The 72,089-nt window shown below is 45.9% G+C and overlaps 2 protein-coding genes across 2 annotated transcripts; both read right to left on the reverse strand.

Annotated features, from left to right (window-relative positions):
* Positions 1-46,749: 46,749 nt before the first annotated feature.
* LOC147867419 (ABC transporter G family member 10-like) lies at positions 46,750-49,842 on the reverse strand. The gene has a single exon (XM_087315198.1). The coding sequence runs from the start codon at positions 49,443-49,445 to the stop codon at positions 47,214-47,216; it is 2,232 nt and encodes a 743-aa protein (XP_087171324.1). The 5' UTR covers positions 49,446-49,842; the 3' UTR covers positions 46,750-47,213.
* A 2,734-nt stretch (positions 49,843-52,576) lies between these two features.
* Positions 52,577-53,460, reverse strand: LOC147867420 (photosystem II reaction center proteins PsbY, chloroplastic-like). Its single transcript, XM_087315199.1, has one exon. It carries the CDS (start codon positions 53,412-53,414, stop codon positions 52,818-52,820), a length of 597 nt encoding a protein of 198 aa, XP_087171325.1. The 5' UTR covers positions 53,415-53,460; the 3' UTR covers positions 52,577-52,817.
* Positions 53,461-72,089: the final 18,629 nt, after the last annotated feature.

Below are 72,089 nucleotides of genomic sequence, written 5' to 3' on the forward strand. Positions count from 1 at the left end.
CACATCCGCACTAGGCCGAGAGGAGTCCGCATCGTCGTAATGTCTCTGCTCTCTACGGCTAGTTGGAACTGATCGTACCCCGAGTATAGATCACCGACCGAGTAGATCAACCTTCCGGCGAAGGCCTGTGCGAACTCGTCTATCGTTGGTCCGATTCCTGCGTTCCGAATGGTCACTCTGTTGACCGGTTCGAGTACGGGGCACTCGACGGTTCGAGGATGCCCATATTGACTTTCTGCCTTAACAGCTCCATCAGCTCCGAGATGTGAGCTCTCGGTACCGGAATTGGTTTGAGATTCCACGGCACATGCGGTACCGTGAATATCACCATCGGCTTCACGACTGTTGGGTCTACGCACCCGATCTCTGCCGGTGAGAATGCGAAGGCTTTCCCGTGCCTTCCGAGCATTCTCCGAAACCGGTCTTCTTCCTCCGGTAGTAGGAACCCGCCCCCACCGATTTTGAGCTCCCGTAGCGTTCTGTCGGTGAAGGCGTGTCCTATGCAGGACGGATCTCGTAAACTGGGGTCTGACACGACCCCCTTGATTCGCAACTCGTTGCGCTCCGGTAAGGGTGCCACGACTGGCCTTACCTTCCGGTCCACAGTCTTGTACTTCGTGTTAACCCGGGCCGTCCGATCCTAGTCGAGCCCTCGACTGAAGTCCGCGATGACTTCGTACATCTCTTCTGAACAAACCGGTATCGTTTGGTCCTCTTTAAGGCCCTCTCCGACCACCTCTCGCAGTACTCCCAAGATATCGTCGAAGGAGACCGCCTCCACGGTTCCGTTGATTTCCTCACTGGGCCCGAGAACTCCGCACGCCCGAAGTCGCTCTTCCGCCCTTGTCTTTTCTCGGCCAACGACGCCGACTATCGTACACCCTCCGTTGTCGGAGAAACAAAACTTCCTACTTATGGTACAAGGTTTCTTCGGTTTCGCCTCTATCGTACATTTGTGGGGTTTTCCCGGAGTGTCCGGACTGTCGCGGCCCCACGCCTTGACAACCCTCTCTAAAAATCCTCTCGGTTCTCGCCACCGAGGGACTCGCGATTTCGCTCGTGGTTTGGTCGCACCGTCAGGAACTGGACCGAATGACGCCCGTCCTGACTCTTGACCCTCGCGTAAGCCGACCCATTGTCCAACACCTTGGTCTCCATCCGCGTTGCCGTAATGTACGGTTCTCCCAGTATGACCGAGTGTGAGGACGTCTCCTCCACAAAGAAGAGTTGGTCTATCTCGACGTCGCCGATCTTGACTCGCATGTTTGGGTAGGCCCCGTGTAGTTCGTCGGTGGTGCGCGTCGCCGCCCGTATCTTCCACCCGTGCTTGGTGTTGATCGGCCATTTCCCCTTTTTGTAGAAGTCCATGGACATCAAGTTTATTTCCGAACCGTGGTCCACTAGCGCCACCACCGGTTCCTGAACATCTCCGATCTTCACCGGGGTTTTCGTGGTCGCTCAGGCCCAGTGTGGCCTCGAATAGTGGCTCTCTGCCCACTCGTCTTCCATCGCCATGTCCTCCATGTGCGTTGTACGCACCTCCACCGGCCTTTCCAGTTCTGATCCGTCGACAGCCTCTTCCTCTTCACCAAGTCTACAATGGAGTCGTGGAACTCCTTCTTGGCGATTCTGAGCACCTCCCGCAACGACAGTTCCACCTTGATGTTGAGGATTCGTTCTTCCAGGACCTTTCGTAGGTCCGTGGTCCTTTCGATCTCCGTGCCCAAACGGTATCCGCCCTTCTTGTGGTTATCCCGAGCACTGGACTCACTGGCCTCGTTCCGTTTCGGCCCGAATCGGGTTTCGTATCTCTGTGAGGGTCCGGCCCCTCCGGTTTTACCTACTCGTTTGTCTTCAACCAGAGCCTCGTAGTTCTGGCAAGCTGCTTCGACGAACCCCGTCTTTTCTTCGACCGGGTCACTCCACCCAGTTACCTCCTGGACCCGCTTCTCCGCGCGGTCCGCCTTGTCTTTCTTTAGTCGGGCACCGGCTAGGCCTTCCAGCACCATCGGCCAGAACCCAGCTTTGCTCTCCTTCCGGGCCTCGCTGCCTCCGACCCGAATGCGGGCTGACGCTGAGTAGTGGACGGTCTCCGCGTGCCGGGCCGCCGCCTCTTCCATCAGCCTTTTCATTCCTCCTCGCCTGTCGTTTCGGTTCAAGACCCTCCGGGTATCGCTGGCGTGCACCCGACCTTCCCACAGGTACACTACCCGGCTTCTCAAAGCCTCCGCAAAGTCCCCGCAGTCTTTCCGGATGTGGCCGACCTCGTCGCACCACATGCACCTATTTCCTACAGGAGGCCGTCGGTCACGAGCCTGATCGCCGCCTTCCCTCCGAGCCTGGGCAATCTAGAGAACCTTTACCACCCGTGTCAACTCCTCCAAAGCTGTCCCCCCGGACGAGTCTCTGACCATGTCGGTCGAAGCCGAACCGGTTTCGAGCCACTCCCGGGTCTCTTCCCGTCGTGCTTGCGGTATCGGTTCGAGCTTCCTTGTTGCGACAGGACCCGCCCCGGTCGCCCCTGTATCAGCCCACTCCCACCGTTTGTCAAAACGGCCGCAGACTCTTTTTACCGCGGCCCAGTCGGCCGTCAGCCCGTCTTCGGTTTCTAGTAAGGAGCCCACTTGCTCCCGATCCCGTGCGTCAACCGATTTGACAAACAGTAGGACACTACTTGTGTCCAGAACGGTCTGATCGAGCGCCGAAAGGCGCGCAAAGCGATCCTCAAACTCCCGGAGGAGTGCCGACGCATTTCTTCCTTTATCGGGGGACTCCACCCACTCCGTGAAGCCTTGCTTCGAAAGTTGAAGCGTGTCATCCAGCCCGTATTTCTCCACGAGCCGTCCTTTGAACTCCTCCCAGGTCCGGCTCTCCGCCCGGACCTCGAGCACCTCCGCATGGATGCCCGGCATCGCCACTCGAGGGAATCCAGCAAGACGCCTCTCTTCCGGAATATCCCTCATCAACATCTCCGCCTGGTAGGACACCAAATAACTCGTGGCATCCTTTCCACTGAACCGGCCGATCATACCGACAATCGCCTCAATAGCCCTGTCAAGGGCGCCGGTGCCCTCGCGCGCGCTCACTATCCGATCCACGACCAAAGCCATCGCCTCTTCAAGATCCGACCCCCTCATCTTCTGCTCCTCTGCCGCCTTTTTCACTTCGGGTTCACCAAATATGTCACGTTACTACGCGCGTTGTCGCGTTGTTACGTGCGTGCGTGGAGAAAGGCGGGACCACGGGGGTCTTGGACTAGGGAGTGATGGAGCGCAGGAAGTCGTGCTTCACCGTTTCCGGGGCATCCCAGAAGCACACCGGAAGCAACCGGAGGGAGAGGGAGAGAGAGAGAGAGAGCGCTCTTAACACCGACTCACACGCACTCACTCACACACACAGGCCAACCCGACTCACACCCTTAAGTACAGGAAGTGCAGGAAAGGGGAAGCACCCAACACCAACGAAGACGCAAATATATACAGACAGACGCAAACGTATATATGTATATAAAAGAAGAATGCATTCCCGGCTTCGAGCTGTTCCAAGGCAGGTTACAGTAGTCATCAGCTGCCAAGCCGCCGTCAGGGAGCTCACGGGCTCGTCGCGCCGAGCGGGGTCTTGCACAGGAGATGAGCTGAAGCAAACCCTAAGCGAACACGAAGGAGAAGAAGAAGAAGGAGAAGAAGAAACTAACTCTAAACCTAACGGTATACCCTCTAATGCAAAATGGGCAACCCTTTCCCAAAGGGTGTTCCCTTCCTTTTATAGAACAAGGAGAGGGATGCGTTACAATGTGGGACAAATCCCGACATACATGGGATCGTCTGTCCCGACTTGACTACTGTTCGGCGCCATAAAGGCGCCCTCGTTATTCACACTAAATGTACATGGGTGCATACACATGCTGCACCCCGCCGATGTAGCCAATATTTCCCGGTTTCCGCCTCTGGCCGAAATTCTTCACGACATCCGCCCCCACCTAATTGCACGTCCACCGGTACGTGCCAAGTCTGGTTGAAGGGTGAGAGATTTCGGCCGGTGAGAAACCGGTCTCCAGTGATCCGCATCTCGGCTCGCTGCCGGTTTGATCCGTCGGCTCCGAGTCTTCCTTCGCGCTCGCCTCCCCGTAGGCTCGTTTGACCCGTCGATGGTCCTCTGCCGCAATCTCCGTAGTACGCGTACTTCCGTTGGCCCTTGTTCGGCCGTATGAACGCCCCGCTTCCCGCCATAGGCCCGATGTCCTCCGCTTGAGGCATGCCCGTAATGGCCCGCTTGGCCTCCGTTGACCAACCGTGATGTCCTGATGTTGTTTCGCGTTGGCTTCGTCCTTTCGCCGCCACCTTCCTTCTCCATGGTCTTACATCGCCGCGTCGGCTCGAACCGCCATGGTCTCTGGAACGGTGTGGAGGATCCCTTTCCGGTCTTCTCCGCGATACCTCCAAACCGTGCAACCTATCTCCGCGCTCGCCTTTCCGCTCCGGCACCTCCGTGTGCCACATACCCTCGTTCGTTGTTTGGCACTACCTATGTCGCACTTCGGTTCATTGCACGCCTTGTCGGCCCCCATTTTGGCCAGATCGTGCATCGCCGCTCACCCGCATATCGGTGTCCTTTGCATCCGAGGAACACCCCGTAGTAGCCCGCTTGGCCCTTCCCGTCTTCGTGCTGCCGCGATAGGTCCTGAGTCTTCCGCTTGCCATCGTCCCCTCGCCCCCACCAACTTGTCACCCCGGGCTTGCCGTGTCAGTCTTCGCTACTTCGACGGAGCTACCGAGATCTACGAAGTGAGTGTGGAGGATCCTCCTCCGGCCTCTCTTGCCATCCCCTGCCTCCGACCCTGTGCACTCCACTAGGCACTTGTCACTTCGTTCCCGGCACCTCTCTTGTGCCGTCTTCCGCTTCCTTCGTTCGGCCCCGCCCGCGCCGATCACCGTCCCGTAGTCACGCTTCGATCCGGCCCGCGATGGCCACTTGCGAGACCCTTGTTCTGTCCCAGGTGTGCCTTTCCGGCATGACACACCTCCCTGTGTTTGCCCCTACCGGCTCCTTCCGAACCCTCGTGTCGTCGGGTCCCGTTCCCTGCCGCCACCAACCTTCTCTCTCGGTCTCATGTTGCCATGTTGGCCGAACTGCCGGAGTCTCCCGATCGGTGTGAGGGTCCCATAGGACCGGACTCCGTTTCTATGCTTGCCGAAATTCGGGTGCATTTTGTTTGAGTCCCTCCCGGACTCTCCTCGTGTCTTCCGCGTAGTCGGGTCCCGTTTCCCGCTGCCACCAACCTTCTCTCTCGGTCTCATGTTGCCACGTTGGCCGAACTGCCGGAGTCTCTGGTTAAGTGTGGGGATCCCGTAGGACCAGACTTCCTTCCGCCCTTGCCTTCGTCACCTCGCCGCCACCATCAGTATCTTGGTCTTACGTCGACCGCGTTGCCGACTGCCTAAGTCTCTAGAACCGGTGTGAAGGATCCTCCGTAGACCGCCCTTTTGTTTTCTCGACCCTGTCCCGGGTCGTCCCTTTCCGCATGCCGAGAGGGCGTTTTGTTCCGCACCCTCTCCCGTGGTACCGACGTACTGTCTCCTCGGCCTCTCCGTAGACCCTTTGCCTTCGTCACCTCGCCACCACCGTTAGTATCTTGGTCTTACGTCAACCGCGTTGCCGACTGCCGAAGTCTCTAGAACCTGTGTGAAGGATCCTCCGTAGGTCTTCTCCGCTTCCTCCCTCCCGGAATGGTCATCCGGGAGTCTGCTCCGCCCGGTTCTCGTCCGGGTCCGTTCGTCCTTCTCCGGATTGCCGAGTCCCGTTCTTCTGTCGCCACCGATCTCTCTTATAGGACTCACACCGGCACTCAAGCCTACAGCCGGATCGGTGTAAGGAATCCCATAGAACCGGCTTTCATTCTCTTTCCATATCTCGACCTTCACCCGGTCGGTCTTTCACCCCATGTAAAAGAGGGCAGCTCGTCCTGCACCCCCTTCCGTATCGGCACTTTCATGCCGAATCCGGCCCCGATCGAACAATCCACAACCGGATCACGCTCCACCCGTATCGGAATGCCGATCCCCTCGTGCCGCGTCCATCCTCGGTCTCCTCGCAGGCCGTTTCCCATCCGTCTTCGCTGGCATCGTGCCAAGACTCCTCGGTACCGCCATCCATCTCCTCGGTCTTACATGGGCATACGGGCCCGAATGCCGAGTTCTCCGGAATCGGGTCCGTGGGCTTTCGTCCGTTCCTTCCCCGTATCGTCTCGCCGGTGATTCTTGGCCTTTCGCCACCGCCTTCCTCCGCTTGGGACTCACGTGGGCACTCGGGCCCGATTGCCATCGTCTCGGGAGCAAGTGTGGGAAGACACAAGGAATCGCCCGTCCGTTTTACGCCCTTGTCCGTAGCCACCGACTCTTCGTGGTCGGCGGTCGTCTTCTTACCGATCGCGCAAGCCCCGTCTGGGCTTGCTTCTCCAATGACCGGGATCTCGGGCTGACACGCCCGAAACCGTTGGTCCCAACGTTCCCGTTCCGCGATCTGTATCTCGGCCTCGTCCTTGGCCGTTCTATCTCCGCAAGTCGAGAGGGCATTTCGTTCCGCACCCTCTCCCGTGGTACCGTGGTACCGATCTTCCGCCGTCGCGTGGCGCAAGTCCGTCTTCTCAGTCTTGGCTTGCAGCCTCCGTCTTTCCTCTTCCTCGAGCATCGCTTCGAGAGCTGCGTACGCCTCCGCAATCCTGGCCCCAACGCCGACCCTTGCCGACTCTCTTTGTCGTTCGGCCTCTTCCCGCTGTGATGGCACGCCATCGCGTACCTTCCTCTTAGCCTTCTCGGCTCGCTCGTTGTCTAGCCGTTAGCACACCCTTCCGACCTTCGACCAGTCCTCTGTAAGCCCATTCGCTCCATCATCGTCTTCGAGCTCAATCCCGATGGCCTCCCGTTCCGCTCGGTCGGTCAACCTGACGAACAAAAGGACTTTGTCTGCCCCCACCAAACCTTGTTCCCGCTCCGGGAGCCGAGCAAACCGTCACTCGAACTCTCGGAACGCCTTCGTCGCGCCCCGGTGGGTCTTTGCCGATGCTACCCACTGGTCGAAGTCGTGTCGTCCCCGGCTCTTCCACTGTCCTCTGTATGCCTTCAGGAGCGGCTCTTCGAAGGCCTCCCACGAACCATGAGCCTCACAGAGCTCCTTTACTTCCACATGCATCCGGGCAACTACGACCCGATAGAAGAACTCCAGCCTCAACGTCTCGTCTACGCCACGCTCCTCCATTTCCGCGTTGTAGGCTTCCAAGTAAGATGGGACTCTGTCCCCGCTAAAACGGTCGACTCTTTCAACCACTCACTCCACCGCTTGTTGCGCTGCTTCTCGCCTCATCACCACTCGTGCCGACTCCAACACCACTTCGGCCACCATCTCCGCAAGGTCGTCGTCTTCCGACTCCATCCTCCCTTGCCGCCTTTCACGTCGGGTTCACCAAATATGTCGCGTTGTTACGCGCGTGCATGGAGAAAGGCGGGACCACGGGGGTCTTGGACTAGGGAGTGATGGAGTGTAGGAAGTCGTGCTTCACCGTTTCCGGGGCATCCCAGAAGCACACCGGAAGCAACCGGAGGGAGAGGGAGAGAGAGAGAGAGAGAGAGAGAGAGAGAGAGAGAGAGCTCTTAACACCGACTCACGCGCACTCACTCACATACACAGGCCAACCCGACTCACACCCTTAAGTATAGGAAGTGCAGGAAAGGGGAAGCACCCGACACCAACGAAGATGCGAATATACACAGACAGACACAAACGTATATATGTATATAAAAGAAGAATACATTCCCAGCTTCGAGCCGTTCCAAGGCAGGTTACAGTAGTCGTCAGCTGCCAAGCCGCCGTCGGGGAGCTCACGGGCTCGTCGCGCCGAGCGGGGTCTTGCGTAGGAGATGAGCTGAAGCAAACCCTAAGCGAACACGAAGGAGAAGAAGAAGAAGGAGAAGAAGAAACTAACTCTAAACCTAACGGTATACCCTCTAATGCAAAATGGGCAACCCTTTCCCAAAGGGTGTTCCCTTCCTTTTATAGAACAAGGAGAGGGATGCGTTACAATGTGGGACAAATCCAGACTTACATGGGATCGTTTGTCCCGACTTGACTACTCTTCGACGTCGTAAAGGCGCCCTCGTTATTCACACTAAATGTACATGGGTGCGTACACACGCTGCACCCCGCCGATGTAGCCAATATTTCCCGGTTTCCGCCTCTGGCCGAAATTCTTCACGACAGCGTGCGTGGAGAAACGAGGCGGAACCACCGGGGTCTTGGACCGAAGAGCAGGTGATAGGAGGGGAAAGAGAAAGAGAGAGACGATCGGTAACGTATGAGCAAAGAAACACAGGGAAACGGCCCATCAACGCAGAAAACACGAATGGACACAGAGACAGAGAGACACGAATGTTTGTATATTATCAAATGACAAAAAAACAACAGAGCACGCAAGTGGTTACAACCGAACAGACCGGCGAACAGATGTCGATGCCTGTTCGTCTGCACACGAAAGGGGATAGGATAGAGGTGCTGCCGGAAGCACACGGGCGTTCCTCGAAGCAGCGCGAGCCTCCCGAAATCCTGCAGAGAAGAGCGATGGAGAATGAACAGAGGAGAAGCGTTCGGTTACGGTTCGACAACACTTCGTCCTCCTCAATGCGCGATTTCCTTCTCCTCCGCGTTTCCCTCTTTTATAGCTTCAGGAAGGGAGCCGTCTCCCTCATTTACTTCCTACCCCCCAGATATGCCTATGTACCTAATTCCCTATTATATACATTAAAGGGCGCGCACGCGTGAAGAGCCGGTTCACGCGCGCTATGCACCGATTGCGCTAAGGGACAGTTTTCTTCACGACAACGTACTTTTCCTGTGACAACCATAGCATTTTCTTTGTTCGATCCCACACTATATGCATCCCCAAGATTTTTTCACCGGACCCCAAGATTTTTTCACCTTGAGAACGACCTACTCAAGGCCTTCTTCAGCATTCGAATCTTCACTTGGTCTCGTTCGACAATCAACATGTCATCTACATATAGCAGGAGAATAAGGCAATCTCCTCCATCAAACTTCTTCACAAACAAACAGTGGTTGGCCTATGTTTTGTGGTACCCTTGATTGACAATGAAGGATTTGAACTTCTGGTACCATTGTCGGGGAGCTTGCTTCAGTCCATACAGGATCTTCCTTAACCAACACACTAGGTTCTCCTTTCGTTTCTCAATGAATCCTTCCAGTTGTTGCATATAGATTTCTTCCTCTAAATCTCCATGCAGAAAGGTCGTCTTAACGTCCATTTGTTCGACTTCTAGATCCATGTTGACCACTATGCTTAGCACCGTTCGGATGGATGTCATTTTTACTACTAGAGAAAATATTTTGATGAAATTGACACCCTTCTTCTATTGGAAGCCTTTTATGATTATTCAGGCTTTATGTCTGGGTTTCTAAGTGGATTAAAATTCATCAAATATATTGTATTAGATATCATTCATTTGCAACTTCTATAAACTGGCAAAGTAGGGTACCTATACCAATTGCATTCGTTCTACGATGTAAGTTGCGTCCCCTACCATTTTGGTTACATGTAAATTGGATTTCCACTCATGGAAATGAGATACCTAGAGATCAGGTTTTAGTTCTTGAATATGTAATGATAGAAATATGGAGATGCAGTGTATCGATCCCAATGGCTCTTGCTTGCTAATCGAGCACTCTACTATTTGAGCTATATCCCCATGAAATTTTGGTATTTATCCAACACGCAAAGTTCAGTGATATTTAACATTCAAAAGTATTACATTTATCTAAATTTTGTTAATAAATAGAGATGTTAATTCAATTTATCTGAATTCTGTTAATAAATAGAGATGTTAATTCATTTAATTCAAATGATATTTAACATGAAGTATTACATTTATCTGAATTTTGTTAATAAATAGATATGTTAATTCAATTTAACTTAATTTTGTTAATAAATAGAGATGTTAATTCAGTTGTTGCTGCATATGTGTCTACGGTATTGATCCAATTCTGGAACATGGAATGATAGAAATATGGAGATGTGGGGTATCGATCCCCATCCCTCTCACATGCTAAGCGAGCGCTCCACCATTTGAGCTACATCCCCATGAGTTTTGCTATTGATGCAACATGATAGTCCATTGATACTTCAAATTCAAAAGTATTGTATTCATCTGAGTTTTGTTTATCAATAGAGATATTAATGCAAGTGTTTTTTTATATGTGTGTACGATATTGATCCAATTTGTGTTGTGACCTATCCTTTTTTATCTACTTTTCAAGTGGATTTAAATTCACCAAACTTAGACACTTTGCATTTATGTTTGATATCATTCATTTGCAAAGATATAAAATGGCAAAGTAGGCTAAACGGATAACCTATACCATTCACATGTAAATTGCATCCCTTACCATTATGGTTCCATGGATAGTGGATTTCCACTCATGGAAATGAGATACATAGAGATCGAGTTTCAATTCTTGAATATGTAATAATAGAAATATAGAGATGAGAGGTATCGATCCCCATACCTCTCACATGTTAAGCAAGCGCTCTACCATCTGAGCTACATCCCACGATATTTTGGTACTTATGCAACATGCATAAAGTCCATTGATATTTAACATTCAAAAGTATTGTGTTCTTCTATGTTTTGTTTATAAATAGAGAAGATAATTCATTTAATTCAAGTGTGTTCTTTCCCCTTGAAGATATACACTTTGGTGTTATAAAATCATAAGAAATACAAAAGTTGTGTTGGTTAAAGTTGTATACCAACCGACTCCATTGTGCCACATCATAGCTAATTTGATGTGTATATACAAGAACTACACATATTTGTACAACATATATCCAAGATTTTTATGGTCTACTCCAAAACTGCAATTCAGCATGTAATGTAACCAATACCACCAACATCTGTAGCAATAGAGTCCATGAATAAAGTTAATAGACATTTTTTCCCAAAATGACAGGAACATTATATATCCATATTATATGATCTCCATCTTCCCTAAAAATGAGAATTGAATCCCATAACCTCTTAAAATGCATTTGCTTCCTAAAAATGGCATTAGCATTGCCTATAAAACTTTCGTACTAATCACGTAATGTATGAAGAAGTAACAACCAAAATTAAGCAATTATAACTAAAACATCATGAGTGAGGTTGTCAAAAACTGATGTACATCGTGCCTTCCAAATTACCCAAATAAGAATACATGAAATTTTCTTCCAAATAATATCATCCCTAAATTGCAAACTATCACTTAGAAAAGGTTGAACCATTTGTATATGAGGAGGAACTATGTGAAAGGCTTCCACTATATCCTCCTTTTCATATAACAATAGTTGTCCCTCTAGAATGCCCCACCTAACTGCACCCCAAGTGATCACACAATTAGGATGTACCAATATCAACAGCCTTAATATGCTCTTCCATGCTTGCATAATTTTCGGACAAGACCACAATACATGCTTAATTGATTCCATCATACATCCACAACCAACTCCACATTACTTACTATTTAGTTGGCGTAACCAAGCTTGAACCGGTAGTGCATAATGGATCAATAACCAATGAAAAAGTACAATCTTCTTGGGAATTTTCATACTCCATAATCATGTCCAATATTTAGATGCATCCATTAAAGAGGCCCCATTTGTCAACCACACTTTCATAGTGGATGGCGAATGCAATTTCCTACTTAAGAGCAATTTCGTCCCAACTTAACAGAATATTGAAAAAACTGAATAAATTTAATATGAGATGAAGGATTTGAATGTTTTGAAAGGTAATCTGATGGATCCCTATGCAAATCCAACAACAACTTTTTTTTAAATACCCATAGTTGGAAAAATAATATACTATCAAAAGTAGAAGGATCTAAAATCCACCTTTTATGAGATTTACCAATCACTCTCACCGAATGTTGCAATGTTGTTACCAAATTGACAATTCCACATCAGTTTTCCATAATTTTCCTTTCTCAGATACATCAAAATAGTAATAGTCTCCCTGAGACGTTGTTCCTTTTACTCCTATCATAACACCAATTGGAGTAAAATATCCAAACCAAACATGCACAAAAGAAGGTGACCAATTAGAGAGAAAATTCCCTAAAGATAACTAAATTGCATCAAACATAGCTCTCAAACCCCTACACCTAGTCGCATGAAGCTAAGAATTATTAAGATGGAAAACATAATTTCCCCAAGAGACTACCTTGCTAGCTATACCATTATCTCACTCAGCCCATTCATGGATACAAAGTCGCATGTTGGTTCATAGTATTTTGTGACCTTCATATATGACTGTAGCCGGAAGTTGTGGGCTATTGTGCTGAAGACGAAAGATCAAGTATTATCAGTCTTCAAAGTGAGCCAAAAGAGAAACCGACCGAAAATTGAAGGTTGTCTGACAGGACAATGGTCGAGAGTATCACGGACCGTTCGAGGAATACTGCTGAGCGCAAGGAATCAGGCTTGAGTATATTGTGCCGAAGATGCTAGAGCTTAACGTGTTGGCTGAGAGAATGAACCGGACCGTAATGGAGAGGGTCTGAAGTATTCTTGCACATGCAAAGTTACCGAAGACGTTCTGGGCTGAGGCGTTGATGACGGCTGCATATGTGATAAACCAATCTTCCTCAGTACCCTTGGACAGTGATATTCCACAAAGGGTGTGGAGAGGCAAAGGTGTTTCATACCGACACTTGAGGGTGTTCGGTTGTCTGGCCTATATGCATGTTGCAAAGGACCAGAGGGGTAAGTTGGACCCGAAATCTCAACCATGTATATTTCTCGGCTACGATGATAACGAATTCAGCTATTGGCTATGGAACTTAGCCGAGAGGAAGGCTATTTTGTGGTTTTCATGTAGGGAATCCATCTTGTCTTTCATAGCCCTTAGCCACTCTCTATGGTGGGTGTCTTTGTTTGCTTCCTCGAAGCTTTCCAGCTCCCCCTCATCGGTTAGCAGCACATGTTCCTTCTCTGGGAATCTTTGAAGCGGCCTTCTTTCTCTTAGAGGGTACATCGTCTTCCTCTGATTTCCTCAGTCGGGTCGCTAGGATTTTCTTCTTCTCCATTGACTAGTTCTTCATCTTGGTTGGAGTCGGCAACTTCTTCTTCCTCATCGGGTCCAACTCCATGTCCGACTCTGACTCCCCACTCGCCTCCAACTGGCCTGACTCCTTGTCCCAACTAGAATGAAGCTCCTTGAAGACGGGCAGTGCCTAGTCCTTCATCTTCTGCGTGGAGACCTACAGATTCTGGCTATGGTCATCTATGAAGGTCACAATGTACTATGATCCAGCATGTGACTTCGTGTCCAGGGAGCATACATCGGTATGCATGAGTTCAACCAGTGCCTTCCTTCTCATCGGTGATCTCTGGCGGAAAGAGGTTCTATTTTTCTTACCAGCTAAACAATTAGTGCACTACTCTAGTTGCACGTTGTCGTAGTGTATTTCGTACACTACGTGAAAAAGTAAAAATAATATAACCGATTTAATTACAAATAAATAAATAAAATAAGAATATCAAAATATTTATCACGTGCATAAGGCAGGATTCGAACCTTGTACCTCCACGTAGCCAAACCTCAACTTTACCATTATGCTAACTTATCTTTAATGTTCTACAAATAGATTTAATAACTATAAGTGCTTTATTTGCGCCTACCTTTATCAAAAGGTAAATCATGCATTTTTAGAGTGCGTGAATATTTTATAGAAAAACGCAAGCAACTAAAACGTGACTCATGCACATCTAGCGTGCATGAGCACTATATTTAGCAAATAAAAGCAAGGATTAGAAAAGCATCACATGCACATTTAGTGTGCATGAACATATTAGAAAAAAAAGCATGTAGTTATGCTTAGTCTCTCCCATCACTACATAAGGATGGGGAGCACAATGTAATAGTATGAAAAATATTTGGGAAATCGGATATATTTCCTAAAACACCAATTAATATAATCGTGGGATTCACGAAAATAATATAATCTATACTTGTGGGATTCACAAGTTTCTTATATCTTTCTTTCAATCTAAATACATATTCTTATCTAAATATTGATTAATCGAATACAATACACTTGTGGGATTCACGAAATTTCTATCTCTCTTTCTAATAATCTATTCATTACTAGCCTCATCTCATATTCTTCTTTCTCCTAGTCCAAAACCTCAGTGGTTCCCACCCGACTCACGCAACGATCCGGCGCCGAAAGGCACGACACAGTTGGTGAACCCGACGTGAAGGCGGGTGGCAAGGGGATGGAGAATCAAAAAGAGGCGATGAACATGATGATGATGATGGTTGAGCGGATGCAACAAGAACAACGCGCGATGACGGAGATGAAGGCGGCAGTAGAGCGGCTTGTGCGACGAAATGGGGAATTCAACGGAAATGATGTGTCACGCTATCTACGTGACTACAAAGGGGAGATGATGCGATGTGGGATACCGGAAGGATTGCAAGTGATATCCTTTAGTCGGGTAGCCACGGATGAGTTACAAGAAAGAATCTACAAGATACGGCAACAAAATCCAACATGGGGGTCCTTTGAAGAAGCTTTACGAGAGGCATATGACTATGAGAGATCGAAGGGACGAGATCGACGCAAGTTTGACAAATGGGTGGCATCGGAGAAGACCCACCGAAGTGCAACACAAGCATTCCTAGAGTTCGAGCATCGTCTTGCTCAACTCTCGGAGCGAGAACAACGATTGGTGGGGGAGGATAAAGTCCTAATGTTCGTAAAATCGATCGATCGAAAAGAAAGGATGGACATCGGGATCGAACTCGAAGATGATGACGGTGCGAACGGTCTTACCGAGGATTGGGCCAAAGTCGAAAGGGTATGCCGGAGACATGATGAGAGGAAGATGAGAATCTTGTCAACGACATGGCCGATGAAGGATGGTCGATTGAAGACAAACGATGGAGCCGATATGAAGGCCGAAATACAACATGATGGTGCGACGGAAGAGGGTGTAAAACAAGCTACCCTCTTGTCTTGAGAAAGAACAACGATGAAGGATAAGGCCGATAACCCAAGTGTAGAAGAAGATTTCAGAATACAAGTGTTCGAAACATCGGGTGAAAAAGGGGTAAGCATAATTGATGTAGTGAAAGAGAGCAAGGAGGACTGGATTGAGGTCACCACGAAAGATGACATCGAATCGAAGGTGGCTATGGACGAATCAACGACGGATGGCCATATCGAGACTTCCCCACCACTGATTCTAGAGACTGCGGCGGTTGCGTTCGAAAGGCAACATGAGACCGAAGAGACGGAAGGTGGCGGAGAGAAAACAAAGGTCGAAGCCGATGCGTATGACGGAGAGATAGCCGAGAATATGGCTATGGGTGAAACAACGGAGGATGATAATACCGAGGATTCCTACCCACTAATTCTAGAGACTTCGGCGGTTGTGTCCGAGAACCAACGTGAGACTGGAGAGACGGGAGGTGGCAGCAAGAAAGGTAAAGTCGGAAGCCGGTTCGGATGGAAGGTGATCTGGACGGGATTCCGATCCAAAAGAAAGCCGAACCGGGTAAAAGAGGATTCGGCCGAAAGAAAGCCGACCCGAAAAGGGGTCGACTCGGCCAAAACCGATCGACCGAGTCTGACTTGGCCGAACGCAAATATGGATGGAAGCCGACCTAGCCGAAAGCCGATCGGACGAGACCGATCCGGAAAGAAGCTAATCCGACTCAATCGGAGGTTGGACCGGTCGAGGCTGGTGAAAACGAGGAAAAGAAAGCCAACCGAAACCGAAACCGATAGATCGAAACTGGGCCGGAAGGAGACCGACTCAATCGAAACCGAACAACCGATTCCGATTTGGCCGAATACGAATCCGATCGGAAGCCGATCAAACCGAAAGTCGATCGGACGAGAGCGATCCGAAAAAAAGTCAAGGTTGATGAAGACAAGAAAGAGGCCAGTAAAAGACACTACCACGAATGACAAGGGCTAAGAATATGACGAGAGAGAACAAAGAATATGGTGGATCGGATGGCGACAATGGTTTGGGTGGAAAGAATGGGTCTACTCAAAATGGAGAGACAAAGTTGACATAACGGGACAAACGGAGGATGAAGGGGAGACAACGAGCATCGGCAACTTCGGCACATACCGGAGGATGTGCAGGTTCGGAGGGGGCGAGTGTCGTAGTGTATTTCGTACACTACATGAAAAAGTAAAAATAATATAACCGATTTAATTACATATAAATAAATAAAATAAGAATATCAAAATATTTATCATGTGCATAGGGCAAGATTCAAACCTTGTACCTCCACGTAGCCAAACCTCAACTTTACCATTATGCTAGCTTATCTTTAGTGTTCTACAAATAGATTTAATAACTATAAGTGCTTTATTTGCGCCTACCTTTATTAAAAGGTAAATCATGCATTTTTAGAGTGCGTGAATATTTTATAGAAAAACGCAAGCAACTAAAAAGTGACTCATGCACATCTAGCGTGCATGAGCACTATATTTAGCAAATAAAAGCAAGGATTAGAAAAGCCTCACATGCACATTTAGTGTGCATGAACATATTAGAAAAAAAAGCATGTAGTTATGCTTAGTCTCTCCCATCACTACATAAGGATATATTTCGGAAATATTTGGGAAATTGGATATATTTCCTAAAACACCAATTAATATAATCGTGGGATTCACGAAAATAATATAATCTATACTTGTGGGATTCACAAGTTTCTTATATCTTTCTTTCAATCTAAATACATATTCTTATCTAAATATTGATTAATCGAATACAATACACTTGTGGATTCACGAAATTTCTATCTCTCTTTCTAATAATCTATTCATTACTAGCCTCATCTCATATTCTTCTTTCTCCTAGTCCAAAACCTCAGTGGTTCCCACCCGACTCACGCAACGATCCGGCGCCGAAAGGCACGACAACGTTCTTTACCTCCGGATCATGGTTGTTTACGTACCCGTATTTAACGTTTAAATACGTATAGTACCTCATCATTTGTATAGTACGTACTATACCTCAATGTTGTTCAGTCAAATATCCTGTACATTTGTCCAATGCGGTATTTAATGTATTTATAAAAAAACAGGTATAATACGTATTTATAAAGAAAATGTAAGTAAAACCCTAACAAAAAGCAAAAGAAAAAAAAGATTTTAGTGAAAAAGAAGCCAAAGGAAGGAAGAAAGAAGAATAGAAGAGATGATGATGATGAAGAAGAAGAAGAAGAAGAAGAAGAAGAGAGAAAAGAAGACATAAACCTGTCCTGAGTGTGATAATCGCAGAAGATAGAAGAAGAAGAAGAAGAAAACGAAGAAAAGAGAAACCTATCATGAGTGTGATAATCGTAGACAATTCCTCAATCTATGAATGCATAATTGTAAATAATTACAATTTGAAGTAGAACATCGTGATATACACTTACACTAATTTATAGAATAAGGGAATCTCGACATCCATATTACTACAAGTATTTTAGGATGTGAAATGTTCAACTGTCTTATATGCATTTTAGGATGTAGAACTATATTCTACATCACAAAATTGTGTAAACATAGATGTTTTTTACAATATTATAGATATTTTTTAGAAAGGTAAATAATTTTCAAATTCTAGAAGTATTTAACGCACTATACGTATTTTACGTACTTTATGTATTTTATAAGTATTTAACATATTAAGAAAACGTATTTAACGTATTTTTAAATTGGGAGGTACTATACGGGTATTAATACGTTAAATACGTATGGTATCCATACCGTACCTAACGTACCTAACAACCTTGCTCCGGATTGAGCTCGTCTTCGGCAAGTCTTCGCATCCCCTTCTCACTCATGTGACACAATCGCTTGTGCCACAAATCACGAACAGTATCGGATGCCACATTTACTTCCAACCGACATATCAAAGCATGCATCAGATATAGAATGTTGGTCTTCTTAGCTCAGGCCACAATCAGGCTCCCTTTGCTTAACTTCATGACTCCGTTGCAGATGTTACCCGTGTAGCCTTCGTCATCCAGTCGACCAACTAATATCAGGTTCAGTCGAGCCTCCGGAATGTCTCGAACATCTTTTAGTACCAATCAACACCCATTTAACGTTACCAAGCACACATCTCCGATGCCGACAATTTGGCATTCACCTTCATTTCACATCCTTACAAGACCGTCGTAGTCTCCCGCCTTGTAGGATGAGAAGCACTTTCTGTCGGGGGTTAGGTGGAACGACACACCCGAATCGACTACCCATGTCGATTCATCATCGACAAAATTATGTTCGTTCTGCTCACTTATGAGCAGCAATTCCTCCTCACTTGTCACGATAGCCGACGTTCTTTTCCGATCCGAATTTTTCTTCGAGTCGGCATTGCCGGCTCCCCCTTTCTCCTTTCGGAAGTGTTGGAAATTCTTCTTGAAGTGCTCCGGCTTCCCACAATAGAAGCACATGAGTCTCCCCCTCAACTTCGACCTTGTCCCCAACTTTTCTCAGTTCTAGGGACTCCGATTACGGCCTCTACCTCTATGTGTATCACTTTTCGTGACTAGGGCCTTCAGGTCGTACATTGCCTCCTTGTCCTTTTGACGAGCTTCCTCATCCAACAAGCTCAATTTTAGTCTTGCCAAGGATAATTGCTTCCCTTCCGATTCAGCATTGCCCAGTGTGACGACTCGCGTCTCCGAACTATCCGGAAGGGATCCGAGCAACAACAATGTCTGTACCGCGTCGTTTAGAGGTACTTTGAGCGAGGTAGTCTGGTTTATTAGCCCCTAGAAGGCGTTCATATGCTCTATGATACTGGCACCATCTTGATACCTGAGTCTCACTATTTTCTAGAATACTAAGACTCGATTCATTGCATTGTTGTTTTCTAACATGATGTCAATCTTTTCCCAAAGGACATAAGCCTTGTCCTCCTCATTGAAATTGTTGTACAGGCTCAGGTCAATAAAGCATCTTATGTATACAGTTTTCTTCATGTGCATTACCTCCTATGTTGATGCATCAATCTTATTTGGTCTTTTGTCTCCAAATTGTACCGATAGCTAGAGATCTTTGACCACCAACATGTACCTCATCTTCGACTTCCACACTAAATAGTTGGAGCCAGTTAGCTTGAACATACCCCCAAATGAATCTACCAGTTTTCTGAGTTATGCTTTGATACTAGTTTAATACGAAAAACAGGAACTCAACCACAACCGAGTTGAATGCAGAATAGGGAATCAAGTAGAATCAAGATAAATCAAATGAAATAGAGGTGCATAAGATATATCTTGGAAAATCCCAAATAGGGTAAAAACCACGGGTACCCACAAACACCAAACAAATCATAACGACACATACACATAGGCACTCACCTGAGTTCGTTCACTTCACTGACTGGTGATTACAACACAGCCACTCACGCTTCGTCTGTTCTAGCTATGGTGGCAACGACCACGCACACACGTATTCACTAACACTCTCTACTGCATGATAAACACAAGACAACCCAACTAACTTCTTCACACTTCCTAAAGTTTGCCCTAGTTATCTTTATACTTAGATAACTTTCAAGCAATTTACATAACTGAACTAAGCTTGACTCATCCAAACCTCATCCAATTTCTGACCGGGTGTAACATTTTCCTTTATCATTAGTTCAGGTCATCTGAAAGGGACCTAAATCTCAACAGAACCGACCGCAAGTTGAGCTTGAGGGGGAGTGTTGAGGGCGCAAGCTCAACATGGGCCAAATCGGCTGAACAAGCCAAGAGCCAGATCGGATGAAGATTGATCCGCTAGGCCTGGATTTGATCGGCGAGCCAGATCGGTGGAGAGCCATATTGGAGAACCGGATCGGCGGGGAGCCAGTAGGCTGTTAGAAGCTTACGATGTTAGTGTTGATCGGACAAGCTCAACCGGATCCGAATCGGTTGAATAAACCAGAGCCGGATTGGTATCCAGAACGGAGAACCGGACAAGTATCCGGATCGGTATCCGGAACCAAGAGCCAGATCGGAGAACCGGATCGGATTGTAACCAGTAGGCCGTTAGAGGCCTATGGTCCTAGCCTAGTACGTAGGCCTATTTCTTGGAGTTAATGCCAGTCGCTCGTATGAGCATTGAAGTACATGTCCGTACTTTTGTCAGTCCTTTTAAGAAGTTGTATAAAAGTGCGGACTGAGCACATTGAATGTACACAGAGAGTATTATTATTGAAATTGAGTTTTATGCTATTCTACTCTCTCTGCCTCGTGTACACTATATGTTCCAAGCTCTCCATTAAACCTGTGTTTGTTTTATGTTGCTATCCAGTGCATCCAGATATGTTTACAAGCTTCCGCACTTTCACATTCACATGGTATCAAAGCATGAGGGTTGAAAATCCTCTGTTGCAAACAAAAAGCGCTAAGTAGACAAGAAAACCTGACTTTCAGAAAAGAACAAGCTGAAGAAAGATGGACAGAGGAATGACTAGCTCACTGACGGGAACTACAACGCTCTTTATGCGCAACGCTCGGCCACAACCGAGCTTAGAATCATACACAAAAAATAGGAATGAATGCACGACACAGTGAAGAGAAGAGTACACAGAATGTTTACGTGGAAAACCCAAACTAGGGAAAAAAACCACGGCAGCCCACAGGCTGCAAACTATCACTATGTTACAGTATACAACAATAAAGCATCGAGGCAACAACCTCAAGCTCTCTATCTTCGCCACAAGCGGCGGTTACGCGCTCTGATCTCGCGCAGACAAGAATAACAACAACACACTCAAAAGTTTGCCCTAAGTCATATTTATACTAATATGAATTTTCGGCTATTTACAAATATAGCCACGATGGACTCTCAGAAACATATTTACGAATATGTCTCTTCATCCGGAGAGCGCTCCTCACCGGGCCTGCATCATCCGGATCTTGCCGGGCACTCGTCATCCGGTTCTCACCGGGTTTGCACCATCCAGCTCTTCGTAGCCGGGTACTCCTCATCCGGTTCTCACCGGGTATGCACCATCCGGCTCTCCGTAGCTGGGTACTCCTCATCCGGTTCTCACCAGGTAAGCACCATCCGGCTCTCCGTAGCCGGGTACTCCTTATCCGGTTCTCACCGGGTCTGCACCATCCGGCTCTCCGAAGCCGGATACTCCTTATCCGGTTCTCACCGGGTCTGCACCATCCGGCTCTCCGAAGCCGGATACTCCTTATCCGGTTCTCATTGGGTCTGCACTATCCGACTCTCCGAAGCCGGGTAGTCCTCATCCCTTCCCATCCGGAGGGACCCGTCTCCCAACACTCACTACCAATGGAGAAGCTTGACAGAAGCAACTATGCATCTTGTTCTTACAATATGCACCAATATCTGTAGGGACACGGGTACTATAGTTATGTCGATGGAGAAAATGAGGTAGCATCGGAGACAGCACACAAGGACTTGCCAGCATGGGAGCAAGTAGCGAGCAGAGTGCTATATTGCCATGCGTCTTGTGTGCAAGATCAGATGCTCGGCTACATCAGAGATGCAAAGTCATCGAATGAGGCCTATGAAAATCTCCGAAAGCTTTTCGCCGCCAGTATCCCAGCCCGTAAGTTGCAGTTCTGGCAAGAGCTCAACAACACCCGATAGAGAGACATGTTGGTTATAGACTATACCACCAAGGTAAACGAGATCTACGACGCGCTCGGCTCCATCAACATGACGGTGGACGAAGACGAGATGGTGCAGATTTGCCTCGGTGCTCTAGCGTAGAGGTACGCCGATACCGGAATGACCAGAAAAGGATCTGAAACCAGAAAACCGGAAAAGGGCCAGCCTTTGCGATGAAACACAAGGCGAACTCAATGAAGAGGAGCACTCCCGAATCGGAGGAACTGTGGTAAGTTGACTCCGGAGCATCAAACCACATGACGAGCCACAAAGAGTGGTTCTCATGTTTGGAAAAACTAGAGCAACCGGGAGTTGTGAAAATCAGAGACGACACTCCTCATCCGATCGATCATGTCAGAGTAGTCCCTTTGAGTCATTTCGGACAAAAGGGAAAGTTGATGAATGTACTACATTTTCCAATTGATCATGTCAAAACCTCGTGTCGGTTGAACAGATCACCGACCTAGGGATGGAAGTGCGGTTTACGCGCCTCGGGTGCTTCATCAAAGAAGAGGTCCAGATCATCATGCAAGGGCACTAGGACGGGAGGATGTTTATCCTCGACACCAATGACGTAGGCACTACTTTATTCTCAAAAGGACTGAAGGCCATGTCAATTATCAAAGGTTTTAGGACTTGTAGTCGAAACAGGTTGTATTCGGATTGCCAGCATTTGGTGGTCGGGAGGCCCAAATCTGTGAAGCCTGCCAGCTTAGGAAGCAACAACGGTTTCTGTTCCCCACTGAAAGAAACGAGAGTCATAACAAGCTCGACTTCATTGATGAAGTGTATGGAGACTGGGACAAAATGTTAGTCTTGGTGGGAGTCGATATTTTGTCTCCTTCATCGACGACAACAGCCGACACACATCGATCTATCTCATTGAGAAGAAAAGTGAGGTCTTTGAAAGTTTACGAAGCCTGCAAAGTCTTGTTGAACAGGAAACAGAGAGGAAGATCAAGTGCTTGCAGTCGAATAGCGGAAAATAATACTTTTCTGTCCAATTCAACAATTATTTGCAACAAAAAAGAATTTGGCGGGAATGCAGTTCTCGATACACGCCGGAACAAAACGACATAGCCGAGAGGAAGAACCGGTCGATTGTTGAGGCGGCACGGGCAATGCTGGAAGAGAAGAGCATGCCCAAGTGTGTCATCATACGAGCTGTATTTCGGGAGGATCCCAAATTTACGACACCTGCGGATATTCAGTAGCATAGCTTATGTGCATGTATCGGATGAGAGGCAGAGACAGCTAGAACCGAAGTCGGAGAAGTGCATATTGGTTGGTTACTCACATGAATAAAAGGGGTATAAGTGCTATAACCCCCGGGCCAAACAAAGTTCGAGTGAGTCGAGATGTCAAATTCGACAAGTCGGCATCATGTTACTCTCTACCGACTTCGACCCCCCAACTCCGACCCAATTCCAGAGAATGAGTCCAGTGAGCCCGAAACGACCCGAGCAGAAGACGAAGAAGGATTTGGTACTCTAGACGAGAGTTCCATCTCATTCTGACTGAGCGGGCCGAATGAAGAGCTGAGTCAAAAAGACCAGCAAGATGAAGAGCCAACGAGTAGTGGAGACTCTGACATGCTCTCCCCATGCAAGGAACGAAGGAGACGATGGTTCACACGAAAGGAGAAGGAGAAGAAGAAGATGTCGGAGTACGACAATGGCATAGATGAGTCAAATCAAAGAGAATCCGACTCTGGAATGAATGAAGACGGACCTTCGGAAACGAATGTCGAGTCGGCCAAGGGGGCCTTGAAATCAGCTAATGAGAAATTACGTTGATAGACCCGCCAGAAGAACCCTGTAAAATGGTACGGTTATAAAGTATACAAGGCGCACCACATTGTGTACATGAAGAAAGTGGTAGGAGTGCGTGAGCCAGAGAGCTACGCAGAAGCGACAAAAGACGCAAACTGACGTGCCGCGATGGAGGAAGAAATGCGGGCACTCGATGCCAACAACACCTGGGACCTGGTTGACCCTCCCTGACATTACAAACCAATCGGTTGCATGTGGGTGTACAAGGTAAAGCACAATGTTGACGGTTTGGTCAACCGGTACAAGGCCTAGTTAGTTGCCAAAGGATATGCGTAGACCCATAGAATCGACTATAATGAGACCTTCACTCTGGTAGCAAAGATGACGACAATTCGTGTGGTGTTGGCGGTTGCTGAGGAAAGGGGATGGCATCTTCATCAAATGGATGTGAAGAATACGTTTCTTCAAAGGCAATCTTGATGAACAGGTCTACATGATCCAGCACCCCGATTTTCAGTCGAAGATGAACAAGTCGGTAGTTTGCCGAATCAAGAAGTCGCGTTTTGGACTAAAGCAAGCCCCCCATGCCTGGAATTAAAAAATAACGCATCGGTTGCGTAAGATGGGGTTTGCGGCTCTAAGTCCGATTCGTCGCTATTCATCTAGAAAGTTCTGGGAGGTTCGGTATGTGTATCTTGTTGTATGTGGATAATCTAGTCATCACCGGACACGAACTCACTGAAATCGACAAAGTAAAGTCCCAACTGTTGGACTCATTCGAAATGAAGGACCTGGGGAAACTTCATTATTTCCTCGGGATCGAAGTGATCCATACCCATGTTGACATATTGCTCTCACAACGACACTATGTGTTGAATATGTTGTACAAGTTCGGCATGACTAACTGCCGACCAATGTCCACACCCCTGGACCGGAACCTGAAGCTTCGTCTCGACTTTGGACCTACCTACAATGAGAAAGGGTTTCGACAAATTGTCGGAAGCCTCATCTATCTTACAATCGCTTGACTTGACATAAGCTATTCCGTTGGGATGATAAGTCAATTTATGCAAAAGCAGACCGTGGAGCACCTCTAGTGCGTGCACCGAATACTCAAGTATGTTCGCGGCACTAAGGACCGGGGAGTGTTATACCAACATGGTATAACCGAAAAGGTAGTCGATTATACAGATGTTGACTGGGTCAGTGACACGTCGGATCGTCGGTCCACATCTGGTTATACGTTTTCTCTGGGTAGTGCGGTTGTTGCACGGAGTAGTAAAAAGCAACCAACAGTGGCTCTGTCGAGCATTGGGGTTGAGTATCAAGGCACTACCATAGTCACATATGAAGCCATATCGCTTCGGAGGCTGCTGTAAGAAGACCTTCGGATCAAAGTATCGATTCCGATCCCGATCTACTATGACAACATGAGTAGCATGCAGCTGGCCAAGAATCTCGTGTTTCATGCTCACACGAAGGACATTGAGGTGCATTATCACTTCGTGCACGAGCGGGTCCCCAGCGGGGAAGTCTAACTTCGGTATTGTCAGGCGGATCAGCAAGTTGCCGACATTTTCACCAAGGCACTCGGAACTAACAAGTTGTAGCACTTTTCGGAGATGCTTGGTCTTCAGCATCTCAACGTGCCACACTTGAGAGGGTGAAAGGAAAAAGAGGAAACCAAAATGGAAGTCGAGAAAACCGGCAAAGGCACTGAACAATTAGTCGGAGAGAAGGAAACAACCAAAACAGGGGGAGACAAGAGGGAAAAGGGAGTGGAGCCAACTGAAGAAGTCGGCAGATCCGAAACAGTCGAAACTAGCGATAACAGCGTCAGAGTCAAGAAGGACAAAGCCAACCGGAAGAAGAAGGCCAAGACCTGAACATGGTCTGATGTGGTAATGGACCTAAAGATCAAGAGTGAGTTGGAGACAACCAACTTAGACAAGAGGGAAAACAAATCGGAGGCAGCCGATTCGGTTCAACAGTTTGATTCGAAGGAGCTGGATCATTTGAAGGCCAAACAGACTAGAAGGCAACGGAAATCAACACCGACACGGAGGAAGCTGCATGTTGACCAAAGTCACAGTAGCGAAGGAGCTCAGATGGGCCTTATGAGCAAACAAGCCGACCGAGAAGGTCGAGGTGGGTGGAACCGGATGGCTAGCGGAAAGCGAGACCGGACGGGTCGGGGAGCGCGATGTCGTGTAGATTTTCGGCGATAGTGTGAAACTTGTGAGGAACATACGAAATCGAGTGTGGTTCTTCTCACGAAATATAAAACAATAATAGTGAAGATACTATTTTAAATAAGTTTAATATCTTGGCACAAAAACATGGAGGTCTTGAATAGCTTTTGAATACACTTTGCTACATAACAAATGGACATCTAAGTGTCAAGTTATGTGGGTATGAAGTTTGCAAAGAAAAAGAGAAAAATAAAAAATTGTGAGATATCCCACATAGACAAGACAAACAAGGATCTCACCATATATAAGGCAAAGCAAAAGCTATTATCTCTGTGTTTATGTGTGAAGAATAGAAAGGATGAATGGAATGACTTAATGAATGGATGTACTCAAGTTCATTGCTTTTGGATGGCCACAAAACCGACCGGCTGGTGACCGGCATTAAACAGATCCGGCAACCGGTAACAGATCACCGACCGGTGTCGGCATACCCGGTTACTGGCATCCAGCGACCTAAGGATGCGGACCGAACCGGTAACCGGAGACCGACCGGTGTCGGCAAACCCGGTTACTAGCATCTGACAACCTCGGGATGCGGACCAAACCGGGCCATACCGAATGGATGTAAATCGGATGGATCGGTCGGGTCGATTGATCGTGGTGCTGGTGTTTTAAAGATATTTGGTCCAAAAGCCTAATAGTATTTTGTGCTTTAAAAGGTATGTAAGCAAGACTTGAACCTTACACCTCCAAGGTAGAAAGCAATATACTTACCACTAAGCCAAGTCATTTCCTTCAAGTTATATTTTTATCATTATAGTTTTACTTGAAAAATTCCCATATGAGAGCTTAAATGAGTGACATGGTTATCATGCATCATGCATTTTATGCATGTCTTGTACCCCACATGCATCATATGCATGGGGGCATCTATAAAAGAGTGGATGAAAAAGAAAAACAAGCTATGTATGATTCAAGAATTTAAGGAGAAGAAATTTTGTTATCCAATTGATGGTGTATCTTGTTTCTTAAGTCTAAAGTCAAGGGTTCAATTTTAATCTTTCTCTCTATCTCTCGCTCGCCATATAAATCTCTCTCTTTCAATCTATCTTAAATACTTTCTCGCTAAACTAGTGCAAACTTTGAATCCTTCCAGTCCAGGACCCCGGTGGTTCCGCCTCACGATCCGCACATAGTGACGGATCTTCGGTTTAAGGCCCACACGGTCCCGCCTTAGTCTCTCCTGCACAAGCGGAACAATGCGACACCGTGCCGTAGAGCTCGAGGGTCAATTTGATGGGAGGAACGTTACGAAGTTCCTTGACGCATACAAAAGGGAGATGAATCAAAGGGATGTGTCTGAAGCGCGGCAAATCACAAGTTTCAAGAGAGTGGTTGCCAACAACATCCAAAGACGTGTCATCGAGCTTCAGGAAGGTAAGACAATATGGTCCGAGTTCGAGAAAGCGATATTAACGGAGTTCGCGACAGAAGACTCGACGAGGATGACTCAACATGCCCTAGTGAAGTGGATAGAAAAGAAAAATAAGAAGATGAGCACCTCGAGGGTGTACGACGAGTTCGACCAAATGTTTAATCGTCTCCCTAATACGGACCAACTGCTGCTTGAGGAGGACAAGACTTTATACTTCTTGAAAGTCATGGACATGAAGGATAGACGAGAATTGGGGACTCTTCTCGAAGACAATACCCAAGCAAATGGGCTTGTAGCGGACTAGATCAAGGTGAAGCGAGCATGCAATAGGCTCGACAAGCGTCGTCAATGGGTTGATGACACCGACTTGGCGGGAGACTATCACGGAGAAAACGAGACAACCGAAAATAGCTGAGCAGCCCAAACAAAGTAACCCGGAAGAAAAGAAGATCAACGACGACATGATCGAAGAACTAGCAAAGAAGTTCGAGATGGTCACGCTAGCCAACATGAATCGTCGAGGGCCCAAAGGAAAATAACCCTTTAGATGTGTGTGGTGTGATAGCATGGACCACATGAGAAGAGATTGTTTGAGACGCCATTCGACAAAATATCGTGTACATGGATGACAACATGATCTGCTCGAGTGAGACTAGGAGACCCCTGCGAGTGAATTTCGGAAGAGGGGGAATGAAGAAAGCAATGGAGGATGCCGAGGCGACTCATGTGGATGCGATGCACTATGCTGCATTGGCCGGAATAAGAGTCGGGAAAGACAAAAATGAAGCTGCGAAAGTGGGAGCAAAGTTTTGGTCTTCCATTCTCGAGTATGAGAATATGGGGAAGGTCACATCGAACGAGGTAGAGCTTGCGAACCGAAGCGTGCAAAGCATAACTGGGTGGTCGGATCCAGTGGATGACAACACCATACTCGCGGAAGTGATGTGCGACAACCACGAGTTGTTCGTTGAAGAAAAGAGAAAAAAAATAGAAGAGCAAGGCCCATTAAAAAGACATGAAACAAGGAATGCAAAAAAGAAAGAAGATCCAGAAACGAGTCGAACTTTACAAATGGAGGAAGGAGACGCTAGCCAAAAAGCGGAGTCGATCAAACGAGTCAAAGAAACGGTGTTGTGTGGTTTTTCACACACAATATGAAAACTAGTAAAATAATTATTTAATATTATCTTAATGTATTCATATAGATAGGTGTCTTCAAGAGTTTCATAGCGTATTTTACTACGCATAAAACGGATAAACAAGTATCAAGCTATGTGAGTGTGAAGTTTCAAGAAGAAGAAAGAAAAGACAAAACTGTGAGATATCCCACATAGATAGGACAACATTGGAACGTAGGATATATAAGAAAACCAAAACATATTCATTCTATCAATGTGTGGAACACAGAATGTTCAAGGTGACTTCGGCTACATTGTGTGGTGTGCACGCATCGGGCATACGCGTGTATGCACGGACGTGATTACGCTTCGGACGTATGTGCGTATGTGTGTATGCACGGTCGCGTTAACGCTTCGGGCATATGCGCGTGTGCATGGCCATGTGGATGTCTTCGGATGACACGTATGTGCGTATGCACGGTCGTGTTAACGCTTCGGGCGTATGCGCGTGTGCATGGCCATGTGGACGTCTTCGGATGTACGCACGTGTGCAAGTTTTCGCGTGGACGTTTCGGACAAGCGCACGGATACATACACGGTGTGGTCAGGACGTGGTATGCACGGTCGCGTTAACGCTTCGGGTGTATGCGCGTATGTGCGTATGCACGGTCGTGTTAACGCTTCGGGCGTATGCGTGTGTGCATGGCCATGTGGACGTCTTTGGATGACGCGTATGTGCGTATGCACGGTCGTGTTAACGCTTCGGGCGTATGCGCGTGTGCATGGCCATGTGGACGTCTTCGGATGTACGCACGTGTGCAAGTTTTCGCGTGGACGTTTCGGACAAGCGCACGGATACATACACGGCGTGGTCAGGACGTGGTATGCACGGTCGCGTTAACGCTTCGGGTGTATGCGCGTATGTGCGTATGCACGGTCGTGTTAACGCTTCGGGCGTATGCGTGTGTGCATGGCCATGTGGACGTCTTTGGATGACACGTATGTGCATATGCACGGTCGTGTTAACGCTTCGGGCGTATGCGCGTGTGCATGGCCATGTGGACGTCTTCGGATGTACGCACGTGTGCAAGTTTTCGCGTGGACGTTTCGGACAAGCGCACGGATACATACACGGCGTGGTCAGGACGTGGTATGCACGGTCGCGTTAACGCTTCGAGTGTATGCGCGTATGTGCGTATGCACGGTCGTGTTAACGCTTCGGGCGTATGCGTGTGTGCATGGCCATGTGGACGTCTTTGGATGACGCGTATGTGCGTATGCACGGTCGTGTTAACGCTTCGGGCGTATGCGCGTGTGCATGGCCATGTGGACGTCTTCGGATGTACGCACGTGTGCAAGTTTTCGCGTGGACGTTTCGGACAAGCGCACGGATACATACACGGCGTGGTCAGGACGTGGTATGCACGGTCGCGTTAACGCTTCGGGTGTATGCGCGTATGTGCGTATGCACGGTCGTGTTAACGCTTCGGGCGTATGCGTGTGTGCATGGCCATGTGGACGTCTTTGGATGACACGTATGTGCATATGCACGGTCGTGTTAACGCTTCGGGCGTATGCGCGTGTGCATGGCCATGTGGACGTCTTCGGATGTACGCGCGTGTGCAAGTTTCAAGCGTACGCGTGCACGGTCGCGTGGACGTTTCGGACACATAAACGGCGTGGTCAGGACGTGGTATGCACGGTCGTGTTAACGCTTCGGGCGTATGCACGTATGTTCGTATGCACGGTCGTGTTAACACTTCGGGCGTATGCGCGTGTGCATGGCCATGTGGACGTCTTCGGATGTACGCGTGTGTGCAAGTTTCGGGCATACGCGTGCACGGTCACGTGGACGTTTCGGACGAACGCGCGGATGCGTACATTGCGGCGCGGTTGGGACTTTTGCATGCAGACGAGCGCGTAGTGTACGCATGCGCGCGCTCGTCCGCACACACGCGTGCAACTAAAAGCAGAGGCCATGCAACTAAAAATAGAGGCCATCCAACTAAAAGTGGGCATGCAAAGTAACATTGGGGAGGGAGGATCAACGAGGAGTTGGATATATGTCCCATTTTTTCCCTACTAGTTTTTTTTTCCCCTCTTCCTTCTTCTTCCCTTTGGGTTTTCGAGAAACAAATTATCTCACATATTGATATCAAACTCCTAGCTTTGGGGACTCGATCTTTCTTGTCAAAAATTATCTCTCGTATTCATATCGGACCACTCCTTGCATGGTTGTTGGCTCCTTTCTTTGAAAAAATAATCTCTCATTTCCATACCCAACCCATTGTAACACGATTCTGAAATTATAAAGAATCGATTTTCTTTTGCAATAAAGGAATGATTTGTCTCTCCCACTTGTCTTATGCTTAAAACTTGCTTGTGTTGTACGTGTTGCACTAAATCCTTCTAGTCCAGAACACCGGCGGTTCCGTCTCACGATCCGCACATAGTGACGGATTTTCACGACAACGGTTCGGCCCATGAAGATTGGTGTCGAAGACCCCGCTTGAAAGACAAGGACTGTGTGTACTTATAAGCTAAGGTCGGACATAGAGTAGACGACAGACCTGAAGAAGATTCTTGAAGAACGCGTTCTTGATAGCCACGTGACTTTGTCCTTCAGGGAATTACTCGGCATTATGAAGAAGGAGTTCCTTGACACGATCGTGGACCTTGTAAAAAGAAAGAGGCAACAATCGGACGAAGAAGAAGAGAAGCCACAAAAAGCAAAGACAAATGTCATAATGATGGCAAGGGACGAAGTTGATGAAGATATGGTGGACAGCCACTATACTCGACCTCATTGGGCACGAGCGACGACGGAAACGCCGGTGAAGATCGGGGAGAAGAAAGAGATTGTGGTAGCCTTGATCGACCATGGCTCGGAGATCAACCTCATGTCAACCGAGTTCTACAAAAAAGTAAGATGGTCAATCAATACAAACCACGGATGGAAGATTTGAGTGGCAACAAAGTCTACGGAGGACTTGTACGGAGCTTGTCCCAATGTTAAAGTCACGATCGGGGATGTGGAGATGGATCAACACTTTCGTGAAAGAATCGGCGTCGCATCCTGTCATCCTAGGACAATCGTATATCACATCATCCCGGATGGAGACCAAGGTGTTTGATAATGGAGCAGCCTTCGCACGAATCAAGAGTCTTGACAATCAAAGATTTGTTCAATTCCTAATGGTGCGAGCTAATCATGAAAGAAATCGAGATAGTCTTGGAGGCGAATCCCCGGATTTTTAGAGCGGACTATTGAAGTATGGGGCACAAATAGTCCGAGCAATCACAAGTCCCCACAAGAAAATAGAGCGTGTGGATTGCGAGGAGAAGCAACATGTGTCACACCTAGTGGCGCATGTAAACTAGTACTACCCGACAAGAAGGACAAGCATTGGATGCAAGACTTCGAGAAGATGCTGAAAGAAGAAAACATAATAGAAGAAGAGGAGTTCATGACCCATATTATGGAAGAAGCCTCATTTGAAACAGGTAATATGTCGCATTTTAAGAATACTACATCGAAAAAGGGCACAAAACCACGAAGTTTTTTAACATCTAAAAGTAATTTACAAAGTTTCAGATCATGTAGTAAAACGATCCCAAGCTTGAACCAAGTCAACATTTTAAGACATGTCTGATGGACTGGAAGAGCATTCTTACGTCTCATCCTCATCATCAGTGGCAATCAATGCATTATCTTTGTCCAATTCCAAGCCAACATCTTTTTGGTTATGAGAATTGCTTTTGGTTAGTCTCTGTATATTGTTTGATACCATATTTGGGATTTTCTCCTTTATTATCTTGATGGTGTCTTGGCTTAGATGGCTTGATTTTGTCAATGAGAAGTCGTATACTAGTATGTCAACACGGTCTAGTGCAAGAGTAGCTGTGCTCGGTATATTCTTTCTTCTTCTCTTTCTGCTTGAACATCTGACATCCTTAACCATCTCTAAAGAATACTTTCCCGTAAATACATCAAGTGAAGATGTCTGACACCAGTGGACCACAATTGACTTTGTCTGATTGCCTTCTTCATCTTTCACTAATTCAATAATTTTTGCAATCCAAAATGGATGGCCCAAGTTATCAACCCCAGCTAATGTTGCGACCAACATTCCAACTTGTAATTCTTGCAAATTACCTTGCCATCTTGCCTCAACAATACGTGACTTTCTTGGTCCCACGTAAATATCTCTTTGCAGTGGTCAAACTAAATTATGAAGCTCTATATTATTCGATGGTTGATGATGAGTCGGCGATATCATTGATGGCACCCCAATATTCCATGTGAATGGGTTATGGATTGGCCAAAATCCGGCGATGTAATTATCTAAAATGGTGTGTTGATGGGTGAAGAAGATCTCCCACCATTCAACATCCTCATCACCAGTGTACTTCTTGGTGCGATCAATATTCTTTTGTTTCTCTTCAAGACATCACAACCAATATGCCCTTTGTTCATCAATAGAACTATTGGGTGCCACATTTTTATGATCATCATATGGAATTTGTTGTGCACCATGCAGTGGTGCATCTAGGATATGAAGTAGGAGCCTACAACCTTCTTGGGGCTCCCATTGTGTACTAGATGAGTATTGTTTTGCAAACAACACCGTCATCTTGAGGTGGGCCGAGGTTTGTTTTATGAGGAAGACATGGTTGAAACTTATATTATTAAGAGGTGCAAGCACCCTACATTTAGTCTCATCACCATCCATGCAGAAACGTTTAAAGTCGTACACTTCACTCAAGTGATGTACTTCAGGCTTTGGTGTATATGCTTCACTTATCAATTTTGATAGCGTGGTAAGCGTGAAGGAAGAGATTCCATAATTTAAAATGAAGAGATTCGCACAACATGTTTTGTTGAAGTCGCAAAGAAGTTGACGATCAGAACATAAAAAATTAAATCTCTTTTCACTAACTTGTCGAGGGATTCTTTTAAATACAAGTGGTTTACTAATACTACTATTATCTATAGAAGTATCGGACTCCGCTTCTAAGCTTACATGAAAAGGGCCATCAACAAGATCAATTGAAAAAAGAGAATTCGAGGTACTAGGAGCCTCACTTTTCTATTTCGTACGCAAGCCTTTCGAATGTCTCTTGTAATCATACTCTTCTATTGACAAATACGAGTTGTTGGACAAAGGAAAGGGGGCAATAGAAAAAAAAGACGTTCTACTTGTAGAAGAATACATTCTCGAAACTATCAAGACAAACTCTGTGGCACTACCATCAAAGGGCTATATACCAAACTCCTCTATAGAAAAGATTAAGGAACGTTGAATCTTTACTATATAACTATTAGAACTAGACATGAGTTATTGGTTACACTATAACACTTTTTAGGAAGAGAAATTACAAAAAACATTAATTAAAAATTAATTTTTATTTAAAAAAAACATATATATATATATATAATGAAGTTTCAATTTTCATTTTCATTATCGCGACAAAGAATCCATCGAGCTCAGACCACAGACTAATTTCAAGCACTCCGAAGCACGACCTCCGTCAGGCATCATGAACAAGGGAAAGAAGATCGCCAGGTTAGCAATATTCTTTACATTTTTTAAGATTCTAAGAGATGCCTTAAAGATTCCTTTTCACAATAAGCAATAATCCCCAAATATTTTGTTAAGGAAACACACCATCGAATTAAAATGCACTTAAACTTCACTAGATGGTTCAGGAGGAGTCATGTCACAATCAAGGCATTCAACCAAAATCCGATGCACTGCATCGGATTGTGGTTAAAAAATTGAGTTTTGCAGATAGAAAATTTATGTCCCTCATCACAGTTTTGTCATCATTTTGATACTATTTTTAGTGTTTTGCGTTTAATTGTTCTTTATTTTAGTGCTTTCTCCATCGTTTTTGTTCAAATAATATGGTCTTGTTCGTAATTAACCTAAATAGGATGTTGTCTTCATTTCAGTGACTCTCGTCAAAAAGTTCCTTCGTTTAAACTAAAGATTCACACTCCAACAAAGCGAGATTCTGACTCTTTTGTCAAAGATGTCTCTATAAGAACTCTATTTGACTCAACGGGGGATGGAACATCTAAGTCTTCTGTTACAACGACCAAAAATAGCAAGGGTGGGGCCTAGGAAGAGAAAACATCTAAACTTAAATATAAGAATTACCCAGAGTTAGAATGGTGTCTCTCTTATGTCGAGGAAGATGCGGTGCTACTCTTAATAACAGCTAAGTCAGATGGTAAAGGAAAATTGGAGCTTGGAAAAACATTTAACTATGGAGATGTAACCAAGCTAGAATATGAAGATAGTGATTCTTCGAGTATTATAATCGATGTCTCGATCTCTGTTGGCTCTAGACGATTGCGTCTTGACGAGGGAAACCTAGTAGCAGAATGTTGCAACCCGAAGTCATTACGTAAAGACATTCAAACGATGAACAACTTATTAGTTGCACTGCGTTCGTATGTGACAGGAGAAATGATGGGCAGTGAAGCACAAACTCCACCAAAAAAGTCTAGAAAGACAAATCCGGTTCATAAGAAATACAACAAACGACCACGACCCGACGAAGATGATGAAGAGGTTTTAGAATTTGTGGAGGAAGAAGAAGAGCACCAAGTCGACGTCATGGCTCCGGGAGGTCAACTATCTTCCGGTGTATTGACGTCTGAACAAAATAAAATAAGAGAAAATAGTGTTAAGACAAAACTTGTGCGTAAGGGGCAGTTGTTTCATTTGCCAATTACTTCAATCTAGAGACCTCCAATTGATCCCTTGACTAGAAGACGTCCCCTAGAAATTAGAGGGTTGCACGTTGTCCATGTGCAAAACTTGAAGAGTAAAAGGAAAATTAATCCTCATGCTACTGTCGTGCCATTTTTAGTAATGGTCGATCAAGATCAATGTCCAACAGTAGCAGACTTCAAGTATAGCTCTGTTGATGATTATACATATTATGTAATTGGAGGATCGCATTCGGCTAAAGCTCGTAGACAACTTGTAAAAGAATACCCTCTCACCCCCTTCTTTAAGTACGCCGAATATAAAGTATATGTACGACTCACTCACGAGGAGGCGAAGCTACTAGCATGGGACCATAACAATGATAATGATTATAAGCAAAAGATGTCATGCATTAAAAGGATGAGATTTTTTCATCATGAGTACCTAGATGCATTAAATTGTTTTGGCCCAAGGTTGTGGCCTGGTTTGCGTCGCTAGTGTTTACTGGAAGTGGGATTGCAGTGGATGAGAGCACAAAATCAGAAGGGCTATGAAAATATGATTCCTGGTCTCAACTAGCCTTTCGGACCGGAGAGGTGTGGGATCTCCAGGAAAAAATATTTAGCATGTGGGAGCGAAAAGAGGTCAAAGGGCAGAGGTCAAAGAAGGGAAGGATTGATCCACACGTTGAGATCAAATCGAAGTCAAAGGGCAAAAGCGACTTGGTAATCGAGGAGTTAGCAGAAGACATGAAACTTTTACCTTGGAGGTCATTACAGGGTATTAAAGATGATAGGCTATTAATATCGGTGCTATCCCGAGTTGTTCCCAAGGAATTTAGTTTGGACGAGATGGTTACTGAATTGCAAAAGTAAGGGTTTATAGTATACAATGTTTTAGGATATTCTTCTACTATTATTGATTTTTAATTTTTAATTTCATATATATTGAATAGTCACAAGGTATACATGAAGATTCATGAGTTGATGATGCAAAAATTGAGTTTACCAACGTGGGAAGAAGTGGAGCAAGCCTGCCCGATAACTTCTTCCTACAAGGCATTGGAGGAATATTTTATTGTTTTTAGAGAAGGGGTATGTGTCATTTGAATGTTAATACATTGAAAGCTAATGTTCTCTCCTAACAACATTGACACTTGCAGAAACCATTGAAATCAAAAAAGACCAACGACAATAATGATGGTATTCCAGCTGCCTTGATCACACACTTAGAACGTGCAAAGTATGAGAAGAGAATGACCAAAGGGAAAGAGATGGAACTGCCTGAGGATTCGGAGACTGTGAAGAGTTTTTTGCATAGGTCCAATCCTTATAAACAGTTACATTATAGTGTATTTAATGGGGAAGTATCACAAATGCTCGATTTGTTACCGAGAAGGCACTACACTTTGCTGATAGCCAACATACCATATGGATTCCGAATTGCGGGATCAACATATGATGATGTGCCTTTCAAGTACCCCCAAATCGAGAAGATGGTAAAGGATTTCGTCGAACTGACATTGGCCCCCTTGTGGAGGATAATCATATTCCATAGCATGGGGCAATCACTGTCAGCCACAACAACTCTGAAGTCACGTTGTCATGCCATTGAACACGTGCATTGGTGTGTCACAATTTGTTTTTAATCATTATGATACTTGTTATTATATGTTGACATTCATACCTCTAAAACATGATTTTATTTCTCTGTAGGATTAAAACAAATATTACACATGGCCCTGGCGATCGAATGGTTACTATGATTCAATAACAAAGAAGAAGGCTAGAGCACATGTCAACAAGCGTAACGTGGTAAATTATATCATGTGCCCAGCTGTCACAAAAAAATTAAGGCATGTTTCAGGTGATAAGAGTATGGTGAATCCTTATCAAAAACCTCAAAGATTGATCAACCGCCTCCTAGAGCTCTTCTCGAATCCAGATGATTGGGTCCTAGACTTGTTCTCTGGCATAGGTATATAAAATATATTTACTTTGATTTCTGTCGATCAAGTTTAAGCCTTTAATTCTTATATATACGTGTTCGTGTTCATGCGGCCATTAGGTACTACAAACAGCTTGTGCATTGAAGATGTTTCGAAATTGTGTTGCGTTGGAGAAGGACCCTGCACAAGTTAACTTCATCAAAATGAGGATCACAGGAATCTGGGACTATCCAGATCAGGATCAAGAAGTTGGAGCTAAGCACATCAATGAGACAGAGATGTTCCAAATGACTTCACGAGAACCAATGGAACCTATTGATGAAGAAGCAGGGGAGCTTGTGGACCTAGAAGATGTAACACAATTTGAACATACATCAGATTCAAGAGAGCGTGGAGATGACACAAACGAGAATAGTCTAGAACAATCAGTGCCTAAAGAGCCTAGTGTGCTAGATTTGCTTATAGATTGATTTAGATGGCATAATGTATACTTTGAGTATTTTTGAGGCATAATGTATACCTTGACTTGATATTGTTTTTGTTTATGAGAACAAAAGTAATCGTTTACCATTTAATTTTATTCACCCGTTCATAATTTCACTATTTAATCATTTTTTGAACTGTAATTTGTATATACATATGATTGGTCACCATGCTCTTCTCCAGTTTGGGGTATTAACATGATATTATACTTTCCCATTTCTCCTAGCATGATTATATACATGAACTTGTGAATGTTCTTGATAAAAAATGGTTTTCTGTTTGCTATGTTCCAAGTCTGTTGGTTTCAAATATTATAAATGAACGTGGTACATAATTGTTACTCTTACCAATTACATTGTGATGGATTATATGACATTATACAACGAAACTATCGATATACCCGTCCAACAAGTGGGGGACTACTTTTTTCCTCAACCCTAAACCACAGATTAACAGTTATGGTTTATGTAGTTTTACTCTACAATTTGAATATGGATACCAAATAAAGATGTTTAATATTCAACCTAATATTCAATTGTACTCCAGGATATACAAATTGACACGAAAACAAGACGTATACAATTCACCAAATGCTTGGATTTTATTTGGTTCTATATTTCACCATCCATTCGCAAAATAGGTACGCATGCATTGTACATTTTCGAAATCATGCTAAATTAGGATACTTGTCTGCATCTCACCAACTATGGCAAAAGAGAATACGACATATTACCTGTTTCAAATGACCCGGTGTTCAAGATCTTCAACCCATCAACAAGGTGACAATTCGAAATGCTGGAATCGGTCCGAGCGTGGACGAATTTGTCGAGGCGTTTGCGGGTCGGTCCATCTACTCCATTGGCGATCTCTACTCCAGATATGACCAATTCCAGTTGGCAATCGACAGTCGTGACATTACGACCATGAGGACTCCGATCGGGCTCGTGCAGATGTGTACCTTACCTCAAGGTGCAACGAACTCGGTGGCTCATATGGTGAATGCCATGAACAAGGTCTTGAAGGATTGCATCCCGGACATCACGATGCCATTCTTGGATGATATTTCGATAAAAGGATGTTCGGATGAGGAGAAAGATGAATCGAAAGATAAGGAAGGGTGTAGAAAGTTCGTCGCAGATCATATGAAAGATTGCGAGAAGGTGCTTCAAAGGCTCGAAGATGTGAATTTGACATTTTCGGGAGAAAAATCCACATTCGGGCAACCAGAGATCTTGGTGGTAGGTCACTTGTGTGGAGCATATGGCTGGAAGCCTTCACCATCCAAGGTGAACGCGATCCAGGACATGAAAGAAGAATGCGTAAACCAAACGGAGGTTCGAAGGTTCCTTGAAGCATGCACGTTTTATCATATCTAGATTCCGCACTACGCTCATGTCGCCGAGCCATTATATGGATTACTAAAGAAAAGAATGAAGTTCGAATGGCGAAGCGAGCATACAAACGCGATGCGAAGATTGAAGAAACTGCTTCTTGAAGCTCCAACACTAAGAAAGGCCGACTATACTGAAGGGAAGCCGATTTATGTGACTGTAGATACGAGCCCAACCGGAATCGGATGGGTCATCAATCAAGGAGGAGAAGATAATGCGTGGTATGCCATCCGGTTCGGAGCAAAGGTTCTCAGCGAACGACAACAAAGATACGCCCAAGTCAAGCGGGAACTTTGGGGTATTGTGTCTACAGTGAAGACGGAGAAAGACTACCTGATCGGGTCGGAAGTGATAATAGAGACCGATTGTCTCCCAATACTCGGAATGATCTCAGGATGTGCGACACTGGATCTAGCTATGCTAAGGTGGATCGCTTATATGAAATCTTTAAACCAAGAGATCCGCCACATTGCAGGAAAGAAGAACACCATGGCTAACATGCTGTCGAGGGCAAGATTTGAGAATGAGGGTGACATGGTTTCGGAAGATGAAGACATCACCCTCGACTTCTTCAAGATGGCTCAACTATCGACAAAAGACAAGGACACGCTAACCCTCCACACCTTCAACGAGGACAAGTACGAAGGAGAGTGGTTACTGATCGGCCGATTCCTAAAAACAATGACGGCGGATGCTTCGTTGACAAAGGAGGAGGCCCTATGAATACGGAAGAAAGCTTACCAATACTTCTTGAAGGGAGGCTTCCTTTGGCAACACCCAAAAAGAAGGCCAGGAATACCACGTCGAGTGGTGGTGAAGAAAGAAGAGCAAGTGATGCTGATGACCGAATTCCACGAGAGTCCTTGGGCAGGTCATAGAGGAACCTGGGCGACATTTGAAAAGTTGAAGGAGAAGTACTGGTGGCCAAGCATGTACAAAGATGTACTCCATTTCGTGTCCAGATGCGAAACTTGCCAAGTACATTCCAACATACGTCATCGTGATGAGCTATGACCGACATACCCGCTCACCATACACTTCAAATGGATTGTGGATCTAGTCTCAATGCCAATGGGAGTGGGACAAATGAAGTACTTAGCTCTGGCAAGAGAAGACGTGACAAATCAAGTGGAAGGACGAGCCTTGAAAAATAAGATGACGTCGGCTGTTTGCAAATTTCTACTCGAAGAGGTTGTTTGCCGATACAGATGTGTGGGAAAGATAGTCGTCTACCAAGGGGAGTTGGATGCACACGAAGCAACAGAGCTTTTCGAACGACTAGGCGTGAAGCTCTCCCTCACAATTGCCTACAATCCAGAAGCAAATGGAAAGATCGAGCGAGGGCATGGACCTATCGTCAAAGCCATCGTACGAGCATGCAATGGTTGAGTCGGGAATTGGCCACGACTATTGCCCTATGGCTTGTGGGCTAACAGAACAACACACATCTCGGTGACAGGGTATATGCCAACGGAGCTTATGTATGGACAAAAGCTGGTAATGCCCATCGAAAGGACGATTGCCTCATGGGTAGCGATATCATGGGAGAACAAGATGAGCCAAGAAGAGTTATTAGCGGCACGAATAAGGAAACTTGAAAGAAGACCTAAAGATCTAGAAAAAGCATGAAAGATGATGGAGGCAGCCCGAGTGAAGAACAAAATTCGGTTCGACAAGAAGCATCGACTGTGTCCCAAGAAGATCAAAGAAGGAGATTGGGTATTGGTCTACGACAACAGCCTTGACAATCAACACAGTACAACAAGAAAGTTTGCAAGAAGATGGTTCAGACTGTATGTGCTAACAAGTACTAACGACAATGCCACATACCATCTTGCGGAGCTAGATGGATCAAGGTTGGTCATACCCATTGCGGGAAAAAGTGTAAAGATTTTCAAGAAAAGACAAGACGAGAATATTGACCTCGATCACCTCGACGATTAAGATAGTAGGACGGATGTAAATGAGGACGTGGAAGAATCTGATTGATCACTGTAGCCAAAATCTTGCACTCTCTCTTCTTGGCACGTACCAGAGGACGTGCGGTTTGATGGGGGTGGATGTCGTGAAGATTTTTGGCGATAGTGTGAAACTTGTGAGGAACATACGAAATCGAGTGTGGTTCTTCTCACAAAATATAAAACAATAATAGTGAAGATACTATTTTAAATAAGTTTAATATCTTGGTACAAAAACATGGAGGTCTTGAAGAGCTTTTGAATGCACTTTGCTACATAACAAACAGACATCTAAGTATCAAGTTATGTGGGTATGAAGTTTGCAAAGAAAAAGAGAAAAATAAAAAATTATGAGATATCCCACATAGACAGGACAAATAAGGATCTCACCATATATAAGGCAAAGCAAAAGCTATTATCTTTGTGTTTATGTGTGGAGAATAGAAAGGATAAGTTGAATGACTTGATGAATGTATGTAGCCAAGTTCATTGGTTTTGGACAGCGATGGAGCCGGAATTGGACAAACCGACGACGATCGGATGGTGACGGCATCCGGCAACCGGAATCCAGCATCCAGCGACCTCGACATCGGGATGCGGACCGAACTGGCTCAGGATGCATCGACTGGCCACGTAATCGGCATTTGGTGACCGGCGACGGATCCGGCAACCGGCGACTGACCGGTGTTGGCAAACCCGGTTACTGGCATCCGACGACCTCATGATGTGGACCGAACCGGGCCAGACCGAATGGATCGGTCGGGTCGGTTGATCGCGGTGCATGGTGTTTTAAAGATATTTGGTCCAAAAGCCTAATAGTATTTTGTGCTTTAAAAGATATGTAACCAAGACTTGAACCTTGTACCTCTAAGGTAAAAAGCAATATATTTACCACTAAGCCAAGTCATTTCCTTAAAGTTGTATTTTTATCATTATAGTTTTACTTGAAAAATTCTCATATGAGAGCTTAAATGAGTGACATGGTTATCATGCATCACATGTAACGCATGAGCGCCAAATGGCAAACATGCATCATGCATTTCATGCATGTCTTGTACCCCACATGCATCATATGCATGGGGGCATCTATAAAAGAGTGGATGAAAAAGAAAAACAAGCTATGTATGATTCAAGAATTTAAGGAGAAGAAAATTTGTTATCCAATTGATGGTGTATCTAAAGTCAAGTGTTCAATTTTAATCTTTCTCTCTATCTCTCTCTCTCGCCATATCAATCTCTCTCTTTCAATCTATCTTAAATACTTTCTCGCTAAACTAGTGCAAACTTCGAATCCTTCCGGTCCAAGACCCCGATGGTTCCGCATCACGATCTGCACATAGTGATGGATCTTCACAACAGTGAGGGAGGTGGGAGGATGCCATGAGTCGAACGGAAGAACCATCAGATATTGACACCATGATCCAACCTCAAGTTGAGCTTGAGGGGGAGTGTTGAGCAGACAAGCTCAACTGGATCCGGATCGCCTGATTAAGCCAAAGCCGGATTGGTATTCAGAATGGAGAACCGGACAAGTATCTGGATCAGTATCCGGAACCAAGAGCCGGATCGGAGAATCAGATCAGAGTGTAATTGGTAGTTCATAAGAGGCCTACGATCGTAGCCTAGTACGTAGGCATATTTCTTGGAGTTAGTGACAGTCGCTCGTATGAGCATTGAAGTACATGTCAGTACTTTTGTTAGTCCTTTTAAGAAGTTGTATAAAAGTGCTCACTGAGCACATTGTATGTACAGTGTACACAGAGAGTATTATTATTGAAATTGAGTTTTATGCTATTCTACTCTCTCGGTCTCGTGTACACTGTATGTTCCAAGCTCTCCATTAAACTTGTGTTTGTTTTCTGTTGCTATCTGGTGAAGCCGGGTTCTGTCTACAAGATTCCACACTTTCACTTTCACAACTAGTTTAGTAGGTAGTTATATTTTTTTGGAGTTAGTGTCAATAGCTCAGTTATGAGCATTGAAGTACTTGTCAGTACTTCTAACCGTGCTTTGAGGACTTGTATAAAATTGTTCTCTAAGCACATTGTCTCCCGCATTCTGTGTGTTCTTCCATTGTTTTCTCTTTGTTTTCATTGTTGTTGTCCGGTTGAGCCGGTTGTGGTCTGTCTTAGCTTCCGCGCATAAATCTTTTTATATGTACAGAGCATATTATTGTTTTGAATTGAGTTTCAATCTTTTGCTCTCTCTGTCTCTCCCACTCTCCATGAGGCATCTCTATGTTTTCTTAAGCTCTGTTTTCTATTGCTGTCCAGCTGAGCCAGTTGTGTTTTGTTTAGCTTCCGTACGTAAATCTTTTCAAAGTTTCCAAATGCATGCAAAATTTTCTTCTTTGCTAGAAGTCAAGTCCTTTTTTACTCATGTGCCCAAGTCTCTTGTGCCATAGCTCAATAGGGACAATGTTCTTGTTAGCTACATTTACCTCTTTGCTAGACACCATAGCATGCATAAGGTATATGGAACCTAGTTTTTGACATTTTGCAATTATTAGAGAGCCTTTGGTCAGCGTTCATCTTTCTTCACCAAAGTAATTTGAAAAACCCTCATCATCAATCTTACATGCAAAAATGATTGTCCACCTAATATCCGAAATATGGCTAACATCTTTCAATACAAGTTTACAACTTGTGTATGTGGCCAAAATGACATTCCCTATGCCAACAACCTCCGTCACACCTAGATCATCATTTTGACTCTACCAAAGTTACCACCAACACATGATGTAAAAATCTCTCGATATGGGGTAATACGATACGAGGCTCTCCAGTCAATAATCCAATCAGTTTGTTGGGATGCTAAACTGACACAAACATCATCATAGACAATGATAATTTCACCATCACATGTGGTTGTTGTAGGGTGATTTTTCTTGTTGTCAAAGGTTCCATTCTTTTGGTTTAACCTCTTCTTTCTATAATCTCATTTGTAGTGATTTGGACCACCACAATACTGATACGAAAAATCTTTCTTAGAATCTTTCTTATTTCTAGATTTAAAGTCCCCCTTAGAGTTATTTCTAATACTTTGTGGACCCTGAGTATGACTTCTTTCTCTATTTGAGGTATTTTTTGTGACTAGGGCTTTATGCTCAAAATTGGAATCATGATCCTTTCCTCATGCTTCTTCATTAAGAAGACTAGACTTATACCCAATGTTAGCTTTACGTGTGTTGCGGAATTTCCAAGTGTCACCACAAGTGTTTCCCAACTATCTGGGAGAGAGCCTTGCAATAATAAAGCCAATACTTCATCTGCTAGAGGTATGTCTAAAGAGACAGTTTGATTGATCAACCCTTTAAATACATTTAGGTGCTTTGCCATACTAGAGTCATTCCGATATCTTAATCTTACAATCTTTCTAAATGCAGAAACTCTATTCAAAGAATTCTTAGTTTCAAACATACTCTCAATTTTCTTCCACAATACATTTGCTTTGGTTTCATCATCAAAGTTATTATATAAACTCATGTCAATGAAACATCGTATATATGCAGTTTTTTTAATGCATGCCTTCCCAAGTTGATGCATCAACATTTTTTGATATTGCGATAACACATTGTACCGACAACCACAAATCCTTGCATAATAACGGATCCATCATTTTGGACTTCCATACTAAATAGTTGGGTCCATTCAACTTAAGCATCCCACCAATGGATTCATCCATTTCTAATATTACGGACGATATGAACCTCGGCTCTAATACCACTTGTAGGGAAAAAAGTCATCAAAAAGACAAACACACAACAAAATGAAATCATTTCTTATTCTCATAATTTTCATTGATTAGAGATGGGAATGAAATTATGAATAAAACCCTATTGCATTGAGGCATACTTGTCTTACAAAATGATTGAGAATATCAAGATCCAAAAATTTCTTCACCATCACGGTGGAATCATTGAACCATCAAGTGTATAGCAAACTTGGTTTCAAGTGAAAACATTTTCACCATACACATGGAAGCAAAGAATATTGACATTGGTGGATGTTTGGAGCACATCTCCTTCCAATTACATCAAAATATACCACCCTTCAATATCTTTTTCTTGTTGTCTTGGTTCTACCTTGATGTAGCACTCGGAAGGTAGGAAGATTTACCTATACGTGTGAGAAGTGCGTGAAATAGATGGAGAAGAGAAGTCATCCACAAATAACAAAAGTGGGTTGCGATGCTCTTTGAGATTAGCAATGTCTCAAGCTTCCTTCACTTCTGTCCCTTGTGTTCTTTTGATTTATCTCTCTCTCTCTCTCCCTCTCTATTTTTCCATAAGTCTCTTTGTTTTGTAAGTTGTTTTCACTCTCAGTGTTTTTGTGATTTTTTTCAACCAAAAAGAAGAAAGGGTTCTTGTTTCTTTTATTTTCTTACTCTACCCCTTGGCAATGGCATATGAATAATAAGTAAAAAACAGTGCAACAGTTACACAAATAGCCCCTACCTTTTTACTTATCACCGTTTAGTTGTGGGTTCCACTTAGAGTTGAAAAACCCCCACACTTGCACCTGTGCATTTCCATTTGCGCAAGCAATTGACCTTGGTTTGAATCTACTACAATAGCCTCAAGTTGATCTTGGTTCAAATGGAATACAATTTGATGGTTTATCTTACTCGACACAGTTGTCACTTTTCTTTTCAAAACCGCATCTTGAAGAACTACAACTAATTCAACTAAACTTAAAAGTGTCCAACATGCCCAATTGGATTATCCAGCAGTTTCTAGGTAGGCATGACCAACTTGCAACCTTTTTTAGAATTGGACTTTGTATGGTTTCTTTGCAAAGATCTGGCGTAATTCTTATGAAGTGCCTTAGTTCGGTTCATGTCAATGTATTGAACTCGATGACATATATTGTGTATGAACACATAGTCCTTGGTGCATCTGTGTGCAAGGTCTTGCCCTTGTAAGAAATGGATGGGAGATACCTTTACATTAAATGAAATTGGTAATTTTAATATACCACTCACTCTACCATCAATACATATTGGCGCAAACATTTTATGTTAATACACATAGAATGTTCAATGGAAGTCAAGGTCCCCCCTATTGTTGTATCGAATGTCAAATTTTTTATTCATAGTTGACTTAGTCTTGACTTCTTTGTAGTTTTATTATTACGTAATCATCGCCCCCATTGCTAATACATTCTCTTTGGGTTTTTGGAAAAAAAATAAAAATACATTCTCAAGAGCAAGCATATAAATAAACAACGTGTATTATCTTTCTCTTTTTTCTCTAGCACATTAATTTTATTAACATACAATGGAAACACTCATGTGGTTATCACAACCTACCATTGGAACTACTGGCCGGGTAGTCTGTAGATATAAGCCCATTGACGTTTTACTAGTATACAAAGGAAACACTCATGTGGTTATCACGACCTACCGTCGAATGGAATGGCCGCATAGATGTAAGCATGTCAATGTTTCTTCTAGAGCAACACTTTTTTAGTGCACACACATCATGGTCGTCTGGGTAGGCACGTTTATTAAATGTCATGGATGGATTGGATTGTTGTAAATCCAATTTATAGGTAAGGTAACAACTACCTTACTTATCCACTTATACTTATAGTTAGTATCTTTGTAGCCACGTTGGATGGAAACAACTTTGTGTTGTATGTCATACATGAAAATTTGACAACATTGTTAGTTCTCTATGGTAGTTTATTATCGACGTTTAAATGTGGGTTTCTTTTTCACATGAAACACATCAGTATTCATTGCGCCACAAATTCTATCTGCATTTTGCCATCGGCTATTAAATCCTATAAACTTGTACTTGTGGCAATGACTCAAGGAGCTAAAATGGTTGCCTCTTGTTAAAGGACAGGATGGGGGGCAGGGCTAACGAAAGCTAATCTAGCATTTTATACCCATAAATGAAATATACAAATTTAGGAATGAAGCTTGCATGAATATAAAAGTAATCAGATTTGAGTGCCTTCAAATAGGTGAGACGTAAGACTGGGAAATAAGACAAGTAGCCAATGGGCAGTTGCCTGAAGTATACTAAGCATGCTGGAAATGTATAATCAATCACATTGAAATATGGTCGATGAGTTATATATATAATCATAGTTGAAATATTTGAAGTGGGGGCAAAGGATTTAATCATCCAATCTATAGTTTCCTGATGATATCCGTTCTCTTCTCTTCTGTATGGAGAGTGCGTGATGTAGGGTGGTGGTGATGGCAAGAAAATGAAGGGAGGGAGAGAGTAAAGAGGCTGTGATATGGATGGAGCAGCCGTGAAGGGTGTTGAGAACTTAACATTGTAATAATATGTAGTCACTGTATACTATGATGGCGTGTATGTGTATAAGTATGTGTGAATTTAAGACCTACAACAACATGGTCATCTATTAAGAAGACTGATTCAACTGAGTAAGGAAGGAGTTCATGAATGAAGAAGGAATGAGTGAGTGAAATGTGTGGGTTGGATCCGCAGAAAGGAGGAGGAAGGGAAATATTGGATCATGTGGTGCGCCTGGAGACTTTGAAAGAGAGCACAAGATAGCAGAGAAGGCGATAGGCTACGATGAAAGTGAGCATGATGGCTACGTTGGGCCATTTGGAGGATGGGGAGAGATGGAGCTGCTCTAGGATGCGAGGGCCAGTGAGGGAACAAACGAGAGCAGAAGGAGAAGAAGGAGAAGGGAGAAGGGGCCCAAAACAAAGGGATGGGGAGGAGGTGTACTCGTTGATGAGAAGGGCGTCGAGAGGGTACTTGAAGAGAGAGAGGTAGTGCATGAACCTCCAGTAAGGCGGCATGTCTTGCGGCGAGATGAAGTAGCCGGAGAAGAGGAAGAAGGCGCCCATGCATCCGGAGATGAGGGAGTTGCCCATGATGTAGTCGGGCACCAATGCCCCGAAGAAGGCGACGAAGGAGTTGGCCATCATGAGCACCATCCACACCACCCACACGAAGAAGATGAAGCCCCAGGCTGTGGGGCTGAGGCCGATGAGGAAATAGACTGGGATGGAGTAGAGGATGGCCACCAGCATGAGGAATGGCATGAACACCGCCACATTCGCCAGCATGTACGACGACACCCTGTATGCCCCCCTCGACGTCTCCGCCACCACCACGCTCCTCTCCTGCAGGAAGATGGGCAATGCCTCCACTGTCGACGAGAGGAGGTACGTTAGCGTAAAGGCGAAGAAACCCAGCCGCTTGTGCACCCCCTCCTCGCCCCCCCCTGCGTTCATGTAGATGCTCCCCATCGCCAGCCCTCCTACGACCGCCTGTAGCGTCCTTGCCGTGAAGAGCTCGTGCGTCCGAAATATGTTCCGGCTAAAACGCTGTGACAGGATGCTTGCCTCCACGAGCATGCTGTTGGCAAAGCACGGTGCCATTGACATCGACATCGACTGGTTGGAGGTCCAATACTGCTTCATGTTCCCATTGCTCGTGGCCGTGTTGAATGATTCTCCATCCCATGGATCCATGGCAGCAGTATGATTGTCAGTGTCGGAGGTGATAATTGGGATATCAGTAGTTACAGTAGCCGTGGTGGTGGCGCTATTCGCCTTATTGGTGATGGCGGCCGCGTCGTTGTCATCGGAGGAAGAGAGCGCGTCGATCGCATACTCGAGCACGTTGACCTGTGGCGGAATGTGGTGACCCGAGTGCAGGAGGCAGAAGTGAAGGGAAGGCAGCGATCCGTGGTGGACTACAGATCCGTTGGCGAGAAGCAGAAAGGAGGAGATGTGCTGGATGATGCGGTAACTCGGCTGATGGATGCTCAGCACGATGGTCCTGCATCTGGACTTGGCCATGGCGTGGAGCATCTCGATGACGTGGAGGGCGGAGGCGCTGTCCAGACCGGAGGTGGGCTCGTCCAGCAGGAGGACGGCGGGGTCGTGGATGACGTCCACGCCGATGGACACCCTCCTCCGCTCGCCGCCCGAAACGCCCCGGCTCTCCTCGTTGCCCACCCTCGTCTCCGCCACGTGCTCCAGCTTCAGCTCCCGCAGCAGCTTCTCCACTCGCTTCTGCTTCTCGCTGCCGGAGACGCTCCTCCCCAGCCGTAGCCTGGCGCTGAAGTGCAGCGTTTCCCGGACGGTGAGTAAAGGGAAGAGCGCATCGGCCTGCGGGATAAAGCCCGACACGCGCCTGAAGGCGGAGACATTCATGGGCCGGCCGTTGACGAGGATGCTGTGGCCAGGAGGGCTGCTGCTGGTGGAGGAGGGCCGGATGCGGCCGGCCAGGACCTCCAGGAGAGTGGATTTCCCGGCCCCGCTCGGCCCAGCCACCGCCAATATCTCCCCGGCCTTGGCCACGCAGCTCACGTCTTTCAATATGAACTCCTTCCTCCGACTCATCACCATCGCAGGACTACTACTACTACTACTACTACTACTACTACTACATGCTTCTTCCTTGCTTCTTGACCACAACGTAGTGCAGCAGGAGTCGAGGAGGACGTGCCGGCGTGAACGAGGGATCCGGTAGCACACATTGCGAGCCTCGATCTCGAAGACGTTGACACGGCAGGGGGCAGCCTGCTGTGATGAATCCACCACCAACCCCACCGGGAAAGCGCCATTGCCTTTCTCAGATAATGATAATATTGGTTGTGGAGGTGGTGGCGATTCAGTGACCACAGCCACCTGGTTTGGCTTCAGTTTTGGCATGGTTTGGGTGCGTCCAAATTCATCCATTTGATGCTGCTGCTGCTGCTGCTGATGGTGGTGGTGAGACATGCTCCCTTCTTCTTCTGTTTATTCCTATTCTTATTATTATTAGAATGAATGAGGTGCGAAGAATAGCTTACAAGCTGTAAGAGGAGGAGGTATAGTAAGCAAATATGTATGTCGATGGAGGCAGGAATAGTGGTAGAGAAGCGCTCTTTATTTTGATCTGTTGCTTGATTTGTTATTATTTACTATGGTCGATCGATCTATCGATCATCATCCCATGCCTCCGTCCTGTCCTTATTTTTTGGGGGGTTGTATTTAGCCCACAAATCCAAAGAAAAAAAGGGCGCGGGGCCTCTCTCTCTCCGTCGTGGTTTGGTGTTTTGAAGGCCCTTCAAATTTGGCAAAATCAAAGAGAGTTTGGTTTGGTTTAGTTCGGTGGGTGCCGCTGCGATCCGCTCTCTCTCTCTCTTCTCTCTCTCTGAGGACCCACCTTGACCTCTTGTGACTGATGACTGGCTGGTCCCAAAATACTAAATAAATAATAAACAATAAAACAAATATTTGAAGTCTTACTATTCTTATCATTTGAGCTTTTTATTATTATTAATTTATTACTTATAAACAAAAGAGAAGAGTAAGTGTAGTTTCTGAAAAAGAAAGTGCGAGTCCCGACCCCTTGTGTGTGTGTCCATAAAAGCTCAAGCTGCTTTTATTATTTTCGAACTTCCATCAAAAACCATTGCCTCAAGAAGAAAAACCGAAACCAAATCTCATTTCCCATATTGACAATAAAAGAAAGAGAGAGAGAGAGAGAGACAGAGACAGAGAGTGTGTGTGTGTGTATGTGTGTGCGCACGTAAGAGTTAGAGCGCTCCTAGCTGACCTAAGCTAGCTTTTATCGCTCATTATTCCATATCGATTTTCTGTATCACTGTTATTCTCCGTGCGCGCGCAAAGGCACATGTACACGCACATTGTAGATTTATTGTTCAGAGCATTCATCGTAACGGGTCCATCTGATGGTACTTAGATGTCTCCAGGCATAAGGAATGTGATGCTCCTCTTTATTATCATGCTATCTTCTTTCATGTTGTGTGTATGGTATGCCTAGTGTAGAGGTTTGGAATAATAATACACACCCTCTTACGAAGCATGGGCGAGAAGGTGACATAATGTAATGCTTGCAAGAACTCGAGACCATACATGCAAAGGTTTAAAAAGGAACATTAATTGTGCTCTCTAGTTAACCTTTTCAAATATATTTTGTATATGGTAGCATCGACCTTTGGCTTTCACTTTCCTTAAAAACAATCACCTTTTAAATGACTACAATAACTCTTATGCATCCATTTGTTACACGCATCATTCACGGGAACATTACCCTTTGTGAAGATTAGACGTCAATGGCAACCCCCTAACAGAACAAACCCCCATGCTTATGCTCAACATTTTTTCACCTCTTTGCATATGCTCATGCACAAATTATGACTTCATTTATGTATAAGTTATGTATTTGGAACCCCCCAAACCTTAATTGTAGAGCCACATATGTATTAATGTTTATCAATTTTACCCCTAAACCTTAATTAATTCCTGTAAAACATGCAATAACTATTTTCAAAAAGTGATTCGACGACATTTTTGTTTAGTTGTTCAAGTTATAGACCAAGGTAAAGGAGATTAAATTAGAGAACAAATAAAATACTTGGAAATAATAGTTCAATATGTTTTTGTTTTTTTTTCCCAAAAAAGTTCAATATGTTTTAGTAGACAATACAATTGGACCCAATTAATTTGATATTAAACCATTAGTTACCCCATCATGCATGGAAGAGAGCATTCCATGGTTGCATTCTCCTCTCTACCCCATCACTCAGGTATCCCAACCTTCTTCTTCCATACACACACATACAAGACTATATCCCTATTTCCAATGTGCATGGCATTGTTATAGTTGGTACTTTCATGATAATAAGGGGTTCACAATGATTGTTAGAGGGGAAACCTAAATAATAAAATCAACTATGGGTACCCATTGTAGTTATTCAAAGTCCATACATCACATATTGGTAATCTAACCTATGGTGCGATGCACTAATGACTTCCTAAACAAACAACTTCAAATTGTACAAAAAAAACAACTACTAATACTACTCAAGGTATGTAGGGACGAGGTCATTGACAATTTTTGAAGTCACCCTTGGGGCTTGATGGGCCCCAAACATTTTATTGGGTGAAAATGTAATGCTTTTTGTTGATGGTAAGGTTGTTGCAATAGTCTTCACATATGGTGCATTAGTAAATCATAAAGGTCAAGACAAAGAGGTGTTGAGAAACGTTGTGTTGTGTATGCCTATCTACATGCACATACAAACAACATAAATCTCGTTTATTTCATTTCATGTGATATTTTATTCAATGGTTATTGGCCACTTAGCCGACTTATTGGTGTTGGTGCTACTTTCATTGCTTCAATTAAAGGGTTTTACTTCCAAAGCGCTTTTTTCTCTTGAATCAATGTATGATGCTGCCTATTTCACATTTAAAATGGTCATTGTCAATGTTATGGGCCTATGGCCATGTCTAAAAGCCAGTATCTTCAACTTCATCATGTTTGAAAGCATGGATGGGGCTCACTCAACTTGCTAGCCCACCCACACAAAAGGAGCATAAAAAAGGTAATGGTCCTAGACTTATGCCCCTTTGAATGAAGTCATAGACCTGGGTTTTCAAACGTTCACTTAGAATGTCTTCTCATCCGGGAGTTGAGATGGCTTCGACTATGTAAAGAAGGCGTCCTAGAGCTTGGGGGATGCTACGCGGACATTAGGAATTTCATGAATGTGTGTACATATAATCAATCAGCTTGAGGACATTGAGCCTGTTTCGTTTGTGGATCAGTTTCGTCAAAAAGATGGAGTGCAAATATAAAAGTGAGGAGAAAGAGCAGGGTCCAAGAATAGAAACGCATCAATCAATCAATCAATTTCTAACTGAATGGCTAATGTCATGCATTGAGGTCCTGATCCCGGTGTTACCTTGTGTGATGCATTGGGGATTATATGATGCTAGCTAGCATACACATTTAATTGAGTTCCAAAACACCTCACTCAAACGTTACCTTCAAAACATGACATTTAATGCTTATATATTACCTTACCTTCGATCTAAGTTTAAACCACCCAAATATTGCCCCTTAAAAAAAACATGTAATTCCTATCAGTTAAAGATACATGGATTGATTGATTCCAATAGCACCTATAATTCTTATACCTTATCCCACATGACTTACCAAACAAACTAATTGAGAACCAAAATTTCTTGAAAATATGTAAAATTGTCAAAGTTTCACAAAGGGGACATCAAAATATGTTACAAATTTAAGGAGCATGAAGAGGGCGGATGGATCACCGTGGACAAACATTTTAGGATGCTTCATTTCTGGGTGGACCGCATTTTGTCGAGTTGATTGAGTGCGGGTCGGAGGATGTTATAGAGGACCCAACCGATGGCAGGGAAGAGGACAAACAAAAGGAGGGTCCCCCGCGAGTCGTTGTCAGGGGCGGCGGCCGCAAATGCTGGTGGTGCTGCCAGAATAGCCGCCCCAATACCGATCCCGATCGCCATTGCCTTAGCACTCCTCATCTTGTCCAGTTGGTTCAATCCTGGCCGTAGGATGTTGAAAAGTACCCAGCCGATCGCAGGCACTAAAGTGAGGAGAAGGGCGAAGCCACGTTTATCGTCGCCTTCTTGAGCTGCAGCTGCCACCATGTTAAGCACTTCTTGTGCAGCTGCAGCTGATCCCGACGTCGCCATGGTGGCGAACATCGCCCCGGCTAATGCTTTGCCGCCGGTCTCCACTTGCTCTTTGCATAGGGTTAGATCGAGACTGGGTAGGGAAGAAGATCGGATCGACAGAGCAACATTGTTTGCGCTTTGGGATCGCGACACCTGGCTTCCCGAAGGAGAGGAATGGAAGGCTCGGATGGAGAGAGATGTAGAAAGGCTAGATGCAGCTGTGAGCAAAGCCATGGCCACGGCAAATCCAAAAGCTTATGTCTCGTCTTCGTCTTCGTCTTCTTCTTCTTCTCTGTTTCTTCTTCTGCTTCTCAGTTTCTTTCAGATTTTATATATCGCCTCGCATCGGACGGTTCAACACATCGCGTTTAATTTATCGGACGGTGTGTGTGTCTCGTCTATCCCTATTGGGTGAATCTCAATCTCCCACCATTCAACTTTCGATGAGAGGATAAGGAGGTTCTCTCGCCCAATCAATGAGATTGAGATGCCCTTCCTTTCCTTCATTATCTCATGTCCTCACTTTCACATACATTCATTCTTTTATGTCATTTTTTACTCAAACATGCTTATGTACACATAATATCCCCACATCACATCGCCTTATTATCGTTCTTGTTCTTGTTGTTCTCTTCTTGTTTTTCGATCCACTTATGTGGTCTCGGAACTTTCTAGACTCTAAGAATCATACATCATTAGGTCTTTATGGCACTGTGGATGTTTGTTGTACATATCCTGCATTGACTTACAAGCATAAGGTTCAAGAGTGACTTATTTGATATGAACACCAATATAGCTAATGTTTGGTGTATTATACAACCTTGACCATGTCTTGGTGAGAGGACTATACCATCAAAGGCTCATGCCATCTTTGTAAAGAGCTAGACAATTAGTATCAATGCATATCATTATGTAGTATGTCAAAGATAATCAAGAGATGCGTGTGTAAAAGGGGAGAGGTAGATATCTTTCGAACATCTAGTGGAAACCAATTGAGATCTATGAGATGATGACGAGGATCAAACTTGGGTTCCATCAATTTATGACTTTGATGCTCTAGTTTAATCCACCAAACCAATAGTTCGATAAATAGATAGATATGTTTTTAACATCTGCGAGAAACCGATTGCAATCTATGAGACAGGACCTAGTCCATGACAAGGAGCGAACTTGGAGAGGGAGAGAAAGGTAGATAGATAGATATCTTTTTAAGATCCATAAGAGACTGATTCCGATCTATGACACGGGGTCTAGCCCATGCGGAGGGTCAAACCTAGCTTCTCTCAATTTTATGGCTTTCATGCCATGGTGTAAAACACCAAGCCACAACTAGAAAGAGAGCGGGGAGAGGCAGAGAGAGATTTTCTTATCATCTTTGAAGGTCAAATATGATCAATGAGACAAAAAATATAACATTTTCAAGTCGTACATGTGAAAGTCAATAGCGATACTCGATCTTCAAGTACTTTACTAATTAATGTTCCAACCAAGAGTGCACATAGTGTTTGTTAGAGAAATTTGTGCAAGGATTGGGTCTGGTCAAAGATGACTAAAAGCATAGCCGGATGTGATCAAATTCAGAGCATTGTATTAAAGTGTGATAATCAAACTTCCAAACTTGTTTAGCCAAAGTCTGCATAGTCAATTAATCTCATCACTTGTGTCCCAACGCCCTATTTTACATTGTAATGAGTGTGAGCCAAGTCACATAGAAGCAATGGTTCGGATGGCTGACAAGGGGATTGGCTCTACCATGCATCGATGTGTGTTGTTTCCCCCATTTGATGAAGAATATGGTTCCAAAAGGGACACATGAAACACTAGACGAAGATGCATATAACCTCGTTGATCTAGCGAGAGATCACATATGGTCATGTATGCCAAAGGTCTCAAGGTTGAGAGGAATATCGAGATGTGGCACAAGAGAATCAACCACATCAACCTCCAACGGGTCTGAGCTATGCAATCGAAGGGAGTCGTCATTGGACTTCCAAACTTTGAGTTGAAACAAGTCGACCGAGTGTGTGAAGCATGCCACTGAGCAAACAACATCGACTCCTACTCGCAAAAGAGAGACATGTAAGCAACGGACCTTCATTGACGATTACTCTCAATACACTTGGATTTTCCCAATGAAGAAAAAGAGTGTTCAGCACTCTCCCACTTCCAAAAGGTCAAGAACCAAGTCAAAAAGGAAATGGGCGGACATATTCGTTGCCTATGATCAGATGGAGAGGAGTATTTCTCCAACAAATTCATCTCCTATCTCCAAAGTGAGGGCATATGTAGAGAAATTTCATGCCTACACACACCCCAACAAAATGGTGTAGCCGAAAGAAAGAATCGGCACATACTCGAGGTAGCACGCACCATGATAAACGAAAAGCACATGCCAAAATACTATTGGGCCGAAGTGGCATGCACAATCGTCTACATTCTGAATGGATGCACAACTATTGGAGCACACAAACTAACTCCACACGAGGTGTATGCTAGAAAGAAGTTGAGTCTGTCGCATCTACAAGTGTTTGAAAATATTGTGTATGTTCACATTCTGAATGAAAAACGACAGAAGCTCCACCCGAAGTCGGAAAAATGCATTCTCGTGTGATATTCATCCGAACAAAATGGATACAAGTGCTTCAACCCTTCTACTCATTTAGTTTGGGTAAGTCGGGATGTTATCTTCAACGAATCGGCATCCTAATATGAACTCGATTTGGCTTCGTCAAGCCCGACTAAGGAAGAGTCAGATATCAACTCAAATTATGACATTCAGCTGAGACCTATACCTACTAGTCCAAGATCAACCATGATAAGTGGACCATCGCTGCAGTCGAGCAACCAAAGCTCAACGCAACCATCAGCCAGGTTGGACAAAGGTAAAGTTAAGATTGTTGGGCAGACAAGCTCAACCAGATCCAGATCGGTATCTAGACCCATGTGCGAACTGGTAGGCCGTTGGAGATCTATGCTCCTAGACTACCAAGTAGTTAGTGTAAGTAGCTTAGTACAAGCATTGAAGTACTTGTCAGTACTTTGGTCAGTCCTTTTAAGAACTTTTATGAAAGTGCTCACTGAGCACATTGTATGTACAGAGTGATAAATTTGAATCAGAGTTTTATGTTGTTCTGCTCTCTGTGTCTCTCCCATGCACTCTCTCTCTCTATGTGTATTGTGCAAAGCTTACAATAAACCTACAACATTTCTCAAATGGTAACTGGTGAAGTCGGTTGTGTCTGTAATGCTTCCGCACTAAATCTTTACATGGTATGTGCTGATTCAAGAAGTCACTTTACGACTTGAAGCAAGCCTCCCAAGCTTGGAATTAAAATATCACGCACCGGTTGCGTAAGATGGGGTTTGCGGCCTCAAAGTCCAAATCGTCATTGTTCATCCCAAATCTTGCTATACGTTGTCGTGAAAATCTGTCACTATGTGCGGATCGTGAGACGGAACCGCCGAGGTTATGGACGGGAAGGAAATAGCGCTCATACGCACAACACAAGGAAGGCTTGCACAAACAAGGCACGAGTATTCGAACGTGTTTGTGAAAAGGAGAGGTGCATGGGCAACCCCGAATCAACCCCTAGTCACAAGGCGGAACCACCGGGGTTATGGACGGGAAGGAAATAGTGTTGGGGAACAAGGTCGTCAGTGCGGAAGAACAAACAACATTTGTGATGGTGAAGAACCTCCAATGTATGCGAATGAGCAATGTACAAAGAGAGAGAGAGAGATAGGCACAAAAGAAACGTTATATTTCTCAATATCAATAGTTACAAAATGACAACCAACAACCTTTACTAAAGGTTACAAAGTCACTATATATAGTGACTATCCTAGGGCAACTGCCCTTTATGCTATTTACAGAAATAACCCAAACTTGGGCTGTCCATAAAGGACAGTGTGAATACGGCCATTATACACTCGTATTCGACACTCCCCTATAATGGGCGTATACATGGGTTATACTAAAGTTACAAGTATGTACAAGGTTGTCGGACAGATCGGTTTTGTTTGAGTCGGCAGGATTCGAGGACTGAAGCCCGAACCGGGCCGATCGGAATAGCTGAAGCCGATCCTCAAAGAACTGATGTCTATTATCCGAAACCATCCTGTGCTGTGTGTCCGACTTTAACCGGATCGATTTTTCGTTACGCCCATCTGGTGTCGAAGGGACCGGAAACGATCCGCCGAAAGACACTTGGTCATTCCATCTGCGACATTATCGGTTGTGGATATTTTCTCGAGACCGATTTTCCCTGAAATGACGTAGTCTCGGATGAAGTGATATCGAACGTCGATATGCTTGGAGGCATTGTGCTGAACTGGATTCTTGGACAAAGCAACAACACCCTGACTGTTCATGTAGACAACTGGAGCCGAGTCGAGCTCAACTTGTCGAAACATGTGCGCTAGCCGATCGAGCCATAAAGCTTCTTTTGCCGCGTCAGACGCAACTACATATTCCGCTTCGGTCGTTGAGGTGGTTGTGCACTCTTGAGGTTTCGTCTTGAGGTTTCGACTTCCACGAGATTGCTCCATTGCTGAATTTGCAACAATATCCGGTTGTTGATTTCCGACTGTCCACGCAGCCGGCGAAGTCCGAGTCGGTGTAACTGACTACGCTTGAGGTTGAGTTCGGGCCAAAAAGAATGTCGTGGTCTTTTGTGCCAGCTAGATGTCTAAACACATGCTTGACTGCGTTCCAGTGCAATCGGCCTGGGTTGTGCATGAACCTGCTGACGATTCCTACGACGTGAGAAATATCAGGCCGTGTCGCGACCATCACGTACATAAGGGAGCCGACTGTAGGTGCATACGGTACCGACTTCATATCTTCCCCCTCCGGACCGGATGTCGGGCACTCTCGCTGAGACAGCCGAAGGTTATTGGGGAGAGGGGTCGAAGCATACTTGGCCGAGTGCATGTTGAAGCGTTCCAAGACACATCCGATATAGTCGGTTTGAGACAAGAAAAGTTGTCGTTTATCGCGATGCCGACTAATCTTCATACCAAGTATGTGTCTTGCCGAAACGAGGTCCTTCATGGCAAACTTCAACCGCAGTTTCCGAACGAGTTCGGTGAGATCTCCGGCATGTTGGCCAGAGAGAAGCATGTCGTCCACGTAAATGATGAGGAAGACGGCAGACCCGTCTTGAGCTGTTTTGGTGAAGAGACAATGGTCCTCATCGCTCTTGGAGAAGCCGACCGACTGGATGAAGTCATCAAACTTTTTGTACCACTGTTGGGGTGCCTGTTTCAGGCCGTATAAACTCTTCCTGAGTCGGCAGACTAGATGTTCTTGGCCGGATGCCACAAAGCCTTTCAGTTGCTCCATATAGATTTCCTCCTGTAGGTCACCGTGGAGGAATGCCGTTTTTACATCTAGCTGAATCAGCTCCAAGTTGTAGGCGGCCATGACGCCGAGCATGAAACGAAGGGTTGTCATTTTCACCACTGGTGAAAAGATTTCATCGAAGTCGATGCCATATTCTTGTCAAAATCCCTTCGCAACTAATCGGGCCTTGTACTTTGGGTTGGTCGAGTCGAACGTCTCGTTTAGTCGATAGACCCACTTACACAGAAGAGCACGTCGATTCTCCGGTAATTCGACCAAATCCCAAGTCTTGTTTGCGCGAATGGAGTGCATTTCTGACTCCATCGCCAGATCCCAGGTGGCTGAGTCGGCAGATGCCGATCCTTCTTCGTAAGACGTCGTTAAAGAAAATTCCGGGAGAGTACCTTCCCGGAGGTTGCGACAGTCTCTCAGATCTTCGAGGTATGACTGGACTAGTCGCACCGGGTATAGATGTCGGATGGTCGGAAGCCGAGTCGCTTGGATGTGTTGAATCGGTGGATTCAGTGTGGGAGGTGTCGGTTACCCGTGAAACCGATCTTGTGTTGTGGGCTGGGCCTTCATGAAGGGTTGGCACTTCGGAGAATATTACCCTTCGGACTTCAATAGGCCTTTCGGCCGTTTTATGCATAACCGACTCGTTGAACACGACATTCGAACTTCAAACGAATTGTCTGTCGAATACAAGTGTATAATGGACGTATTCACACTATCCCTTTGTATAGCTCAAGTTTGGGCCATTTGTGTAATTAGCATAAATGGTAGTTGCCCTAAGTCGGTCACTATATAAAGTGACCTAGTAACCTTTTTGTAAGGTTGGTTGTATTATTGTTTCTATTGAATAGAAAGAGTCTTGTGTGCCTCCTCTCTCTCTCTCTCTCTATCTCTGTGCACGATCTTGGAAACTGTCATACGCAGGTACTCAACCCCAATCGAATGCTACTTGATCTTCCGCATTGACGGCCTTGTCTTCTACATATGGTATCAGAGCCTGGTCCCTCAACCCGCTGTCGGCCGTCATCACAGCCTGCACAGTATTCGGCCTTTCGCTTCATCCTAGTCTGCAAAGCATTCGGTTTCTCGCGTCATTCGAAGAAACAGAGAAGAAAGTAGGCAAACACAAGCTTGAATCTCGCTGCGTTAGATCATCACTCGGAGTAAGCCAGTCGGCTGTACTCTACTTCCTTGATCGTAACTGCTTGAGGTGGGCTTCCTGCACATCGACGACTTTAAGGACAACCCCAGTTCGCGTTTCATTCGATTGGACAATAATCGGAAGGACCAGTCGGTTCCATTGCTCTCACCGTTGCAGTCAACCGAAACCGAATCGGCTTGAAGTACTGTCGGATCGCTAAATCTAGGTTCAACTCGACTAAGACAGTTGTCGGTAGTCAATCCGAACCAAATCCCCAATTCTCCGTAATCAACATCACTTGTGTCCAACTTCGGCTAGAACGACACTGAGTGGGCCAAACCGCTGCACTTCACCAAAGTTCGTAGCCGACTTAGGGCAGAGTCATGACATCAACATCCGGCTCGTCAGAAATGAGTCTACGAAAGTTCGATGGATCGAACTTCAACTTCTGGAAGGAGCAAATGCAGGACTATCTCATAGTCAAGGGGCAAATCGATCCCATCGAAAGTGAAGCACCTCCAGAAGAATACAAACCAATTGAGTGGCAGAAGCTGGACAGAATCGTCCGCGCCACGATTCGGATGCACCTATCGGAATCGGTATACTTTACGGTGCAATCGTGTACGACAGCATTCGAACTGTGGAAAACACTGTCGGACACCTACGAAAAGAAGGTCGCTGCAACGAAGATGTTCCTGATCCGGCGCCTCTACAACTTGAGGATGAAAGAATCAGATTCGGTTCAAGCACATCTCAATGAGTACGAAAGCATAAGCTCCCAAATCTCATCTCAGGGGACGGCAATCGAGGATGAACTCAGAGCAATGATACTCATGAGCAGCCTTCCCTCATCATGGGAAACTTTCGTCACAACCGTGTGCAACGCGTCAACCACGGCTGTTAAATACTCCGAAGTCACGAGCGCAATTCTGACCGAAGCAGCTCGGAGAAAGTCTTTCGCCAAAGACTCAACAGACGACGCTTATGTAGTACAAGGTTCGACAGACCGATCGAACATACGAGGAAGAGATTCCTCACGACAGCCGAACAATCAGCGAAGACGGAGCCAGTCACGGGATAATCGAATCTGCAACTATTGCAAGAAACCCGGACACATCAAAGCCGACTGCCGCGCACTCAAGAACAAGAACGACAAGTCTCAGAAATCAGACAAGAAGAGTGGCCGGCATGAGGAGATCAATTACGTCAGCTTCTCAGCTGATGTGCTACCAAACGACCCGAATATACTATCAATCGAAAATCCAGTCGGATCAGAAGTTCTGCTCACGACTGAAGAATCGAGCACATGGCTCTTAGATTCGGGCGCGTCATTTCACGTGACTCCTCATCGATCCCAATTTCGGCAATATACGATCCGTCACTCCGACTCAGTTCGAGTCGGCAACTCGCAACACTGTGACATCATTGGAATCGGCACAGTAGAGCTCAACCTTGCAGGTGGCTCTACACTTGTACTTCACAATGTCCGACATGTACCCGAGCTCTCAAGGCCATTGATCTCAGTCGGACAACTAGATGAAGACGGCATTCGTGCCGGTTTTTCTTCGGGAGGGTGGACACTCCACAGGGGGAACCTCCTGCTTGCTAGAGGACCGAAGATACACTCACTGTATCCGTTACATGTTACGCTCAGAGAGGGTAACCTGTTTTTGGTGGATATTCCTGTGTCATCACTATGGCACAGAAGATTAGGACACCTCAGCAAGGCCGGCATTACGCACCTATCTAGAGCCGGATACATCCCTAAACTCTCCTTCTCGGACCATCAATTCTGCGAACATTGCCAGTATGGCAAACAAGCAGCCGCATCACACCCGACATCAGCACCAAGAGAAACGAGACCTCTCGATTTAGTCCACTCGGACGTCTGTGGCCCAATGCCGCATTAGTCTCTCGGTGGTGCCTCTTACTTCGTCAGTTTTATTGACGATTCGACTCGAAAGGTGTGGGCTTATCCAATTCGCACCAAAGATCGTGTCTTCTCGATCTTTTCCGATTGGCTCGCTATGGTAGAAAATCAAACTGACCGAAAACTGAAATGCTTTCGGACCGACAATGGGGGAGAGTTCAAATAAGAAGAATTCGTCAAATTCTGCCGACAACGCGGCATCCAACGTGAATTTACGGCACCACACAGTCCGGAGCAAAACGGGATTGCAGAACGCATTAATTGGACAATCCAAGAACGGATAGTTTCCATGCTCCAACACTCCGGACTGTCGGATGGCTTCTGGGCAGAGGCTCTACTCACGGCAGTACACATAATCAATATGTCGCCAAGCAGACCTCTAGGACTTCAAATTCCTCAGGAACTATGGATCGGCAGTAAGCCGAATTACGACAAGCTGAGGATCTTCGGATGCGAGGCGTACGCCCTTATTCCGAAAGATGATCGCCGAAAACTTGCACCTCGGTCCAGGAAATGCATTTTCCTTGGATATGGATCAAACGGCGAAATGGGATACCGACTCTGGGACCCCGAACGCAGACAAATCGTTCGAAGTTCGGACGTTGTGTTCAACGAGTCGGCTATGAATCCATCAGTCGAAACACCGATCGAAGTCCGAAGGGTAACATTTTCCGATGTGCCGACCCTTCAAGAAAGCCCCGCGCTCAACACACGGTCAGCTTCACGGGTAGCTGAACCTTACACTACCGACTCGGACAACTCTGACTCGGCACAGCAGAATAATTCGCTTTCGGACCATCCGACCTCGATACCCGATACGACCAGTCCAATCATACCTCGACGATCCGAAAGACTGTCGCAACCTCCGGAGAGGTATTCTCCTGGAATTTTCTTCACCGACGCCGGCGAACCGACGTCTTACGAAGAAGCATCGACATCTGTTGATTCAGCCACCTGGCATCTGGCGATGGAGTCGGAAATGCACTCCATTCGGGCAAACAAGACTTGGGATCTGGTCGAATTACCTAAGAATCGACGTGCTCTTCCTTGCAAGTGGGTCTATCGACTAAAAGAGACGTCTGATTCGACCACCCCAAAGTACAAGGCCAGATTAGTTGCGAAGGGCTTCCGACAAGAATATGGCGTCGACTTCGACGAGATTTTTTCACCAGTGGTGAAAATGACAACCCTTCGTTTTCTACTCGGCGTAGTGGCAGCCGACAACTTGGAGCTGATTCAGCTAGATGTCAAAACAACCTTCCTCCATGGTGATCTTGAAGAGGAAATTTATATGGAGCAGCCAAAAGGCTTCGTGGCAACTGGCCAAGAACATCTAGTCTGCCGACTCAGGAAGAGTCTATACGGCCTCAAACAGGCACCGCGACAATGGTACAAGAAGTTCGACGACTTCATCCAATCGATCGGCTTCTCAAAAAGCGATGAGGACCATTGTCTTTTTACCAACACAGCTCAAGATGGATCACCCATCTTCCTCATCATTTACGTGGACGACATGCTAATTTCTGGACGCCACGCGGGCGAACTTGCCGATCTCATTCGGCAATTGCGGTTGAAGTTTGCCATGAAGGACCTCGGTCCGGCACGACACATACTTGGCATGAAGATTAGTCGGCATCGCGATAAACGACATCTTTTTTTGTCTCAGACCGACTATATCGGACGTGTCTTGTAACGCTTCAACATGCAATCAGCCAAATCTGCTTCAACCCCGCTCCCCATGAATCTTCGGCTCTCTCAGCGGGACTGCCCGACATCCGGTCCGGAGGGGGAAGATATGAAGTCGGTACCGTATGCACCGGCAGTCGGCTCCCTCATGTACCTGATGGTCGCGACACGGCCTGATATTTCTCATGCCGTAGGAGTCGTCATCAGATTTATGCACAATCCTGGCCGATCGCATTGGAACGCAGTCAAGCATGTGTTCAAATATCTGGCTGGCACAAAAGACCACGGCATTCTTTTCCGTCCGAACTCAACCTCAGGCGTAGTCGGTTACACCGACTCGGACTTCGCCGGCTGTATAGACAGTCGGAAATCAACAACTGGATACTGCTTCAAATTCGGCAATGGAGCAATTTCGTGGAAGTCGAAACTTCAGGAGTGCACAGCGACCTCAACAACCGAAGCAGAATATGTAGCTGCGTCCGACACTGCAAAAGAAGCTTTGTGGCTCGGCCGGCTGGCGCACACGTTTCGACAAGTCGACCATGACTCGGCCCCAGTTGTCTATAGCGACAGTCAAGGTGCTGTTGCCTTGTCGAAAAATCCGGTTCACCACAACGCCAGTTCGATATCACTTCGTTCGGGACTGCGTCATTTCAGGGAAAATCGGTCTAGAGAAAATATCTACAACCGACAATGTTGCAGATGGAATGACCAAGTGTCTTTCGGCAGACCGCTTTCGGTCCCTTCGGCATCAGATGGGCGTAACGACAAACCAGTCCGGTTAGAGCCGGACATAGCGCAGGATGGTTTCGGACAACCGACATCAGTTCCTTAATGATCGGCTTCAACTCTTCCGACCCGACCAGTTCGGTCTTCTGCCTTCGGACCCTGCCGACTCGAACAAAAACTGATATGTCCGAGAACCTAGGTTTATACCTGTAATCTTAGATAACCCATGTATACGCCCATTACGGGGGAGTGTCGAATACAAGTGTATAATGGATGTATTCACACTATCCCTTTGTATAGCTCAAGTTTGGGCCATTTGTGTAATTAGCATAAATGGTAGTTGCCCTAAGTCGGTCACTATATAAAGTGACCTAGTAACCTTTTTGTAAGGTTGGTTGTATTATTGTTTCTATTGAATAGAAAGAGTCTTGTGTGCCTCCTCTCTCTCTCTCTCTCTATCTCTGTGCACGATCTTGGAAACTGTCATACGCAGGTACTCAACCCCAATCGAATGCTACTTGATCTTCCGCATTGACGGCCTTGTCTTCTACATTGTCTGTGCTCGGGATCCCAGAGTCGGTATCTGATCTCGCCGTCGAGTCCATATCCAAGGAAAATGCATTTCCTTGATCTTGGTTCGAGTTTCTGGCGATGGTCTTTCGGTATGAGGGCATACGCCTCGCAGCCGAAGATCCTCAGCTTGTCATAATTCGGCTTACTGCCGGTCCATGTTTCCTGAGTTATTTTAAGTCCTAGAGGTCTACTTGGCGACATATTTATTATGTGTACTGCCATAAGTAGAGCCTCCGCCCAGAAGCCATCTGATAGTCCGGAGTGTTGGAGCATGGATACTATGCGTTCTTGAATCGTCTGATTCATGCGTTCAACAATTCCGTTCTGCTCCGGACTATAGGGTGCCGTACATTCACATCGAATGCCGTGTTCTCGACAAAATTTGACAAATTCTTCAGACTTGAATTCTCCTCCGTTGTCGGTTTGGAGACATTTTAGTTTCCGACCGGTTTGATTTTCGACCATTGCAAGCCATTTGGAGAAGATCAGGAACACCCGATCTTTGGTTCTGATGGGGTAAGCCCACACCTTCCGAGTCGAGTCGTCAATAAAACTGACGAAGTATGAAGCATCGCCGAGAGACTAATATGGCATCGGGCCACAGACGTCCGAGTGGACCAAATCGAGGGGACTCGATTCTCTTGGTGCTAATGTCGGGTGTGATGCAACTACTTGTTTGCTATACTGGCAACGCTCGTAGAATTGGTGATCCGAAGGAGAGTTTGGGGATGTAACCGGCTCTGGATAGGTTTGTTATGCCGGCCTTGCTGATGTGTCCAAGTCGTCCGTGCCATAACGATGACACGGGGATATCAACCAGAAATAAGTCACCCTCTTTGAGTGTGACATATAAAGGGTACAAAGAGTGTACCTTTGGTTCTCGAGCAAGCAAGAGGTTCCCTTTGTGGACTGTCCACCCTCCTGATGAGAACCTGACACAGATGCCGACTTCGTCAAGTTGTTCGACTGAGATCAAGGGTCTTGAAAGCTCAGGAACGTGTCAGACGTTGTGTAGTACGAGTGTAGAGCCACCCAGAAGGTTAAGCTCTACAGTGCCGATTCCGATTATGGCTCGATTCCTCAGTCGTAAGCAGAACTTCTGATTCGACTGGGTTCTCTATGGACAATATGTTCGGGCGGTCGTCAAAATTTCGGCTGAAGAGCTGACGTAGTTGGCCTCCTCATGCCGGCTACTCTTCTGATCTGCTCTTTGAGCTTTGTCAGTTTTTGCTTTGAGTGCCCGACAGTCGGCTTTGATGTGTCCCGGTTTCTTGCAGTAGTTGCAGATTCGGTTGTCTCGGGACTTGCTCTGGCTTCGCTGATTGTTCGGCGGTCGGGAAGAACTTCTTCCCGGTTGCTCGATCGGTCGGTTGAACCTTGTACTATGTAAGCTTCATCTGCCGAGTCTTTGGCGAAAGACTTTCTCCAAGCTGCTTCAGTTAGGATTGCGCTCGTGACTTCGGAGTACTTAAGGGTAGTTGTTGAAGCATTGCACATGGTTGTAACGAAAGTTTCCCATGAAGAGGTGAGACTACTCATGAGTATCATTGCTTTGAGTTCATCCTCGATTGCCATCCCTTGAGACGAGATTTGGGAGCGTATGCTTTCGTACTCATTGAGGTGTGCCTGAACCGAATCAGATTCTTTCATCCGCAAGTTGTGGAGGCGCCGGATCAGATACATCTTCGTTGCGACGACCTTCTTTTCATAGTTTCCAACAGTGTTTTCCATAGTTCAAAAGCTGTCGAGCACAATTGCATTGTGAAGTACACTGACTCCGATAGGTGCATCCGAATCATGGCATGGACGATTCATTCTAGCTTTAGCCATTCGTTTGCCTTGTATGCTTTTGGAGGATTTTCATTCTCAATCGGGTCTATTTGACCCTTGACTATGAGATAGTCATGCATTTGTTCCTTCCAGAAGTTGAAGTTCGAACCGTCGAACCTCCTTAGGCTCATCTCTGATGAACCGGATGTTGATGCCATCTGCTTCAGTTTCGGTTGGTAAGACTCGGTTCAAAGTTGACTACGAACCTTAGTGGGGTGCAGCCGGTCGGCTCACCCGATATCGTTCTAGTCGGTTTTGAACCTGAGTCGGTTTGGTTTCGGATACTTGTTGCTGAACTTGCTCGGAGTGACTCCGGTAACTTTAGGGACAGAACCGGCTGGTCTTCCCGAATGTTACCGAGTCGGAGTGAGCCCGGTTAGCTTCCGATTGTATGCCGAATACCAATTATAGGAAACCGATTGTTTGGGCCGATTCTGCTTCGGATGACTGCAACGATGAGAGGGACGGATCCAACTGATCCTCCCGAATGTCGATCAGCTGAATGAAGCACGAATTTGTTTGTTCCTAGGAGACCAATCTGCAGTGGGTGGTTACAACAAGTGAGTGAATGGCGTCCGGTGACCTATTCGGATGTCATTTAACCGAATGAAGCACGATTGGGTCGGGTGTTGCACAGGGAGCTCGGCTCAAGTGGTTACAATCACAGGAACAGAGTACAGCCGGCTAGCTTACTCCAATTAGTGATTTAACATAGTGAGATGCAAACTTCTTGTTTGTCTTCTCTCTTCTCTGTTCTTCAAGAAGTTACAGAAAACAGAATGTTGTTGTGTACGATGACGAACGACAACGGGTTGAAGAACCTCCAACGCTTTGATACCAAATGTTGGGGAACAAGGTCGTCAATGCGGAAGAACAAACAACATTTGTGATTGTGAAGAACCTCCAACGTATGCGAATGAGCAATGTACAAAGAGAGAGAGAGAGAGAGAGAGAGATAGGCACAAACGAAACGTTATATTTTTGGATATCAACAGTTACAAAATGACAGCAAACAACCTTTACTAAAGGTTACAAAGTCACTATATATAGTGACTATCCTAGGGCAACTGCCCTTTATGCTATTTACAGAGAAATAGAGAGTATAGAGAGGAAGCCTCATTTAACGTTACCTGAGGATAGTTGGCAAAGGATGAAAGAAGTTACCAAGGATCCAAGTCTCAGAGACCCAAAAGGGATAGGCCATACCTTCTCCAATGAATCATGTTGAGAGACGAGCTCAACATCGGCCGGATCGGCTGAAGAAGCCAAGGACCGGATCGGTTGGGACCGATCAGTTAGGCCGAGTGTGTAAACCGGGAGGCCGTTAGGAAAGATATTCCGTGAGGAATATATTTGGGAGTTAGTGTAGGAGCTCTTAAAGAGCATTGAAGTACGGTCAGTACTTCGGTCAGTCCTTCGAGGACTTGTATAAAAGTGTTCATGGAACACACATATGTATAGAGTGTGGTGAATAGAGTCTTTAATATAGCTCTTGTGTTTTCTCTCTCTCTGTCTCTCCTGCGTATACAACGTAAGCTCAAGCTCTTCATTAAACCTGATTGTTCTTCCTTCTGTTCTGTCTTCATACTTGCTTCCGCATGTTACTTTTTACATGGTATCAGAGCGCGAGGGTTGAGAACCTCTCTGCAGCCGACACAGCTTGACGAAGAAGAACAAGAAGAACGATGGATAGAGGCATGACGAGCTCGCTTCCAACAGAGAAGCTCGACAGAACCAACTAGGCGTCTTGGTCCTACAAGATGCACCAGTACCTGCTCGGGCATGGCTACTGGAGTTATGTCGAAGGAGCTAATGACGCGGCACCCGAATCGACACACAGAGACTTCCCGTCGTGGGAGCAATCGGCGAGCAGGGTATTATACTACTTCGCGTCGTGTGTGGGCGAACAGCTATTGAGCTATGTTCGGGATGCAAAGACGCCGAAGGGTGCGTGGGAAAATCTGAAGAAGATTTTCGCCGCGAGCACCACAGCCAGGAAGCTTCAGCTCCGACAGGAGTTGAACAACCTACGACAATGCGACTTGTCGGTGGCGGACTATACCTCGAAGATCAAGGATATCTGCGACTCCCTCGCCTCCATAGAGGTGAACATCGAGGAGAGCGAGATGGTCCAGATCTGTCTCGGAGGTTTGGCGTCGAAGTTCGGAGCGTTTCGAACGGCTGTGTGTACCCGGGAGAATACGCCGTCCTTTTTCGACTTACAGTCAATGCTCCTGGTAGAGGAGAACCACGTGGGTGCATCTACAAGCACGCACATCGACAACAGAATGTTGTACTCGGAGGGAGTTAGGCCCCGTGGACGTGGAGGACGAGGCGAGTCGGTGCGCAATGGAGGCGGCCGACGAGATCAAGGAAGAAGGCACCGAAGTGATGCTGACAGCAACTCCGGACCCTTCGGAAACAGGGGGAGTCGAAGCGATGAGAACCAGCAAGGGAAGGCCATCGCGGAGTGCTGGTACTGTGGCAAGAAAGGCCATAGGGAAAGTGAGTGTTGGAAGAAGCGAGCCGACTCGGAGAGAACCGGTTCCGGAAACGGCTCCGGACATACCGACAAGGGAAATCGGTAGTGATCACACTACGCCGAAGACTCCGGGAGAGCCGGAGAAGGGTCTGTCTTCGTGACGAGACACGAAGCAAACTCAATGAAACAGAACACCCCGAGATCGGACGAGGTGTGGTACGTAGACTCCGGCGCGTCAAAGCACATGACGAGCCATAAGGAGTGGTTCTCATACCTTGAAAAACCGATACAACCTGGAGTAGTCGCAACTGGAGACGACACTCCGCATCCGATCGCGAATGTCGGAGAAGTTCCCCTTAGCCATGTCGGGCAGAAAGGGAAACTCATGAACGTGCTGCACATTCTGACAATCACGAAGAACTTGGTCTCGGTCGGACAGATCGTCGACCAAGGGATGGAGGTTCGGTTTACACACCTCGGGTGCTTCATTGAGGAAGAAGGTCGTGTGATTGCGCAAGGGCGCAGAGACGGGAGGATGTTCATCCTCGATTCCACTGACGGCGGCACCGCAATGTTCGCGAAGGGACAAAAATCCGAGTCGGACATTGACTTGTGGCACAAGCAGATTGGCCACGTCAACTACCAGCGGCTTCAAGATCTGCAATCGAAACAGGTAGTGTTAGGATTGCCCAAATTTAGTGGTTGAAAGGCACAAATTTGTGAAGCCTGCCAGCTCGGGAAGCAACACCGACTTCCTTTCCCCAACGAGCAAAACCGGAGCCGGAACAAGCTTGACCTTATACACTCCGATGTATGGGGGCCGACACAAAACATTAGTCTTGGCGGGACCCGATATTTCGTCTCCTTCATCGACGACCACACGCGGCACACGTGGATCTACCTCATTGAGAGGAAGAGCGAAGTCTTCGACTGTTTCCGGGACCTCAAAGGATTCGTAGAAATGGAAACGGGACGAAAGATCCAGTGCCTGCGGTCGGATGGCGGGAAAGAGTAATTTTCTGGTCAATTCAACGGTTATCTACAACAAATGGGAATTCAGCGCGAATTCAGTTGTAGATACACGCTGGAGCAGAACGGCGTGGCCGAGAGGAAGAATCGGTCGATTGTGGAAGCGGCACGAGCAATGCTGGAGGAGAAGAGCTTGCCCAAGTTCTACTGGGCCGAGGCGGTAAGGACCGTGGTATACATCTAGAACCGGATCGGAGACAAAGTGTTGGCGCACGAGCTATATTTCGGAACGAAGCCGAACTTGCGACACTTGAGGGTGTTCGGTAGCATTGCGTATGTGCATGTACCGAAAGAGAAAAGGAGGAAGCTGGACGCAAAGGCCGAGAAATGCATCTTGGTCGGTTACTCGGACGAGCAGAAGGGTTATAAGTGCTATAACCCTCGCACCAAACAAGCACGTGTCAGCCGCGACGTTGTGTTTGACGAGTCCGCGTCCTGGTACCAGCCCCTGACTCCGAACCCCGACTCCAATCCGAGCTCTGACGATGAGGTCAGAGAGGCCGAGATGCCTCCGGATGAGCCCGAAATCAAGACCCGCGAAGAGAGTCCGATTTCACTCAGTTTAAGTGGACCGATTGGACGACTGAGTCAGTACGACCATTCCGATGAAGAGCCGGCGAGTAGTGGGGACTTGGCCGTGCATTCCCCGTGCAGGAAGCCGAGGAGACGGCTTACGTGCAAAGAGAAAGGGAAGAAGATGGTGTCGAATTCTGGCACGGATAGGAACGAGTCAGACCGACATGAGTCCGACTCCGAGGGAACCGGTGACGGGTCTTTAAAGGTGAAGTCCGCGTCGACCGAGAAGGCCTCGACATCGGCTAATGGTAGATTACGCCGATCTACCCGCCAGAAGAACCCTGTTTTGCGGTTCGGATACAACGAGTACATGGCACATCATTATGCGTACATGACCCGTGTAGCGGAAGTGCGTGAGCCGGAGAGCTACGCAGAAGCGGCTAAAAATGCGAATTGGCGTGCCGCGATGGAGGAAGAGATGCATGCATTGGCGGAGAACGAGACCTGGGACCTGGTTGATGCACCAAGTGGGGTAAAACCGATCGGGTGTAGATGGGTGTACAAAGTCAAGTACAACACCGATGGCTCGGTCAACCGGTACAAGGCTCGTCTAGTGGCAAAGGGCTACGCACAGAAACACGACATCGACTACGATGAGACGTTTGCGCCAGTCGCGAAAATGACGACCGTCCATGTTTTGCTCGCAGTGGCCGCGGCCAAGGGGTGGCACCTACATCAGATGGATGTAAAGAATGCGTTCCTGCAAGGTGACCTTGAGGAACAGGTGTACATGGTACAGCCCCCCGGATTTCACTCCGGAACGAAATCCTCGGCAGTATGCCGACTAAAGAAGTCCCATTATGGACTGAAGCAAGCCCCGCGTGCCTGGAACGCGAAGATCACGCAACAACTGCGTCGGATGGGCTTCGTCACGTTAAAATTAGACTCTTCCCTGTTCATCTGGAAAGGTCGACTCGGACCGGTTAGTATTTTACTATATGTTGATGACTTGGTCATCAGAGGCGCCGACCTAGGTGAAATCGACCGCGTGAAGCTCCAGCTTGCGGCATCGTTCGACATGAAGGATCTGGGGGAACTTCATTACTTCCTCGGGATCGAAGTGATCCGTACCCCCGAAGGCATATTGATCAGCCAACGTCATTACGTGCTGAGTATGCTCTTCAAATTCGGGATGGCCGACTGTAAGTCTGTGTCGACTCCTCTGGACAGAACCATGAAGCTTCGTCCCGATACGGGAAAGGTATGCGACCTGACGAGGTTCCGACAAATTGTCGGAAGCCTCAATTACTTGACCATCACCCGACCCGACCTCAGTTATCCGGTCGGAGTGATCAGTCAGTTCATGGCGCGACCTACCGAGGAGCACCTTCAGTGTGCGCATCGCATACTTCGGTATGTCAACGGCACTAAGGACCGGGGACTGCTATATCGGACCGGTGCAGCCGCGCAGTTAGTCGGCTACACCGATGTTGATTGGGCTGGCAACGCCGCCGATCGCCGATCCACGTCTGGATACACGTTCTCCCTCGGGAGTGCCGCGATCGCGTGGAGTAGTAAGAAGCAGCCGACAGTTGCACTATCGAGCACCGAAGCTGAGTACCGAGGAGCGGCTGTCG

This window comes from Azolla caroliniana, unplaced genomic scaffold (assembly GCF_043228905.1).
Source record: "Azolla caroliniana isolate FFs.n. ecotype wild unplaced genomic scaffold, voAzoCaro1.0.p SCAF_2, whole genome shotgun sequence".
Classification (NCBI taxonomy): domain Eukaryota; kingdom Viridiplantae; phylum Streptophyta; class Polypodiopsida; order Salviniales; family Salviniaceae; genus Azolla; species Azolla caroliniana.

Coding starts and splice junctions, on each gene's coding strand:
- LOC147867419 (XM_087315198.1), bottom strand. CDS start 49,445: ATGTCTCACCACCACCATCAGCAGCAGCAGCAGCAGCATCAAATGGAT.
- LOC147867420 (XM_087315199.1), bottom strand. CDS start 53,414: ATGGCTTTGCTCACAGCTGCATCTAGCCTTTCTACATCTCTCTCCATC.